At 44.4% G+C, this 72,089-nt stretch overlaps 2 pseudogenes; both read left to right on the top strand.

The window, feature by feature from the left end:
• LOC139309895 (major histocompatibility complex class I-related gene protein-like) overlaps positions 1-14,882 on the top strand; it is a 15,750-nt pseudogene extending 868 nt beyond the window's left edge.
• Positions 14,883-28,981: 14,099 nt separating this feature from the next.
• Positions 28,982-55,124, top strand: LOC139311796 (class I histocompatibility antigen, F10 alpha chain-like; annotated as a pseudogene).
• Positions 55,125-72,089: the final 16,965 nt, after the last annotated feature.

Genomic DNA, 72,089 nt, shown 5'->3' with positions numbered 1-72,089 from the left:
CAAGGGACCACGACAGACAGGGTGAATACCAGGGCATTCACCAAGAAGATGGCAGAACAACCTGCTCAACCCGAAACCACGCAAGGAGAGGCACCCGAGACAAGCGGCCTACTCCATCACCCATCCACCCCGGCCAGGAGCAACGAGGGGTGGACGAAGCACGAAACCTCAAAGGAGGAGATGCATCACCTGAAAGGAAAACTCCTCGAGCTGATAGATTCGTCACAAAGTAACAACGACCTCATCGCGGAACTCCGAAGCCTGATCAAAGGCTGCGAAGCAGCGAGCGAGGAAGATGAGGACGAATCCGATTACAGCGAAGGAGACCCGGTAAGGGAAAATTTCCCCCACCAAAAACCTACCACAAAGGCCGAAGGAGACTTCGCGCCCTTTTCACGGCGGCCATCTTGGAAGGCGGCGTCATCAAAAATGGCCGACCATCCACCAATAAACTCCCGAGATTCAAATTCCGTGGCGGGAATCGGGGCCTACTCCAAAACTACCGACCAAAAATATCACGAAAAACAAAAAGGCCCAAAACCCAAACCTACAGACTCGCCTACCGAGCCTGAGGTCAATAAGGCCATCGAACTAATCGCCGCGGCCCTAGGGGACAAGGCAAAAATACAAACCGCAAACCCCGGTGCCAGGCCGAAAAATAAAAGGGACCCTAGCGCGACGTGGGCCGGCGCCGACGCCCACCCCGGGAAGGCGACCACCATCGCGTGGAACCAGGACCACCCAGAGCCCCTGAGGGACCCACCCGCAAAAACGAGACACCAAGGGCGATGGGATTACTCACCGGACCGACGACCGGGACCAGATCCGTGGACCACGAGGCCATCCGCGGGCAGGGGATATCCATCGGCGGGCAGGGGGATCGGCCCGACACCCACAGGCGGCACCCGCACGAGACCGGGCCGACCGGGACCATTCGCGGCCCCAACGGGACTCCCAGTGTCCATCGGCGATCCTCACCGCTCTCCGAGACTCCAGGCGGCGATCTACGACGATCCCGAGCAGGCAAGGCCAACCGGAGAGGAGCTGAAGGCCCATCCGGAAGATTGGGGCCTTCATCCGGGAGCAGCATGGACGAGCTCCTCACTCCACGACGACTGGGGAGAAATGAACTTCACGCATGCGCAGCGCGCCCCTGTAAGAGAAACGGAACAAGACATAGAGCTACACCGACGCAGGCACATAGAGACAAGTCAGTTCAGACTTGCCACAGTCGTTCCTCTGCCTTATTGCGAGTATCCTTATGTGAGGAACCATGGACAGCGACATAATGTAAGTAATTTAACTTACAATTCAGGGAATTTACCCAGTGATTTTCCTAAACTGAGGCTAGATGGGGAAAATTTCCTAGACTGGAATCAACAACTCCAGGGCACCCTACTTAAAGAAGACCTGCTATCCATGATTACTGACCCCCCAGAAAAACCATGGACTTTTGAACTGGATTGCATCCACCACAAGGCTTACTGCATTGTCATAGCTAGCATTACCCCCAGTATTTACCCCAGCATTGGTCACCACCTAACTGCATTAGAGATAATACAGAGAATGCACAAACTGTTTTACTGCCAAAGTGTTGCCAGCACCACCAGGCTATCCAGGGAATTCTACGCCACAAAACTCAAGGCAGGGACACCCATGAGCGAGCATTTACTATCACTAAATAATACTAGGACCCAGCTGACACAAAGGGGGGAGGTCATAAGCGAGAGGACCATGATAAGTATCATAGTGAATTCCCTAGACCCCAGTTGGGACACATTTATCACGCAGATAGACAACCTAGGGACAGGGAGGCTCTCACTTGACTTACTAACGAGTAAACTAATATCTGAGGATTGCATCAGAAAGGAACGCTCCCTAAACCGCAGGGAGCAGAGACCCAGCAGAAAAGTTGAGACACAGGGCAGGACCCAGAGCAACACAGAGTGCTATACATGTGGGTCAAGAAGCCATTACAAGAGGGACTGCCCTAAAAATACAGGAGACAGGATGCATAGGAGAGATAGACTAGAACAAAGGACCAGGCATACTAGCGGACGCTCACCAGAGGCCAGGCACAGGCGTAGGGACTCACCTAGCCCTAGAGACAGGAGAGACCACAGGGACAGTTCCAGAGAAAGTCACACCGGATCCCTATATGGCATAGGGGACCAAGCACGACACGTATGCCAAGGCAGGGAGGAAGGCACATGGCTGCTGGACTCAGGAGCCACAAACCACACCACACATGATCGCAACCTACTAACCTCTTTCACGGGAGAAAGCTTTGTAGTGAAAGTGGCTAACCAAAATAACGTACAAGTAACAGGCAAAGGTAATGCATACGTACCAGGGATAGGTATGGTGCGTGGAGTACTTCTAGTCCCAAATATACCATATAATATCCTTGCCACCCTAAAACTAAGCAAGGATAACAATGTTGAGGTGATTTTCAAAGAAGGAAAGGCACAGGTAACCAGAGGGGGTAAAGGGATAGGAAAAGTAATAGTCTGTGGGGAACTACCATTCTTCCACCCAATTAAGAGCACACAACCAGAAGTGAACAACCACCAAGAGGCGAGCCCCAATAGCGCAGACAACGCAAGTGGGGAAGTAGAGGGGGTTGAGCTCACCCACATCACTGATGAACCCAGTAAACGGGGGACACCTAGAAAGGAGAAACCTATGATAGGGAAACCAATGCATGACAACTGTGCTCATCTATTGCACAGGAAATTAGGACACATTAGTTTCCCCGTAGTGCAGAAAATGCTGGAATGTTCTGAAGGTGTAAAAATAAAGGATTGTGAGAACTATCTCGAGTGTTCTATTTGTAAGGGCTCCAAATTAAAAACCAAACCAAGGCCCAAGAAGTCAGTACGCACAACTAATTCGATTTTTCAGCTTGTGCATATGGACCTAGTTGGACCACTAAGGCCCTCCATCAAATACAGGAAGAGGTACTTCCTCACCATAGTGGATGACTTTAGCCGCTATGGCTTCGTGTACACCCTAAAACACAAAAGTGAGGTTTTTCAAAAATTTAAGGAATTCTATGCAAGGGTAGAAACACAACACAACACCAAAATCAGACAAATAATGACAGACCGGGGGTCCGAATTCTTATCAAGCGACTTCTCGCGATGGTTAAAAGCACGCGGGATGGTCCACTACACAACTTCGCCATTTTCCGCTTTTCAAAATGGCGTGGCGGAACGAAAAAACGGAACGCTACAGACCATGATGAGGTGCGCATTAGATGATGCCGGCCTAGGGCAGCATTTCTGGTCCGAAGCACTCATTTATTCAAACTATACTCTAAATAGACTGTGGTCCAGCGTACTAAATAAAACCCCATATGAATTAATGTACCAAAGGAAACCACAGGTGTCACACTTACACATATTCGGGGTTACAGCAGATGTACATATACCCAAGCAACTCAGGCGTAAGGGAGACAGGGTATCCAGGAGGCTGAGGTTCATGGGCTATGAACCAGGGACGAAAGGATACAGGTTCATAGACAATAGCAACAATTTCGTGATATCACGAACAGCTGTTTTTCACGAAAACGCTAACTGGTCTAAAATACACCTCAACGAGGTGTCCCTTAACAAGGACGGACCAGGGGATGATCAAAAGGAAATGAAACACCAAGCAGAGAGGGACACTGAACAGAGGAAAAACAAACCCAAGGGACAGGAGATATCAGTGAAGGGATGGAAGGAAAACCACCCGATCATTAAAGTAGACTCACTCACCGAGAGAGAAGCTAGGTACATGCATGACACAGAAACACCCCCTGGCAGACCAGTCAGGACAAACAGGGGCAAAAGGCCAGAAAGGTTAGGGGACTACATACTATCCCTACATAATAACCAACTAACCCCCAACACATATGAGGACGTACTGAGGTTGCCAAATGAGGAGAGAGAAAAATGGGAACAGGCCATGGAAAGGGAAATGGATAGCTTGAGGGAACTAAAAGTATACACTCCCTCTAAAGTCCCAACAGGAAAGACAACCATAGGCATCAGGTGGGTCTACAAGGTTAAAACCCTAGAGGGAAACAAAGCACTCTACAAAGCAAGGCTGGTGGCTCAGGGATTCGCCCAGAAATACCCTGATGACTACACGGAAACATACTCCCCCACGGTCAGGGCCGAGAGTGTGAAGTGTGCACTCGTAATCGCATCACTGCTAGGATTAGAAGTGCACCAGTTCGACGTGCAAACCGCTTACCTGCACGCTGAACTCGACAAGGAGATATATGTGAAAGCGCCACCCAGCCAAAGTACCAAAAAGGGGGAAACCTGGATTTTAAACCGAAGCTTGTATGGACTCAAACAATCAGGGAAGCGTTGGTATGAGTGCCTATCCAAGACATTAAAATCCATGGGGTTCTTAGCCACTTCAGCCGACAACTGTTTTTTTACCAAGAAGTCGGACAACTCCCTCGAATATGTTTTGATATACGTAGACGATATATTGTATATCAGTGATCAAGCCAGCAAATATAGTAACTTCGCAAATGAGCTAGGAAAACATTTTACACTAAAAGTATTGGGCAAAGTAGACAAATACTTGGGGGTGCAAATCACGAAAACAAACAGGGGCTTTCAACTGTCACAGAAAGATAAAATTTTGGAACTAGTTCATAAATGCAACATGGCAAACGCCAAGGGGTGTGAAACGCCAATGCAACCAGATTTTCTAAAGGACATGTATAATGAGGCTGAGGCGTTCGAGGACAACACATTATACAGGTCCACCATAGGCTCTCTACTATACATTGCAAACTGGACCAGGCCAGACATCGCACTACCAGTTAATTTACTGTCAAGGCATGTGGGGAAGCCCACTGTGTACCACTGGGAGGCCATCAAAAGAGTACTAAGATATCTAAAGCAAACCTCTGAGGCTTGCCTGTCATTAGAGCCCGAGAACACCACAACACCCACACTCACGTGTTACGCTGACGCTGACTGGGCTGGGGATGTAAAGTGCAGAAGGAGTACTTCAGGTTACATATTTTTTCTAAACAACAGCCCAGTTCATTGGTATACAGGCAAGCAAGACCTGGTAGCCACATCCACCACGGAGGCCGAATATATCTGCTTGTCCAAAGCCGCCAACAACCTGGTCTGGTTTGATGACCTTCTCGCTGACATATGGGCCGAGCCAAGCTACCCTATCATCATGCACGAGGACAACAAAGCTGCCATGGAAATATCTAAGGCTGAAGCGGTGGGTCAAAGGTCGAGGCATATCGACATAAAATATAAGCACGTTAGACAATTCGCGAACATAGGATTTGTGAAGGTTATACACTGTGACACGGAAGAGCAAACAGCAGACATTCTAACAAAGCCATTGCAAAATAAACAGCACACGTATCTCACATCAAAGTTAGGCGTTCTGCTAAAAAGGACACCTCAGTCACACACAACGCAGAAACATCTCGGCCAGGCATTTAGAGGGGGTTTTGTCATAAATAAATGCCTTGCCTCTGACCCAGAGCTGAAAGCAGGGGGGCTGGACAAGCCAGCCCCCAAGGTCCACCCTAGCCCAATAACCCCTCCTTACCTTAGCCACGCCCCAGGGGTACTTAAGGGTCAGCCATGCGGTCCTGCAGCACTTCCAGATCTGTACCTGCAAAGATAAGATGTATGATCAATAAAAGATAATTGATTCATTAAGAACTTGTCTATGGAGTTATTGGGCACGATCCTCGAACACATTTAACAAGCTATTCTCCAAATACCTTCAGATATGCTGAAATTTTAGCCATTTCAGCTAAATTAGTTACTTTCAATATCCAGTCATCAATAGTAGGCAAAAAGTCCTTCTTCCAATATTGTGCTACCAACAATCTTGCTGCTGTTATCAAGTTCAAAATCAATTTAGTCTCTGCAACTGTACAATCCGTAGTTATACCCAGTAAAAACAACTGTGGAGTAAATTTCAGTCTCTTTTTAAGAATATTCTGCATCACCCACCAAATCTTTATCCAAAATGCTTTGATTTTTCTACAAGTCCACCATATATGATAATAAGTTGCATCATCACAGTCACATCTCCAACATTTAGCTTGCACATTAGAATACATACATGATAATTTTTTAGGATCTAAATGCCATCTATAAAACATTTTATAAAAATTTTCTCTTAAATTTTGTGCTTGTGTAAATTTCACATTTCTAATCCAAATCTTTTCCCAAGTTTCCATCATTACTGGCTCTTGAAAATTTTGTGCCCATTTAATCATACAGTCTTTAACCAATTCCGTCTCAGAATCTATTTCCAATAAAGCATTATACAACCTTTTAATATGCATTTGTTTTTGATCTCTAATTTGTTTTACCAAATTCTCCTCATTTTGCACAAAGCCAGTTTTTTGATCTTCCTTCCATCTAGCTTGAAGTTGACCATACTGAAACCATGTATAAATTATACCTTCTTCTCTCAGTATATCTAAAGATTTCAAATACGTTACCCCCCTTTCCATAATAAGAAGCTCTTTATAAGTAATCACCTCCTGTTTTTGTTCTATACTTATATTTTCTATTGCATGTCTAGGATTTGCCCATAAAGGTATCTTATAATTTAACTTATATTGATATTTTTTCCAAACCCTTAACAAAGCATTTCTTAATATATGAACCTTAAATACTTTATCCACTTTTTTGTCATATAACAAATAGGCATGCCATCCATATAACAGATCAAGCTATTCTCCAAATACCTGAGGACAGGACAATAAGCAATGGGTGGAAACAAATCAAGGAGAAAAGCAATTTAAAAACTAAGGAGAAATTTCCTAACAGTTAGAACAATTAATCAGTGGAACAACTCCAGAAGTTGTGAATTCTCCAACACTGGAAGTTTTTAAGAAGATGTTGGATCACCATTTGTCTGACATGGTGTAGGGTTTCCTGCCTGGGCAGGGGGTTGGACTAGACGACCTCCAAGGTCCCTTCCAACTCTGTTATTCTATTCTATTCTATTCTATTCTATTCTATTCTATTCTATTCTATTCCATTCCATTCCATTCCATTCCATTCCATTCCATTCCATTCCATTCCATTCCATTCCATTCCCTTTCAAGATGTAAGGGACTTACACCTTTTTCTGCTGGTGGGAATCCATCCGTCCATCCATCCATCCGATCCGTCCATCTGTGTGCCTGCCTGCCTGTCTGTCTGCCTGTCTGTCTCTCTCCCTCTTTGCTGCCGCTCTCCCCCCCCTCCTGATCTCCCTGAGCCATTCTGGAAGCAGGGCAAGATGGCTCCTCCAGATGTCAGTCAAGTGTACCTGCACAATTCTTTCCGTCCCACCGTGGAGATTGTGGGATGGCAACACTCGGATGCGACCATGTCAATTCGCAAACTCCCTGGCTGCCTTTGCGCCTCCCATCGTCGCCACTAGGGGCAGTAGTGGGGCACTAGGGGCATTAACTACCGTTAATAAGGTATCACGTCTGGTTTGCGATATCTCCTCAGGCCAAGGGAAGTGGGATCCCTGAGAGGATCCCAGCCTTGTAAAGCACAAAGAAATGTCCCTCATCCTGCTCAGAATGACAGTGATCAGGGCTAATCCACATGATCATCGATTCCCAGGATAAAGGCCTAGATCAGAGTTTCTGGAGTAGATTTGATTCTACAATGATGGGTTTCATATGTTTCCTTTCTTCATCATATAATCTCCTTTTCTCAGTGGTGCTATTATTATTTTTATTGATCTTTGGCCTTAACAAACTTTCTTTTGAATTGGATTAGAAAACACAAAAACACCTCATTCATAAAGTGATGGATTTTGGTGGAAGAGAGCCAGATTCTTGTTGAATGTTTTAGTAAGAGCAGCTGGACAGGGCAACTTCTTGTCCAGAGAGTTTTGGGGTTCCTCTTTGCTGGAGAGAGTCAAGCAGAGGCTGGACACATATATTTTTTTTGAGTATTTTTTTTTTTAAAGACAAACATTTAATACATCAATCCACCCTTCCCTGTGACATCTCGGTGTTATCTTCTAGGCTTCTTCTCCATCTTCCCTAAGTTTCTTCTTCATCTATCTTCATCTTCATCCAAACCATTCTAACATTTCATTACTAAATCAATATTGTAATCATCATTTATACATAATTATGGTATCAGTCATTTATATCTCTTCTCCAACCAACTGTAAAAATAATTCCATGTTTTAAAATATTCTGATTCCTCCTTATCTTTAATCATCAGAGCTAATCTATTCATTTCTGCACAATCTAAAAATTTTTTTATTACTTCTTCTTCCAAAGGTATTTTCTCTGATTTCCAATTTTGAGCATACACAATTCTTGCAGCTGTTATTACATGTATGATCAAATATACATTTTCCTTACTAATTTTTTCTGGAAAGATACCCCGTAGGAACAACTCTGGTTTAAATTCAATACGTTGCTGTATCATTTCTTCCAGCTAGATTTTAATCTTGTACCAGTAATTTTTTGCTAGATACATACTGAGGGGTAGAAAAAGGCTTTTATTTCAGTTCCGATCCTGAGAAGAGAGTAGCCTTGATGACCTCGTGGCTCTTTTCATCTCGTGGAATTTGTGACTGTGTGTGTCAAGGCTGATTTCCATAGTGCCACTGAAAAGAGAGCAGGATCAGCACCGGAGGAGGACAATTTTTTGAGAATCATCTGTGGAAAGTGAAGAGTTTGAGATCTAGAGTAAATCTGGTGCTTTGCAAGTAACTCTGAATGACAGACAGCATGAGAGCCCAAATTGGGTTGCTGAATTGAAGCAATCTTGGGATAATCCCGGTGAGATTTTCTGTGGAATGGGAGTGAGCCCCACTGAGTCCTGGGTTCAAACCCAATTCTTGCTCAGATGCCTGAACTGGGAGGGGAGGAGGAATGACCCAGCCGGGGAGGGGGGGGGTGGCAGGTGAGGAAGAAGATCCAGAGCAGAGGTGAAATCCAGCAGGTTCTGACAGGTTCTGCAGAACAGGTAGCGGAAATTTTGAGTAGTTCGGAGAACCGGAAAATGCCACCTCTGGCTGGTCCCAGAGTGGGGTGGGAATGGAGATTTTGCAATATCCTTCTCCCAGGAGTGGGGAGGGAATGGGGATTTTGCAGTATCCTTCCCCTGCCATGCCCACCAAGCCACGCCCACAGTACCGGCAGTAAAAAAAAAATTGAATTTCACCACGGACCCAGAGGGGCCGTGTGTCTTCATTGCTGCTCCCTTCACTCCCATTTTGAATTCCCACATCTCCCAGGCAATCAGTTTGGGTTTCCCCCAAGGGTTCCATGGCTGCTGCCCCCCCACCCAATCCCTCTTTCCCTCCCTGTTTTATAAAATCTCTCTTCAAATCTTTACTTATTAACAAGTCACGTTGGCAATGAGGCAAGAAACTGATTTTATGGTTTTCCCTATGAAGCTGGGTGACCAGGTGGGGTTTCTGCTGCTTCTGGAGATGGAAACTGCCCCCTTTTCCCCTGTGGGTGACTGCAGCCTGCTTGGGGCCATCCATACAAGGCCTTGCTGGAAGAGAGAAGGGCACAATTGGGGTAGGCGGGCAGGTAGGTTTTGGGGTTCCTGTTCCCCCTTTGATCCTACTTTCTCTTCCTTTTCTCTCTCATCCCAAACTTCTCTGCCCTCAAACCCCTCCAGAAGCTGGGTTTTTTTTGCCTCTCCCTCCCTCCCTCCTTCTTTCCACCCTCTCCCTCCTCTTTCTCTTCCATCATCTCTTCCTTCTAATGTGGATAAAAGAAAGGAATCATACAGAGTCAGATATATGGGCTCTGGAGGACCCTCTCTATTCACATTGTTATAGGGGGAAGACATGCTTGGAAACATGAACTTTGAGAGAACCTCTCTATTCACATTATTATAAGATAGAAAAGTGCTTGTTGGAAATTACATTAACAAACAGTTAAACCTCATTAAGTGGTAATATATCTTCTGATGAGACCTAGATGTCACGAAAGGACAGCCATATGGAAAACCTCTGAGTGACCTCACTGTGAATGACACAAAGACCTATATGTTACAAAGAGTTACTTAATCCAATAAATTTACCCAAGGACAGCAGTAACTCTCCCATTAACAACTACAAGCACTTAAGAAAAGTTGTGTGGCTAAGATAATTTTATAAACTAAAATTAATGGTTTAAGTAATTAGATAAACATATTATCCAATGTATGTAACCATATAGGGAAAATCGGATGTATGATCTCATGTTAACCATATATGGAAAGTGTATGATCTCACTGAATCCTTTGTCTTAGAAATGTATAAAACCAGTTGTATCAGAGTTCTCTCCTTGTTCAAAGCTTCAGGTACAAAACTGGCTCTGAACCTTGCGCAACAAAACTGTCTCTGGCTGACCCAGGAATGTTGTTTGGTCTCATCATTCTACAACACTTCATTTCCCCCTTTCTCTTCTGCCCCCTCTAGTCTCTTTTTCTTCCTTCCAGATCTGATAATGGGTCCTGCTCAGAGGTGGGTTTAAGCAGGTTCTGACAGATTCTGGAGAACCGGTAGTGGAAATTTTGAGTAGTTCGGAGAACCGGTAAATACCACCTCTGACTGGCCCCGCCCCCATCTATTTTCTGCCTCCCGAGGCCCAGCTGATCGGGAGGAAATGGAGATTTTGCAGTAACCTTCCCCTGCCATGCCCACCAAGCCACGCCCACCAAGCCACGCCCACAGAACCGGTAGTAAAAAAATTTGAATTTCACCACTGGTCCTGCTGTGCCCCATAGCATCCGAGTCCCCTAGCAGAATCCCCCTAACTCTACCCGACTGGGTCCTTTTTCAGGCTTCTCCTCACATTCCTTCAAGATTGTCTACTTCACCATCTTCGAGCCCAGTCAGGGGCTGAGCCACTTTTTCATTGTGGGCTATGTGGACGGTCAGATCTTTGCTCACTACGACAGCAACAGCAGGAAGATTCAGCCGCGAGTCTCCTGGATGGAGAAATCGGCGAAGGATATTCCCCAGTACTGGCAGGCTCTGACTGACGTAGCACGTAACTTCAATGATCGGCACAGAGACGGCCTGGAATTCATGAGGACTTACCACAAAAAGAGCCGAGGTGAGTGATGGGTCGGGTGGATCTCCCTGCCCCATGTTCCCTGCCAATAGCACGAGAGGAGAAGAAAGTGGCTTGCTCCCAGATTAAAAGGCTGTTTCCTTTTCAAAATGTTATTTTGAAAACATGTTTATTGCTTTAAAAATTATTTTACTCTTGCTCCATAACTGAAGTGTTTTGCCCCATAACTGACCTTTTTTCCCCATAACTGAAGTTTTATGGATGTGATAAATATTAAAGGCAGATGGGCAATCAAAATGTGATAGATATAGAGATAGATAGATAGATAGATAGATAGATAGATAGATAGATAGACAGACAGACAGACAGACAGACAGACAGACAGATAGATGATAGATAGATAGATAGATAGATAGATAGATAGATAGATAGATAGATAGATGAATAGGGATAGAGATAGGGATAGGGATAGGGATAGGGATAGGGATAGGGATAGGGATAGGGATAGGGATAGGGATAGGGATAGGGATAGGGATAGAGTGTTCTGTCCCCGTCTCACACACACACACAAACAGACAGCCGGGGGTTAAATAAACTGGCAGACAACCAATTCTTCCGATAAGACGCTTGGCAGCAACCCAGTAGCTGCTTGCCAAGAACTTTTACTCAATAAACAAAATACCCACAGTCAAGAATTGTCCAGTTCGTAAAATAAATCCAAGGCCGATAATGTTGTTTCCAAAGATGCAATGTGACTCGATAGTAGTTAGTTTTGTCCATCACAGAGTCTGAATGGCCACCTCACCCCCTTTTATATCCTGTGGGGTGTGGTCCAGTGGCTCAGCCTAATCTCTGGCACGCCTTTTCTTCTGTTGCGTGCGCTTATCTCTGCGACGCTGCCAAGGATCCTGCCAAGACTCATTACCCTCATCACTGTCCACCTGTGGGTGCGTGGACGTGCTTGGCCCTGGCCCTATATCTTGCCCTTCGGCGGACACCGAAGGCATTGCCAGAGAGGAGGGTCCTGGAGAGGGAGGCCTTGCCAACTCCTCTCCTTCACTCTCGGAGTCCTCTCCTGCCGATGACACAGGCTCAGGTAACGGAGCCACAATATATATATATAGAGAGAGATGGATGGATGGATGGATGGATGGATGGATGGATGGATGGATGGGGATAGACACACACACACACACAGAGAGAGAGAGAGAGAGAGAGAGAGAGAGAGAGAGAGAGAGAGAGAGAGGTGGGGGAGCGCTTTAGGGGGGAAATGAATTTCTTTCATTTTCCAGTTGTTATTTGTCCCTTTTCTTATTGGATTCCTAATGAATCAAAGTCCCTATAAGAATGGAGATATCTGTCTCTCCTGAGGATTCCTCAAACAATAATCCTGTCTCCCTTTCAGATGATATGCTACAGGGCATCGCAAGCTGTGAACTCCAGGGAAATGGGAGTGAAAGTGGGTTTTACATGGAGGCTTATAATGGGAAAGACAGATTCTCCTTCCCCATGGTGGAGGTCATCATGGAAAACTGCATTGAGTTGCTAAAGAAGTGCCTGTCTTATGGGAACGAGACTCTGCTGACAATAGGTCAGTATCTGGATCCAGGTTGGACTTTCCTCCTTTATGGCCAGATTTCTTGCACGTGTTCAGCCCCTTTGGGTCCCTGGTCTGCTGCCTGGGTCCCTGGGAAGGAATTCTTCCCCTCCCCCTCCAGGAAGTCTCCAAGACACAGAAAGCCATTCAATGGACCAGGAAATGCGGCCTCTGCCTGACGGGCAGGGGTGGGCCACTGGGGGTTCACAAGGGTTTGGGAGAACCTCTAGCTAAGATTCTGTGCAGTTCAGTGAACCCCCAGATCCCACTCCTGGATGGCCCTGCCCACCCCACCCCATCCCGCCCAGGAGTCCCCACATGACCTGTTTTGGATGCAGGTAAGTGCGTGGTGTGTGCGGAGGTTCAGGGAGGGCGGAAAACAGGCCTATCTGAAGTTTGGGAAGTTCAGGGGCCTCTGGAGCCTGGGGAGGCTGTTTTCACCCCCTGCCGTAGTGCAGGAGGCCGACTAGGCCACACCCACCATGGCCACGTCCACCCAGCAACCAGGCTGAGAACCCCTTGCTAAAACTTTTGAAGCCCACCCTTGCTGACGTGTGTCTGTGTGGATCAGGCAGCAAAAGCACTTAGTAGTATCCTGTTCACAGCCCACAATGAGGCAACAGGCCACTTGGGGATCTTTGCTGTGGGACAACTCGCTACTGGACAGTTCCATGTGGGGTACCTCAATGTGATAAATGCTATCCGCCACTGTTTCTTGGACATTGTTTCCATTTTTGTCAAGCATTTGAGCATTTCCTAAAATGCTCTTGGAGACGCTGCAGTTAGAACGTGTTAAATCCCTGCCTTAAAACCAAGTAGTGGGAGATTTTTCTGCCTGTCAGCGTCTGGAGGGGCTCAGAGTTAATTCTGGTGTTTCTGCAGAGACCCCGGTGGCGACAGTGACCAGAAGGACAGAGGCTGAGGATGGGCTGGAGATGCACGTCTGCCGGGTCCACGGCTTCTACCCCAGGGAGATCGATGCCTCCTGGAGGAGGGACGGAGAAGTCTGGCTGGAGGACACCCTCCATGGGTCTGTGGCCCCCAATGCGGATGGGACCTACCACTATTGGCTCGGCATCCAGATCGATCCCAAAGAGAGGGACCGCTATCGGTGTCACGTGGAGCACAACGGCCTGCAGGAGCCTCTGGACTTGGAACTGAAGGGTGAGAGGCTGCAGGGAGGGAAAGGCTGGGCTCTTTGGAGGGTTGTGGGAGAGAAATCTGACCCCAGCTTTGTCCAGATGTGAAGCTGAGTTCTCATTGATTGGTTTTTCCCATATATGAGGTTGGTGGACCTGCAGGCAACAGTCCATAGAACTGGATTCGGAAGCAACAAATCCCATCACAGCAGTTGACCGATCCTCACGAAATCCCCTTAGATACTCTCTTAGCCCCTGTCCCTGCAAATAACAAAGTGCTGCTTTCATAAAGAACCGTACACATTATTTGATGATCAGGGATTTATTGAAAAAATGGTCAGCAGGATGTCTTCATGCTACAGTTAGAGGGACATAAAGAGGAGCCCCTTAAGGCTTTTTAATTCAAGGAATTTTCATCCCTTTGGCTGAATTAAGTTTCTCCTTTAACTGGGATGATTGTTTGGGGTTCTCCTTCGATGATCTGCTCTTTCTCCCAATTCAGTTCCAGAATCCAACCTGGGCCTCATCATCGGCTGCGTTGTGGCTGCTCTTGTCCTGGCGTGTGTGATTGTTGGGAGTTTGATATTCTTGAGTAAGTATCCTTTTTTGGGGGGTGATTGAAGGAAGATGGAGAAATCCTCCTGAGTCTCTCTATTTGGGGAGCTTCTTCTGGGCTTCATTCTCCCATGATTTCCTAGCCTTTTTGGGGAGCATCTGAGATCTGGCCTCTTTTGAGGACTTTGGTCTTGACTAAACTTTAAGTTTTAAAGGCAGTATCAAGCGGATGATTTGTGATCTTTATATGTTAGCTCCAATTCAGAGCTGGGATCAGAGGTAGCATCTTGTGTGTGTGTGTGTGTGTGTGTGTGTGTGTGTGTGTGTGTGTGTGTGTGTGTGCAGCTCCTAAAGCTGCAGAGATGTGATATCTTTGTCTTCCTCCAAGAACTAAGCTGAGAAAGGTGGCCCCCTTTTACATTACATTCTAGGGAACGGAGACTTCCAAAGAGGAACATCTGAGACAAGGAATTTTCCAAAGAGTGAGGTGACTCAGCTGTCTGGATCAGTGGTGGGTTCCTCACGGTTTGGTCTGGTTCGACCGAGCTGGTAGCAGTGACGATATGACGTCACTGAACCGGTTCTCCTCCCCCCCACCCTCCCACCCTCCCCACCACCCATGTTATTCTTACCTTTTATTTGGTCCCACCCCCAATCTATTGCTGCCTCCTGAGTCCCAGCTGATGACTAGAGGGAAAAAAACTGTTTAAACTCTTGCCGTGGGGCTTCAAAGGGCCGTCCTACAGGTGATCAGTGTTAAAAGAAAACAAATGAGTCGGGTCGTAAGTGCGAGGACCTTCCAGAAATGACTCTGACCAGCTAGCCACGCCCACCTAGTCACATGACCTCCAAGCCATACCCACAAAATAAGCCACGCCCACAGAACCGGTAGTAAAAAAAATTAGAACCCACCCCTGGTCTGGATGATCCTTCTGTCTGAGAAGCTGCTCTGCTTTCAAAGTATGAGGATGGGAAAGGCTTGGCCATAACACGGTCAGGAAATTCCGTAAAGGTAGTGATCAAAAGGAGGCATTTTGAGAGAAAAGGAGCCTTGGTGGATGCCACCTGGATCTCCTCTTGGTCTCCCACCACAAAGCTCTCCAAGAATGAACTGATCGGAAAAAGAAACTTTGGAGCCATCTGTATCCTCACATTGGCTGTGCCCTCTGGCTGAAGAATTGTTGGACTATTGTTCTTTGTGGAGATAGATCAATGTTAAGAACTCTTTCCTATGCCTCTTAGGACATTGTTTGGTGCAAACTCTTTGGATGTCTTGGTGTGTTTTAGTTTGTATGTGAGGGAAGGAAGGAGGGATCTAGAGTCAGAAGGAGCTGAGCTTCTTCATCTCTTTCCATCCACCTAAGAGACTGACTGTCAACTTGCAAAGCTTTCAAGTTGCCATGAGCAGGAGGGAGGGAGAACTGACAGAGCTGATTGATTTCCCTAACTGAAGCGACATTCCATAGATGCTTTCTTACCGCAATGAGTAGGAGGTTGTTGGATTTCACAGCCAGCCAAAGTGGTTAATTGGAGAATGTGATTTATGACATGGCCAGGGAGGAGGGGAGAGACAGGGTCATAGGAGAACATAAATCTACGTGGGATTAGTTCTAACTGCATCCGAATATTGCCGAAGTGGTGCTCCTAATAAATGACTGTATTTCTTTTGAAGTTTGGCTCATGGCTCATGAATTAATTAGGGCATCTTTCGGAAACTTCACACTGACCACTCCATTTTCCTTCCTTTCTTTTCCAGGAAGTCACAGTTCTGGCCGGGGTATTGTACAGGGAGCCACTTCTATATGAAGAAGTCCATTTTTGCATCTTATAGGAATGTGTCAGGCGTGCCTCCTTTCAGATTTCAGGAAAGAATGACCCGACTCCATTTCCATAGATAAAGGTACTTTTACTGAAATTGAACTGAATGCAGCCAAGGAAAGCAAGATCTGAGGCAATAGGCACGAAAATCACATATAGAAAGCATCCCTTCCCAACTGTCCACCGTAAATCATCCAATCCAAAGGTCCTCCAGAGGTCAGGTGGAATCACACGTCTGGCAGTGTCATCAATCTGGAATGTCAGCAGATAGCAGTTTCAAAGGCACAGGACTGCAGCTAAGATTCGGTTTCATTTCTCCATACTCCTTCTCCAGCACGCTTCCCTGTCTAGCAATTTCCTAACTCCCCCTCCCCCCGTTACCATGGCATCCTACAAGCAAGCATTGAAAGATCGGAGGCTGACAGAATGCTGAATTGTGGACAATCCCCCTCCCCAACTAGATCTGATTTGGAGACAAATACAGCTTCTAGCCAGCCTTCTCTCCCCCCCTCCTCGATCCTTCCCAAAAAGCTGTTCCTCCAATCCACGGTGGTTTTCAAGTCCTCCCTGCCATGCCTCCCCTCCACCCCCTGTCAGCGTCTGACTCTGAGATGGAAGACAAACAGCTGACGGAGAGCAGGAGAGTGGCTCTGTTGGTGGTGGGAACGCAGAGTAGAGTAACGTGGGTTACATGGCTTACAAGGAAGGAAAGGGCCCCGGTTCCCTTCACAAGGCACACCTGGGGATGGAGTTTAAAGGAGAGGCAGTTGGGAGGGGCATTTGGTGGGAACAAACCAGTGGTGGGTTGCTACCGGTTCGCCCCGGATCAGGCGAATCAGTAGCGGCAGCGGCGGGAGGCTCCGACCACCCACCCGGATGTTTCTGCGCATGCATAGAAGTGTTGCGCATGCGCATGAGCGTGTGCGTGCCCACAAACAAACCGGTAGCAACCGAAATTGAAACCCACTACTGGAACAAATGCTGAATTCCTATAGTGTTGTGGACTGCATTCCTGGCATTCCTCTGGACTGTTTGAATTATTTCCATCCTTCTGTGTGTTTATCTTGTCTTGCTGGAATTATTCTTCGCTTCTGGGACTCATTCTCTGGCCCCGCTGGAGTGATTGATTGCAGTCATTCTGCTTACAGCCTTTGAACTGGCGTATCTGCAGGTTTGTGGGAAAGCGTTTTTCCAGGCTGGAGAGTAAAAGGGACGTTGGGGGCAAAGTTGGTGCCAATAAAGGGACTCACATTGATTCTCTGTCTGTGTTGCCTTTGTGCCACGCCCCGAGTCATCACACTCCCTTTGCTTTTCACTGCGTTGGGGACAGGAGCTGCTTTTGTCATATAGGAAGTTAGCACCCACCCCTTTCCTATGTTGTGGCTCCGTTACCTGAGCCTGTGTCATCGGCAGGAGAGGACTCCGAGAGTGAAGGAGAGGAGTTGGCAAGGCCTCCCTCTCCAGGACCCTCCTCTCTGGCAATGCCTTCGGTGTCCGCCAAAGGGCAAGAGATAGGGCCGGGGCCAAGCACGTCCATGCAGCCACAGGTGGACAGTGATGAGAGCAATGAGTCTTGGCTGGATCCACGCCAGCGTCGCAGGGATAAGCGCGCACAACAAAAGAAAGGGCGTGCCCGAGATTAGGCTGAGTCACTGGACCACACCCCACAGGGTATAAAAGGGAGCGTGGTGGCCAGTCAAGCCTTGTGACGAACAAAGCTGAAAGCTTCCATGCCATTCTGCATTGCCGGACTTTTGCTATAGACTTTGCTGGATTATACTTGGACTTGATTGACTCTGTAATTATTGAGCATTTTACTTTAATGTACCAAAAGCGGAGAGAGGTTATCTCTTCCCTTCGTGAGTAATAAACTCTTGGCAGGCAGCCACTAGGTTGCTGCCAAGTTCCGTTATCATAAGGAAAAGGATTTTGTCAGCTGGTTTGGTTTTTAACTCTTGGACGTCTGTTGGTATGTTTGTGTGTGGGACGGGGACAGAACATCCTAGAAGAATGAAATATTTTAGGAAATATTAAAAAGGCAGAATACTATGTTTCCCTGGATGAGAAATGGAGAAGCATGTTTTAAAGACTAAGCAGCTCCCACCTTTCTGCCTCCCCCACCCTTTGTCAATGGGCCAGAGGCAGAAACTCAATCTTTGTCAATGGACCATCATCTGCAACACAATAGGACCCATCTAGCAACAGAAACTCACCACATGGCACCTGGGAAGATTACATCAGCCAGCAAGGCTAGCTAAGACCCCCACCCCCTGAGAGTCAGACAACCAATCAGGATACTCTTTCGGGGCCCCAGGAAGTTCAAAGCTAGAGAGGGCATAAAACCCGGGGACTCACTGTATCTCGCCTTTTTCTGTTCAGGAACTCAAACCATGATCCTGTCCACCATTAAACCATCTTTCCAAGCAGTCTCCGTGTTTCCAGTGTCTTTTCCCCCCACTTGGAGCTGAACTCAGAAGGATATTTCTTCTTACAGTCAGCTGAAAACAAATGCTTTCACAATAGCCGCCCCAGGTTCTCTGAGCAACATGCAGCAAAGCTAAAAACAGGTAGTTGGTAAATGCTAAAACAATTCATATTGTAATTATCATTCAAACATTAAATATTTTTAGAAAGAAGATCTGGTAGGCAAAGATATCTTAATCATTCCACCTTAATAATTAACCCGTCCCCTGGGATCCCCAGGCCTGATGACGCAAGACTTCCTGTGAATTTTCAGAGAGAGATCTGAAAGCTGACATGGCAGAAAAACTAACTGAGATGATAAAATCTCCAATGGGGAGGTGCGGATTAAAAACAAGGCACCCCTTTTACCTGTGCCAAATAAAATAAAAAAAAAAAAGAGTCCCCAAATTCCCTGGTTTTAGGAAACTAAATTTATTATTTCCCAAACTAAGGATGTGTTTGGGCAAATTAACACAGGAACTCCAGCGTTCCAAATGCATTGAGAGTTTTGAAACAGTTGAAACGGCTTTTCCATCATTGTCCTCATACTCAGTTGAACAGTCCTCAAAGGTGCCACTTGAGAGGTTTGTGTTCCCCCTCCCCGTCTCCCTCTCCTCCTCTCTTTCCCTCCTCTTCCCCCTCCCCCAGGGGTGAAATGCTCCCAGTTCAGACCGGATCGCCTGAACCGGTAGCAATGGCGGTGGGTGGTTCGGAGAACCAGTAGCAAAAATCCTTGCACACCCCCCCCCCCCCATGCCCAGCTGAGCCGCACAATCATCAGAGGCTTTTTTTTTTTACTTTTAAAAGCATTTTTTCCACAACCTCTTCAGAGGTTGAAGAAAAAATGCTTTTAAAAGCCTCTGATGATCCCAGCTGAGTTGCCTGATCGGCAGAGGCTTTTTTTTCTTTTAAATGCCTCTGACAATCCAAGCTGAGTTGCCTGATCGTCAGAGGCATTTAAAAGAAAAAAAAGTCACATTACCCCCCCAAGCCACCCCGACAGAACTGATAGTAACAAATTTTAGATTTCACCACTGCCCTCCCCCCTCTCCCTTCCTCCCTTCCTCCCTCTCTCCCTCTCTCCCTCTTGAATAACCCTATCCTGTTATTGGAGAAAAGGAGGAAGCTTGCAAGCTGACTCAGAGCTTCCATCCTGGGTGGTGGAAGAGAGGGAAGAGGTTCAGCCAGGGCCAGGCTCATTCGTGGGACACTCTCCAGTGCAAGATGGAAGATCTGCCTCTGGGGGTTCCCCAATATACCACACTTGAGCTGAGGTCATCAATTGGGGGCTGTCTTGGAGGGGCTTCCAGGCAAATTGGTTCTGGGGGGGGAATTGTCCCCCTCAGAACAGGCTCGCAATTTGGGTGTCCTCCTAGACTCACAGCTAAGATTAGAGCAACATCTGACAGCTGTGGCTAGGGGGACCTTTGCACAGGTTTGCCTGGTGCACCAATTGCGACCCTACTTGGATCTCCTCACAGACACTCATGCCCTTGTCACCTCACGGTTAGATTATTGCAACGCGCTCTACATGGGGCTAACCCTTGAAAAGGGTTCGGAGACTACAGTTGGTCCAGAATGCAGCCGCGCGAGCTATCGTGGGTGCGCCTAGATACACCCACATTACACCAATTCTCCGTGAGCTGCACTGACTCCCTATTGGTCTCCGGGCACTATTCAAGGTGTTGGTTATTACCTTTAAAGCCCTACATGGCTCAGGGCCAGGCTATCTTCGAGACCGCCTTCTTCCGCATAGCTCCCAGTGACCGGTAAGATCCCACAGAGTTGATCTCCTCCAGGTCCCGTCAGGTAAACAATGCCGGCTGGCGGGCCCGGGTGGGGGGAAGGCCTTCTCTGTGGCTGCCCCAGCTCTCTGGAACCAGTTACCTCCTGAGGTCTGGACCACCCCCACCCTATTGGCCTTCCGAAAAGCGGTGAAGACCTGGCTATTCTGGCAGGCCTGGGGCCGTTGATCTCGCTGTTGTGATTGTGTGAGATCCGGCCATGAATGGTGTGAATGGGTTTTAATGTTTTAATTTTTAATTTTTAAATGTTTTTATAATGGTTTTTTTAAAATGTATTGTAAGCCGCCCTGAGTCTTCGGAGAAAGGCGGCATATAATTTGAATTGATTAAATTAAATTAAATTAAATTAAATTAAATTAAATTAAATTAAATTAAATTAAATTAAATTAAATTAAATTAAATTAAATTAAATTAAATTAAATTAAATTAAATTAAATTAAATTATTAAATTAAATTAAATTATTAAATTAAATTAAATTACTTACCTTTTTTGTCCACCGGGAGGCTTCAACCACTGTCAACCCAACTGGCCTAGCTTAGAGAGTAGCTGGGAGAGGAATGGGAGGAGAAAATATTGCCTCTGTGGAGTTGGAACTTAACCAAGGGGTCTTAGCTTGCAGAAGGAAAGTCCTGGTTCTTACCAGAATCCAAAGCGTCTGAGAAGAGACCGTAATAAACATGATACTGAAGTCTTTCAGAAGGTAAACATGTTCAGCAGATGGCCTGGAAAATATGGACTATGTCTATGTGTTTCTGTGGCAATATATGTCTATCCAGTTGTTTGTGTGTGAATCTCTTGTTTGCACAAGATGCTGCACCTTAAACTAACCAGTCAGTTGAAACAGAGGAAGGTTACGCCTGCTGGGAACCCAGAGAGACAAGAGAGGATCTGAAGGGGAGGCTCATCCTGCAGACGGCCAGTTTCCAGGGACTCAAAACCAATTGGAAGGTCCCCTAATGACCTCGGTCTACAGAACCATGAAAGAGAGGCAGAAGGTCCTTCCTCTTCTCACTCTGTACATGCTCAGTGGAAGGCTGATCGCAACAAGAGATGGTTCAAACCAGTGATGAAATCCAATTTTTTTTACTACAGGTTCTGTGGGCATGGCTTGGTGGGTGTGGCAGGAGAAGGATACTGCAAAATCTCTATTCCCGTCCCACTCCAGGGGAAAGATACTGCAAAATCCCCATTCCCTCACCACTCCTGGGGGAAGGATACTGCAAATCCCCATTTTTGTTGAGGATTACCTCTGGTGCATCCATCCTTGTACTCCTTGACATTCGGTGGCTTTCGATACCATCAAGCCAGTGGTGAAATCCAAATTTTTTTACTACCAGTTCTGTGGGTGTGGCTTGGTGGATGTGGCAGGGGAAGGATATTGCAAAATCTCCATTCCCACCCCACTCTGGGGCCAGCCAGAGGTGGCATTTGCCAGTTCTCTGAACTACTCAAAATTTCCGCTACTGGTTCTCCAGAACCTATCAGAACCTGCTGGATTTCACCCCTGCATCAACCATAGTATCCTTATGGACCAATGATGGGATTTGGGACTGGGCAGGGCAGTGTTGCACTGTGAAGAGAATAGAGCAGTGATGGCTAACCTTTTTGCCATTGCGTGCCAGGAGAGGGGGGGGCAGGGTCACGTGCGCACGTGCCCATGCGCATGTGTGCGCAACCCCCCCGCTCCTGACACATGATGGCCTGGTAGGCCCGTTTTTCTTTCTTACCTGGTTCCAGATCCTCTCTGTGTATCTGGGAACGGCGAAAACAGCCTTTCCCACTACCTTGGAGGCCCTACGGAGGCTGAAAGGGCCCATTTCCCAACTCCCGGTGGGACAGGAAGTGACGTTTCTTCCTGTCCCCAGCCTCCAAAACCTCTCTAGGAGTCTGTAGGAGCCTCTCTAGGAGTCTGTAGGAGCCTCTCTAGGAGTCTCTGGAGGCTGGGGACAGGAAAAAACATCACTTCCTGTCCCACCGGGAGTGGGGAAATGGGCCCTTTCAGCCTCCGTAGGGCCTCCAAGGGAGTGGGAAAGGCTGTTTTCGCCGTTCCCAGATACACAGAGAGGATCTGGAGCCAGGTAAGAAAGAAAAACGGGCTTTCCCCACCCCGCCCCCAGGCCCTCCAGAGGCAGGAAACAGCCTGTTTCCCTACGCGGGCCATGGGTTCGCCATCACAGGAATAGAGCATAGGGGTTTCTCCAAGACGGTTCACAAGGAAGGAGGAAGGAGTCTCGCCCCACTAAATGGGGCGAGGCTGCTTCAGTTAAAATAGACCAGTGAGTGCAAACCCTCCTCTTGAGGACAGCCTCCATGAACTCCCATTCCATGCGCCTTGACTCTTGACCCTTGAACCTCAGGACCCTGACTTTGGAACTGGACCACCTGATGAACCTTCCACAACCTCTGACTTCACCGATCTACTCTTCTGCGTCCTGTTTTGATATGGAACTCTTGTAAGACAGACTTGCTAAACTTTTGGGAGGGACTTGGCCTCCTTTTCCAAGTACAGGTAGTCCTCAACTTATAACAGTTCTCTTAGTGACTGTTCGAAGTTACAACAACACTTATAGCCATTGCAGGATCCCCATGGTCAGTCACGTGGTTTACATTCGGATGCTTGAACATTTGATTCACATGTATGGCGGCTGCAGTGTCCCGGCTTTATGTGATTCCCCTTTCGCAACCTTCTAATGAGCAAAGTCAACGGGGAAACCAGATTCGCTTAACAACCGTGTTAGTAATTTAACAACTGCAGTGATTCACTTAATGAATGTGTCAAGAAAAATTGTAAAATGGGGCAAAACCAGGAGTGAAATGCTCCCGGTTTGGACTGGATTGCTTGATCCGATAGTGATGGTGGCGGGTGGTTCGGAGAACCGGTAGCAAAAATCCCTGCGCCCCCCCACCATGCTCAGCTGAGTCGCACGATCATCAGAGGCTTTTTTTTTTTTACTTTTAAAAGCATTTTTTCTACAACCTCTTCCGACAAAAAAATGCTTTTAAAAGTAAAAAAAAAAGTCTCTGATGATCGCGCAGCTCAGCTGGGATCCTCAGAGGCTTTTCAAAGCATTTTTTTCTGCAACCTCTTGGCCGAAGAGGTGGTAAAAAAAAGGCTTTGAAAAGTCTCTGACAATCCCAGCTGAGTTGCCTGATTGGCAGAGAGGCTTTTCAAAGCATTAGAATAAATGCTTTGAAAAGTTACAAAAAAAAAAAGTTGGCCACGCCCACCCAGTCACATTACCCCCCCTCCAAGCCACACCCACAGAACCGGTAGTAACGCATTTTACATTTCACCCCTGGGCAAAACTTACTTAACAAATTTCTCAGCAACATAAACGCTGGGTTCAGTTGTGGGCGTACGTTGAGCACTACCTGTGTATATGTTTGCATTCGTTTGCTTACTTACATGGGAAGTTCATTGAGCAAATTGAGTAAGCTCCCTCTTTGGGTGCTTGTGTTTGCTTGCCCTGATATTTGTCGTCAACTCACTTGCTCGGCCAGCCCAAGCAAAATGGATCAGCTTCTCACAAGAACGCTCAACTCTCACAGCAAATAGCACTGCTTACCACTCCGTTGAATTAGCTTCAGTCTTTGCAACCAGCAGCTGCAGCAGTTCCGCCTGGAGGCCGAAAGGGCCCCGTCATTGTTTCAGAGGAATTAGTGCAAAATTTACATAAATCTGACGACCTTTCAACGGGTTGGATTTCCAACAATAATCCTCAGCTTATGAACATGAAGGTGCCCCAAATTATGGTTATAATATTGTGGTATCCCGGTAATCCCGGACTCCCTTGGTTGTGGTCACTGAGCAACTGCACAGATTTTTAAGTGGACAGAATGAAAGAGCTGACTGCCAAAAGAGAACAGGCAACTCAGCTTGGATCGTCAGAGACATTTAAAAGAAAAAAAAGCCTCTGCTGATGAGGCAACTCAGCTGGGACAGTCAGAGCCTTTTGAAAGCATTTTTTTACAAATGCTTTGAAAAAATGGTTTTAAAAGGTTTTTAAAAATGGCCACGCCCACCCAGTCTCATTACCCCTCCAAGCCACGCCCACAGAACTGGTAGTAACAAATTTTAGATTTCACCACTGCTTCAAATATATTGTCTTCGGTCGCTTTTGACCTATAATTCTAGTGAAGGCGATTCTCCCATATGGTAGAAAGACTTGGGGGAAAAAGAAAAACCCTTTCAACCATTCAGAAAGATTATGTTTGCTAGCTTTCTGGCTGAAAAGCTGGGAAACTGAGCATTTCTGAAGGATCGAGAATGTGGAAAAAGTCAGAATGATAGCAAACATGGTTGAAAACAGGAACTAGGCTTCAGAGCGATTCTGAGAAGAGCAGCAGTTCTTGCAATGTTTGCAAATACTGGAATAGTGCATCCAGTTCTGGTTACCACCATGTAAAAAAGATGCTGAGACTCTGGAAAGAGTGCAGAGAAGAGCAACAAAAATGATTAGGGCAGGGGTGAAATGCTCCTGGTTCGGACTGGATCGCCTGATCCGGTAGCGATGGAGGCGGGTGGTTCAGAGAACCGGTAGCAAAAATCCCACCCACCCACCCCCATTGCCAGCTGAGCCGCACAATCATCAGAGGCTTTTTTTAATTTTTAAAAGCATTTTTTCTACAACCTCTTTGGCCGAAAAAATGCTTTTAAAAGTGAAAAACAAGCCTCTGATGATCGCGCGGCTCAGCTGGGATCATCAGAGGCTTTTAAAAGCATTTTTTCTACAACCTCTTCAGCCAAAGAGGTTATAGAAAAAATGTTTTTAAAAGGGAAAAAAGCCTCTGCCGATCAGGCAAGTCAGCTGGGATCGTCAGAGGCTTTAAAAAAAAAAAAGAAAGCCTCTGCCGATCAGGCAAATCAGCTGGGATCATCAGAGGCTTTAAAAAAAAAAAGAAAGCCTCTGCCGATCAGGCAAGTCAGCTGGGATCGTCAGAGGCTTTAAAAAAAAAAAAAGAAAGCCTCTGCCGATCAGGCAAATCAGCTGGGATCATCAGAGGCTTTAAAGAAAAAAAAGAAAGCCTCTGCCGATCAGGCAAGTCAGCTGGGATCATCAGAGGGTTTAAAAGCGTTTTTTAGCCGAAGAGGTTGTAGAAAAATGGTTTTAAAAGTAAAAAAAAAAAAAAAAGTTGGCCACGCCGACTCAGTCATATTACCCCCATCACCACCAAGCCACGCCCAGAGAACTGGTAGTAACACATTTTACATTTCACCACTGGATTAGGGGAGATGGAGGATATATATATATATGTGTGTGTGTGTGTTTTTCTATCGAGACACCTGGTCTACCCCAACATGTAGGAGGGGGCATTCTGCTCCCTTTTGCCTTTCAGCTCCAATCCAGGAGCCCTCAAGCAGTCGCATTCACAGCAAACCATTTTATACCAGATTTATATTTTGCTGATAAAGAAATAAAGAGAGACTAGTATAGTTCTATTTCAAGCTTTTTTTAGCTTTCTTTCTTTTTTTTATTGAAAAGTTTTACAAAAAGGAAATACAAAAAAATCCCCCCTTCCCATTCCCCCCACCCTTTCCCCCCCTTCGTCCCCCCCTCCCCCCCGACTTCCCAGAGCAAAATACAAGATATTTCATTTAATCAAACATAAACTAGATTAATCTACTTATCCTCAAAGTACTGCCTCCCCCCACTGAAACCTTAACTCCACTACAGATAACCAAATACTTCTAATACTAACATTCATTCATAAGCTATTTGATATTTTCTTGTCTGATACTTATTTTGAATATAATCAATCCATCTTCTCCTTTCCGATATGTATCTTTCTTGCGTCTGGTCCTTCAAGTACGCCGAGATTTTCGCCATTTCTGCTAGGTTTGTTACTTTCAATATCCGCTCTTCAATAGTAGGCAAAGAGTCCTTCTTCCAATATTGAGCTACCAGCAGCCTAGCTGCTGATATTAGGCTCAAAATCAATTTAGTCTCTGAAACTGTACAGTCCGTAATTATACCCAATAGAAACAATTGAGGAGTAAATTTCAACCTTCTTTTCAAAATGTTCTGCATCACGCACCAAATTTTTATCCAAAATGCCTTGATTTTCTTACAAGTCCACCATATATGATGATAGGTTGCGTCATTACATTCACATCTCCAACATTTAGCTTGCAAATTCGAGTACATACATGATAATTTCCTAGGATCTAAGTGCCATCTATAAAACATTTTACTTCTTAGCTTTTTTTAGCTTTCATCAGATAGCCATATCCTTACTCGGATTCGAACCTGGGCTTCCTGCATGGTAGGCAGTTGAATTAACCTTCTGAGCCACAAGTTCTCCTCCCTTCATCAGCTTGAGCCAGGAGAAAGATTAAGTGTTTTTCTACCGAGACACCTGGTCTACCCCAACATGTGGGAGGAGTAGACCAGGTGTCTCAGTAGAATATATGTATGCCACCAAGAAAGGCACCAGGTCTTATTTTTGGGTGATGTCTTCCACTGATTCACCTCACAGAGGTGACACCAACAGCTCTGCCTAGCAGGAACCTGTTGCCTGCCCACTTCTTCTGCAGCTACTGGCTGCCCCTCACGCATGGCGCCCCCAGCCTCCGTTTCACCATCAGAGGCCTTCAGGAAAGGCTTCTGCAGTCAATAAAAGAGCTCTGGATTGACGTGTGCGTAACTGATCATAAGTGCAAACTGATTTCCAAGTGCCTGACATGCGATCATGTGATCTGGGGGTGGGGGTGGGGTGGCAATCATTAACTTCAAAGGAATTGATGTGGCAGTCATAACTTCAAAGAAATTGATATGGCAATCATTAACTTCAAAAAAATTGATGTGGCAATCATTAACTTAAAAAAAAATTGATGTGGCAATCATTAACTTCAAAGAAATTGATGTGGCACTCATAACTTCAAAGAAATTAATGTGGCAATCATAACTTCTAAGTAATATTAGTGTCAGGTTTCGATGTCATCTCAAATAAATTGCACTCCCAAACAATTAATCTTTGCTGAAATATTCCATTTATTGAGTACAACAGATCTAGCCCTGACTTCGTCGTAGCCGATACTAACCCTCTGACCCCCAACCCCTTCCCTTTCCGTTCCCCAATTCTCATTTTCCCATTGGCCATCTTCCAAGTCAGTCTCCCCAGCTTCTGACCTCACCCCACAGGAATGTTCCCCCCACCATCCCATCTCCTAGGGACGTGATGGCGAACCTATGGCACGCATGCCACAGGTGGCACGCGGAGCCATATTAGTGGGCACGCCAGCTCAGCTCTGGGGCGCATGTGCGCACCGGCCAGCTGATTTTTGGGCCTTCTGGGCCCACCAGAAGTAGGGAAACAGGCTGTTTCCTGCCTCTGGAGGGCCTGGGGGGTGGGGTGGGGAAGGCCCGTTTTTCTTTCTCACCTGGCTCCAGATCCTCTCTGTGTATCTGGGAATGGCGAAAACAGCCTTTCCCACTCCCTTGGAGGCCCTACGGAGGCTGAAAGGGCCCATTTCCCCACTCCCGGTGGGACAGGAAGTGACGTTTTTTCCTGTCCCCAGCCTCCAGAGACTCCTAGAGAGGCTCCTAGAGACTTTGGCCGAAGAAGTTGTAGAAAAAATGCTTTTAAAACGGGGGATGGGGCAGGGATTTTTGCTACCGGTTCTCAGAACCACCCGCCTCCATCGGGCGATCCCATCCGTACTGGGAGCATTTCACCCCTGGGCTCACCCTACAGACCGACAATTTCCAGAGTCACCAGCAATTGGAGGGTCCCCGTAATGTCCTTGGCCTTCTTCATCAGTAGAAATACAGAGCCACGAAAGGAAGGCAGAAGCTCCCTCCCCTTCTCCACAGCCATGGCCTTATTCTCACTCTGTACATGCTCAGTGGAAGGCTGATCAGAGCAGGAGATGGTTCAAGCCTTGGGGGAAAAAAAAACCCATTACCTCTTACTCCTACTTTGCTCAGCACGGGAAGTGTAAAAGCACCATCATTAATCCTTTTATCATTTGTCCGTCATAATAACAACGATCATAACCTGAAGGGGAATTTATTATTTTCAGACGAAGGATTCCCCAGAAGAGCCACTGAAACCAATCTCAGTTCATTGCAGGAAAACTATAGAGTTGTGAAGCTTCCTGAAGATTCAGGTCTTTGCAGGAGAATAAAAGGAAAGAGGGAATCCATTCATGCATTGTATTGCGTTTTGCACCCCTGACCTTTTCCCCATAGAAAGATGCGTCTTCGCCTTGGAGATCCCCCAAGTGCCTTTGAGCGTTTTCATCCAGAGCAAAGATCATTTGGGGGTTTCTGATCACACAGCTGCGAGGGGGCAGTGTGGGGTCTGAAAGGGACCCCCTCCCCAGGGCCGGATTTTCCTATAGGCTAACTAGGCTTCAGCCTAGGGCCTCAAGATCAAGAGGGGCCTACATTCAAATTGTTAGCAAAATTAAAATTACACTTTCACTATAGGTGAAAGGACCTCATAAGGTGGAATAGCCTAGGGCCTCTTTTCATCTAAATCTGGCCCTGCCCCTCCCCCCCACTGCCTGCCCCCAGATAACTCCCCCGCTATTTTGACCCCCGCAGATCTGCCCCTCCCCCCATGATGAAGAATTCCTGGAATGAGATGTTGCTGAATGTGTGATTCTTGTGAAACTCTCGCTTCCCTTTTCCAGCTTTTCTCAGAAGTTTTTCCCCCCCTCTGCCTCACTAGCAACCAGAAACGTCATGGAAATGTTTTTTTCCCTATTGGTTGAGCTTGGCCAATCCCCGGCTCGCTTTGAATTATTACGCTATGGATCGTCCCGAAGTGCCTCTTTCTTTCGCCTGGGACTTTTCAGGACAGCGCAGCTGCAGGCGGAGGTTTCGGGACAGAGGATGGCTCTGCGCTCTGCGCCCCTGTGGCTCCTGGTGCTGGAGGTGGTCGCTCTGCAGCACGTGTGCCTCGGTGAGTCCCTTCCAAGAGTCCCTAGAAAAAGACTCTGGAAAGAGTGCAGAGAAGAGCAACAGAGATGATTTGGGGACTGGAGGCTAAAACATATGAAGAAGAGTTGCAGGAACTGGGTATGTCTAGTTTGATGAAGAGAAGGACTAGGGGAGACATGATAGCAGTCTTCCAATATTTCAGGGGCTGCCACAAAGAAAGAGGGAGTCAAGCTATTCTCCAAAGCACCTGAGGGCAGGACAAGAAGCAATGGGTGGAAACTAATCAAGGAGAGAAGCAATTTAGAACTAAGGAGAAATTAGTCGCTTAAGATGCTGCAATGGTTGTCAGTGTGAAAATGGTCGTAAGTCACATTTTGGATTGGCCGTCTGCTTTTAATAATTGTAACATATACAGAATACCTCAGTTATGGGGCAAGGGTAAAATAATAAAAATTTTAAAGCAAAAGATTCAGGGACTGCCACAAAGAAGAGGGAGCCAAGCTATTCTCCAGAGCACCTGAGAGCAGGACAAGAAGCAATGGGTGGAAACTAATCAAGGAGAGAAGCAACCTAGAACTAAGGAGAAATTTCCTGACAGTTAGAACAATTAATCGGTGAAAAGACTTGCTTTTAGTTGCTTAAGATGCTGCAATATATGGTGGTCATGTCCCAAAGCTAAAAAATTCTGGAACAATATAAAAATGCAACTGGAACAAATAATAACTCAAAAGGTGTCATTAAAGCCAGAAACTTATTTATTAGGAATACCTACAAGCAAATATGAAAAAGAAATAATATATTTAATAACACACATTTTGACTGCAGCAAGAATTATATATGCACAAAATTGGAAACAAGAAGAGGTCCCGACTCAAGAGAAATTAATATCCAAAATTATGGAATGCGCTGAGATGGATAAACTTACCAAGGAGATCCAAGGAAAAGAAGAATCTGAATATTATCTGGTCTGGCAAAAATGGTATAAATGGTTAGAGGGAAGTGAAAAAAAAAGAGAAGAAGAAAGAAAGAAAAATTGAATAAAAGAAAAGGTATCAATAGAGTAAAATAAATTTTTAAATCAAATGAAATTTAAGAAAGAGACACGAGATATCAATAAAATAATATCATTATATAAGGTGAGAGAAATATTGTATATTGAAGAATATAGGATATTGATATTGTAACAATTCAGATATTATAGGTAGATGTTATAAAGATGATGTTTGTTGTAAATTGTTTTACTTGCATTTATAAATGTATTATGTGGTTTCTTAAATTAATAAAAATTTTAAAAAATTAAAAAAAAAAGATGCTGCAATGGTTGTCAGTGTGAAAATGGTCGTAAGTCACATTTTGGATTGGCTATCTGCTTTGAATAATTGTAACATATACAGAAAACCTCAGTTATGGGGCAAGGGTAAAATAATAAAAATTTTAAAGCAAAAGATTCAGGGGCTGCCACAAAGAAGAGGGAGCCAAGCTATTCTCCAAAGCACCTGAGGGCAGGACAAGAAGCAATGGGTGGAAACTAAACAAGGAGAGCAGCAGCCTAGAACTGAGGAGAAATTTCCTGACAGGGAGAACAATTAACCAGTGGGACAACTTGCCTCCAGAAGTTGTGAATGCTCCAGCACTGGAAGTTTTTAAGAAGAGGTTGGTCAACCATTTGTCTGAAGTGGTGTAGGGTTTCCTGTCTAGGGTTGGACTAGAAGACCTCCAAGGTCCCTTCCAACTGTTATTCTATTCTATTCTATTCTATTCTATTCTATTCTATTCTATTCTATTCTATTCTATTCTATTCTATTCTATTCTATTCTATTCCATTCCATTCCATTCCATTCCATTCCATTCCATTCCGTTCCCTTTCAAGATGTAAGGGACTCAACCCTCTTTCCTGCTGGTGGGAATTCGTCCGTCCGTCCATCTGCGTGCCTGTCTGCCTCGCTGTCTGCCTGCTGGTCTTCTATCTTCTGTCTGCCTGTCTGTCTCTCTCCCTCTTTGCTGCTGCTCTCTCGCCTACTCCCGATCTCCCCGAGCCATTCTAGGAGCAGGACAAGATGGCCACTCCAGATGTCAGTCAAGTTTACCTGCCCAATTCTTTCCGTCCCACTGTGGAGGTTGTGGGATGGCAACGCTCGGATGCGACCACCTCAACTCGCAAACTTCCTGGCTTCATGTGCAACTCCCACCCTCACCACTAGGGGCACTTCTACCATTAATAAGGCATAACCATAGTCGCCCCCACTTGGACAAAAAAAGGATAAAAGTTTTTTCTTCCTGGTGGGGAAAAAATCCCACCAAGGATTCTCTTTTTAAAAGATTTCTAAGTGTTATTAAAGTTGATTATAAGATAAAATGCAAATAGAAACAAGAGATAGAGAAAAAGGAGGAGTGCAAAAGATAAGAAAAAAAAAAGACCTGACATTTTTCAGTACAGCAGAGTACAAGAAAAGTTTCAAGCTCAGCCTTTTGATTACATTTCTAATTATTTCAGACCAGTTTTGCAACAGCAAAGTCAAGCTAATACAGATAGTCCTCGACTTAACAATGTTTCATTTAGTGACCGTTCAAAGTTACATTGGTACTGAAAAAAGTGATGTATGACCATTTTTCACTCTTATGACCAGTGGTGGGTTGCTCCCGGTTCGCACCGATTAGCAAGAACCGGTAGTAAAAAAATTTAATAGTTCGGAGAACCGGTAATAAGATTGGCTGGCCACGCCCCCAAACCATTTCCCAGTCTGGTCGCCATTCGCTTACCCCACCCACTCCCAATCTATTGCTGCCTCCTGAGTCCCAGCTGATGGCTAGAGGGAAAAAAACTGTTTAAACTCTTGCCACAGGGCTTCAAAGGGCCGCCCTACAGCTGATCAGTGTTAAAAGAAAACAAATGAGTAGACCGGTGCCTGCAAAAATAGAAAAAACAGCCCCTCTCGGCTTCAGCATAGGTTAATTAGCACAATTTGATTAGATCGGCCTCCCGACTCTCAGCTGATTTGCTCTCAGCTGTTTTGCGTAGGGCTCTGCTGCTAGCTGCAAAGAGTGCTGGATCAGATTTTTTCCCCCCTAGCTATGCTGAAAAAACGAAACTGAAAGTAAAGCAGGGTCTTTGCTGCAACGTGACAAAATGAGGCAGAGAGAGTTTTCTTTTTCCTCACCAAAAAAGGTAGGTGCAAAATTGCAAACAATGGGAAATTTAGGGCAAAAGAGGAGAGTTCAAGATTTTAAAACACAAAAGAAAAAAAGCTCTATTTAACTAGGGAATTGTAATAATTGAGATACTATTAATTGTATATTGTGTTGAAAGCAGAAATGGTTAAATTGTGGTTTGGAGGAATATATGGGGAAAATTATTTGGTTTATTATTATTGGTAAATATAATTAATTGATTTGTAAGAAATTGGATTGCATGGAAATAATTGGAATATTCATGTTCATATTGATTAATATACAAAAAAGATCATTATGTAACTAATTGGTTTATATTAAAATGTTGAATTTGTATTAAACAACTGTAATATTACATAATTAACCAATGTGAGGATGGATATAAAAATAGATGACAATGGGAAGGGGTATAATATAGAATAGAAGGGAAAAATTGAATTTGATTAAGATTAGAGATGAGGATGAGGGGTAATATTGGTTTTTTACAAAAATAGATGCAGAATAAATATAGCAAAAAGGAAATATAGAAATTGTAAATTTAATTGAAATGACTAAACACTGTTTAAATTTGTGAACCGGCCAAATACTCTGTTCAAAGAAAATATATTGTATGTTTGTATGTGTGTTTCTAATTATTGCTATTTATTCATATTTGTTCTCTTTTATTCTTTAAAGTTTAACAATTCATTCTTTATCTTAATATCTTTATATTTGTTTGGGGTTGGCTTTCTTCCTTTCATCTTTTTTATTGTACAGCAATCTTTCTCCTCAAACCTACCACCTCTCTCTTTTCTTTCCTTCTTACTTTCTCTTCCTCCCCCTCTTCTTCTCCTCCCTACTTCCTCTTCCTTTCTCCTTCTCCTCCTCTCTTCCTACCTCTCTTACCCTCACTCCTACTCTAATTTCCCTTCCCTTCCTTCATCCCTCTCTACTCAGAGGGCTGAAAAAGTTATTTTTGACTGGTCCTCGAACTTACGACTGTCCTCACATTTTACGTTTTTGCCCTATCTTGTCACCATGGTGAAGAGAAGCAGTTGTGAAATGAGTGACACGGTTGTTAAGAATGCTGCAATGGGCATAAATCATGACCAGTCATAAGTGTGAAGACCACATGTGAAGACTCAACCCTTCCAAGACTGAGTGGCTGTGGATGCCGGCATCCCGGGATCTGGAGGTTCCATCCTTAATGATCGGAGGTGAAATCCTTGCTCCCTCCGACAGGGTCCGCAACTTGGGTGTCCTCCTGGATTCTCGGCTGTCTTTAGATGACCATCTGACGGCCGTAACCAGGGGGGCCTTCGCACAGGTCCGTCTTGTGCGCCAGTTGCATCCGTTCCTAGACCGGGATGCCCTCGCCACGGTCACTCACGCCCTTGTTACCTCTAGGTTGGACTACTGTAACACCCTCTACATGGGGCTGCCCTTGGGATGTGTCCGGAGGCTTCAGCTAGTCCAAAATGCAGCCGCACGGGTAGTTACGGGGGCGTCTAGATACTCCCGTGTAACACCTCTCCTGCATGAGCTGCACTGGCTACCGGTGGCACTCCGGATACGTTTCAAGGTGCTGGTGCTCACCTATAAAGCCCTTCATGGCTTAGGCCCGGGGTACTTGCAGGACCATCTCCAGCCGTTCTCCCATCGTCCTGTGCGCTCTCACAGAGTTGGCCTCCTCAGGGTGCCGTCGGCCAAACAATGTCGGCTGACGACCCCCAGGGGGAGGGCGTTCTCTGTGGGAGCCCCGACCCTCTGGAATGGATTGCCCACTGAGCTCAGGACAGCCCCCGACCTTCTTTCCTTCCGTCGCGAGCTGAAGACGTGGCTCTTCCGCCAATTAAACTGATCCGTTTGGGGGTACACTGGTATAATTTTAAATCGTTTTTAATTGGGTTACTGATTTTAATTTGATATTGTATTGTGATTTGTATTGAAGTTGTCATTTTGTAAGCCGCCTTGAGTCCCTAGGGAGAAAGGCGGCATATAAATCGCAATAAATAAATAAATAAATGGGTTTGAGGTCCTGGGCAGCTGGCAACATGGAGTGGAGAGTGAGGGTTATTTATACCTTTCTTAGGCCTTGCCCTTGAGCTTCCTGTTCCTGTGCAAGAATATGTATCCTATTGCCTGTTGTCAGACTCCCATGGAGCCATGTGGGATCATGTTTATCTGAGTCAAGTTTGGTTGAACTGTGCTAGGTGATGCAATGTTCTTAGAAGCCTGGTGGAGCAGTGGACTAAAGCGCTGTTAAATAGCACTTAGCTGCCAGCTGCCTGCAATTACTGCAAGTTCGAATCTCACCAGGCTCAAGGTTGACTCAGCCTTCCATCCTTCCGAGGTAGGTAAAATGAGGACCCGGATTGTGTGGGCAATAAGTTGACTTTGTATAAAAAAGAACACTGCTTGGGGGGGCCAAAAGCCCTACTAAGCAGGTATATACAAAAGTATGAAGGCTATTGCTTAATGCATTATAAGCTGCCCTGAGTCTCCGGAGAAGGGCGGCATATAAATCGAACCAATAAACAATAATAATAGAAGATGTTGCAATGCAGTGAGCTCTGCTGCTAGATAATCCTATTATGTCCTGGAGGGTCATGTCTTAATCCCATCATCCTGGAGCTGAAGGTCTTTTGTCTTGTAGATAGGATGGCCCAGTCTTTCTGAATGGGCACCAAATATCTGCTGGGAGCAAGGAGCTAAAGCTCTGAGTTTCTGTCTTTAGAAACATGTTTCTCCTTTAGGGAAATATCTGTAAATGGACAGTTGGGGTGACCAGGTTGGGTTTCCTGCTGCTTTTGAGTTTCTGGGGTGGACCCCCTTTTCTCCTTGTGGGGCCACTTCAGTCTCCATGGGGCAGAGAATGAGCAATCCAGGAAATGGTTTGAGGGAGGCCTTGCTAGAAGGGAAGGCACAAAGATTTGCTTTTTCCTTGGCCCTATTTTCCCTTCCCTCCTGTTGGAAGAAACATCCTTTGGGTTCTGCTCCAAGTGGGGAAACAGACAGTGGAAACATGGAGACTGCTTGGAAAGATGGTTTAATGGTGGACAGGATCACATGGCTTGAGTTCCTGAACAGAAAAGGGGGCAGATACAGTAAATCCTCGGGTTCTTATGCTCTCTCTGGCTCTGCATTTCTTGGGGCCCCGAAAGAGTATCCTGATTGGTTGTCAGACTCCCAGGGGGTGGGGGCCTTGCTGGCTGATGGTCACATGTGCTTCCCAGGTCACATGTGGTGAGTTTCTGCTGCTATTGTGTAGAGGGCTAATCCTATCTTTGTTGGATCTTTGGCAATTCCTATTATGGCTCTGCCTGAAGGAGGCAGATCTTTGTTATGTAGAATAGACTGGCCCAGGCCTTAATGGCCTATTGACAAAGGGTGGGGGCAGGAAGGTGGGAGCTGCTTTGTCTGTAAAATATGCTTCTCATATTTCTCATCCAGGGAAGTATAATATTCTGCCTTTTTCATATTTCCTAAAATATTTCACTCTTCCAGGAAAGGGGTGGGTGCTAACTTCCTACACTCCCTTCATCACCCCCAATTTCTCTGCCCTCCTACCCTTCACACCCCACTCCCAAAGCTGCTTCTTTGCCTCTCAGTTGTTTCATTGTTTCACCCTCTGCCTCCTCTTTCTATTCCATCAGCCCCCCTTTCCTTTCCCCTTCTTCCTCTGCCCCCCAGGTCTCTTCTTGCTCCCCAAACCCTCAGATTGGGGCCTGTTGTGCTCCATCGGATCTGGATTCCTCAGCTGAAGCCCCTTAACTCTATCTTTTGGGTTTCTTCCAGGCTCCTCCTTGCACTCCCTGAAGCATTTCATCACCTGCACCTCAGAACCCAGTCAGGGGCAATCCCACTATTTTGTTCTGGGGTATGTAGACGATCAGGTCTATGTTCACTATGACAGCAACAGCCAGAGGTTGCAGCCCCGAGCCTCCTGGGTGGAGAAGATAATTAAGGAGAATCCCCAGCATTGGGACAGAGAGACCCAGAACGTAGGTAATTATGAGGACCTGAGCAGAGCAAAACTGGAGTTTCTGCGTACTGGCTACAATCAGAGCGAAGGTGAGTGATGGATCGAGTGGCTTCTCCTGCCCCCTATTCCCTCTCACGAAATGCTTCTACACTTTTAAAAAAGTCTTTTCAACATACCGTTGCATATTAGGCAGATGTATTAACCTCTAAGCCACAGGTCCTCCTCACTTTGTCAGCTTGTACCAGGGGAGATTAAATGGGTTTTCTATCGAAGCAACCTGGTCTGCCCAAATATGGGAATGATATGCTTCCTTTCGCCTTTCAGCCCCAATCCAGGAGCCCTCAGGCCGTCGCTTTCACGACAAACTATTTTGTATTAAATTTATATTTACTGACAAAGAAATAAAGGGAGACTAGTATAGATCTATTTCAAGCTATTTAGCTCTCATCAGCTAGCCATACCCTTCTGGGATTCGAACCTGGGCTTGCTTGCATATTAGGCAGATGAATACTGCTATCATGTTCTCCCTGGTCCTTCTTTTCTCTAGACTAGCCAAACCCAAATCCTGCAACCTTTCTTCATATGTTTTAGTCTCCAGGCCTTTAATCGTTTTAGTTGCTCTTCTTTGCACTTTTTCCAAAGTCTCAACATATTTTTTGTAATGTGGTGACCAAAACTGAATGCAGTAACCCAGGCCTTGCTCCTCCTCTCCTCTTTTGTTGGAGTTGACTGAGTTGTGAGCTGTCTTTTTGAAGCCCCCTTGAGATGTCCCTCTCTCTTTTCCTGATTTTTGCCTGAATTTGGGGACAATACCCAGATCCTCTTTGAGGCCATGAGTTTCTTGGGCCCTGTTGCCATTTTAGGATCCCTTTTTCCACCACCCAGTGGTGGGTTGATACCGGTTCTCCCCAGTTCTTGCGAACCGGTAGTGGAAATTTTGAGTAGTTCAGAGAACCGGTAAATAGCAACTCTGCCTGGCCCCGCCCCCAATCTATTTGCTGCCTCCCAAGTCCCAGCTGATTGGCTAGAAGGAAAAAGTCAGGGCTCACTTGACAAAGAAGAGGGGGGAAAAAACAAGACACCTTAGCTTTAAATTGAAAAGCCAAGAAGCCTCACAACTGATTGGCTAGAACCGATCTGCTCCTTGTAAACCGCTTGGTGGTGGTAGATTGGTAATTGAGTCCAAGCTGCCTGAAAGTGGTTTCTGATGCTCTCGGTGATGGCAGAGTGGCAAAAAACTGTTTAAACTCTTGCCGCGGCCCTTCAAAGAACCGCCCTAGAGCTGATCAGCGGTAAAAGGCAGTGTGGTGGTAGACCAGTGCACTCCAAAAACAAATGGGTAGACCGGAATGCTCCAAAAAAAAAAAAAGGGGGGTAGACCGGTATGGCTCTGCAAGCAGTTAAAAGCCTGGTAGACCAGTGCCTCTGCTAAATCCTAAAGAATTGTTTGTCAGATGACCATCAAACCACGCCCACAAAATAAGCCACGCCCACAGAACCGGTAGTAAAAATTTTTAGAACCCACCCCTGCCACCACCCCTCTACCCCCAAGTTTCCCCAACAAAGGAGTGGTAGAGAGAAAAATGGAAGAGGCTCCATCCCTTCATTTCTTCTGCAACTCCATTTTTCTCCCCCTTGGGATCCTCCACTGCCTTTTCTAATCCTGGGAAGCTGAAAGGAGAATGTCTGAGCTGCCTATTTCCTGATGAAGTTCAGGGGTTTAACCCGGGGGGGGGGGTACACATTGAGTGAGAGAAGAATGAGGACAATAGTGTGGGGGTGGAAATTGCTAGGAAGGAAATCAGGGTGTCAGTTCTTCACTACTGTCAAAAAGTCTCTGTGGGGTGGGACGGGGTGTCTCTCTCTCCTGAGGACTCACGAAACCATCTGCCTATCCCTCTTTCAGGCTTTCACACACTGCAGTGGATGTATGGCTGTGAGCTCTGGGGTGATGGAAGCAAAGAAGGGTTTTTGCAGTATAGCTACGATGGGAGGACCTTCATCACCTTCGACAAGGAGACCCTCACCTGGGTGGCTCACCAGCCCCTGGCTCAGATCATCAAGATGAAATGGGATGATAGTCCAGGATCTAATCAGGAATGGAAGTTCTACCTGGAGAAAGACTGCATTCAGAGGCTGCAGAAGCACCTGTTCTATGGGAAGAAGATGCTGCTGAGGACAGGTGAGCATCTGGATCCAGAACCGGTTTGGTGACGTCATATCGTCACGGCTACAGGCTCGGGAGAACCGGGCCGAACCAGGAGGAACCCGCCACTGGGCAGACTTCACTCACTCCATCCCACACACTTCCCATTGCCGGCTGAAGCCCTTCCCTGCCCCCCTCTTTCCTACAGTGGGGTGAGGGGCAGTTTTCTGATGGGGAAGCATCTCCCTGCCCCACTGTCTTTGTCACTGGCATTTGACAGGAGTCCTTCTCCCTTTCTGCCCCACTTTTCTCCCTCCTTCCCTTCCTTTCAATGGCTCGCTGGCTGCCAACATTGTGCTGTTGTCCCCAATTCGGGTCTGAGCCTGGTGCTGAGGATGGATGCCAGACAGGAGGTGCAGGTTTTTTTATTGCTTTTTATTGGAGTACCTCAAGGAAAAGGGCTCCTGGCTAAAATGTCAAGAACCTAGAACAAAGGATTAAAAAAGCTTTATACATTTTCACTAAAGGAGAAGGCGGGACTAGGCAGGATAATAAGAAATATCATCTGAAGCATCAACGAGTGCAGCTAAAGGACTATCAAGGGAACCACATCCCTGTCATAGGGAGCGGGACCTTCCAAATCAAGTTTAAAAAGTTTGTCGTGCTGTTGAAACTAACCGTGGTAGATGGTGCCTTGCCAAGCCTACTTGGCTTGGACTGGTTCGCATCCCTGGGCATGGGGGTGACCAGCATCCACACCATCCAGGACAACAGCACTGATGAGCTGGTCGGGGAGTTTGCAGATGTATTCAATGGGAGTTTGGGCAAGTATGCAGGAATGCCCATCTCTTTTAGCCTAGACAGCTACCCCAGTACCTGGATGAAGCGTCGTATCTAGATCCGTTCCAGTCGGGCTTCAGGCCTGGGTACAGCACGGAAACGGCATTGGTCGCGTTGGTTGATGATCTCTGGAGGGCTCGGGAAAGGGGTTGTTCCTCTGTCCTGGTCCTGTTAGACCTCTCAGCGGCTTTTGATACCATCGACCATGGTATCATGCTGCACCGGCTGGAAGGGTTGGGGGTGGGAGGCACCGTTTTACGGTGGTTCTCCTCCTTTCTCTCTGACCGGTCGCAGTCTGTGTTGACAGGGGGGCAGAGATCGACCCCGAGGCCCCTTATATGTGGGATGCCGCAGAGATCGGTTCTCTCGCCCCTTCTGTTCAACATTTATGTAAAGCCGCTGGGCGAGATCATCCGTGGTTTCGGGGTGAAGTACCATCTGTACGCTGATGACACCCAGCTGTACATCTCCACCCCGGACCACCCCAACGATGCCCTTGAAGTGATGTCCCAGTGCCTGGAGGCCGTATGGATCTGGATGGGGAGAAACGGGCTCAGGCTCAACCCATCCAAGACCGAGTGGCTGTGGTTTCCGACATCCCGATATAGTCAGCTGGTGCCATCGCTGGCTATTGGGGGCGAATCATTGGCCCCCACGGAAAGGGCTCGTAACTTGGGCGTCCTCCTGGACTCACGGCTGTCTTTAGAAGAGCACTTGACGGCCGTGACCGGGAGGATTTTTCATCAGGTTCGCCTGATTCGCCAGTTGCGTCCCTTTCTAGATCGGGACTCGTTACGCACAGTCACTCAAGCCCTCGTCACCTCTCGTCTGGACTATTGTAATGCTCTCTACATGGGGCTCCCCTTGAGGTGCACCCGGAGGCTCCAACTGGCGCAGAGTGCGGCCGCGCGGGTGGTTATGGGAGCAACATGGAGCTCCCATGTAACACCTCTCCTGCGCGAGCTGCACTGGCTCCCGGTGGTCTTCCGGGTGCGCTTCAAGGTTCTGGTTACTACCTTTAAAGCGCTCCATGGCTTGGGACCTGGTTACTTACGGGACCGCCTACTACCATCATCAGCCTCCCACCGACCAGTACGCTCCCACAGAGAGGGGCTCCTCCAGGTGCCGTCGGCCAAACAATGTCAGCTGTCGGCCCCTAGGGGGAGAGCCTTCTCTGTGGGGGCACCGACGATCTGGAATGAGCTCCCCCCAGAGATACGGAGGATTCCGGATCTGCGCACCTTCCGCCGCGAGTTGAAGACGCTTTTATTTCATCAAGCTGGCCTCGCCTAAATCTTCTCCCTTTTAAGTGTAAATTCTAAATTTTAATGGATTTTAAAATATGGGTATTTTTAAATTATGGGTATTAATTCAGCCAAATTTATTTAATCCATTTTATTCGATTTTAAATTTTGTATATTTATGTGTTTTATTTCATGGCTGTGCACCGCCCTGAGTCCTTTGGGAGTAGGGCGGTATAGAAATTCAATAATAAAAAAAATAAATAAAAAATAAAAAAATCGCCCCTATCCGGATGAAGCCACAAAAGGTCCCTTTCGCTCTTCGGCCCAAAATTGACCTCAAATTAGACAAGCTAATTGGCTGGGGGTTTTAGAGCCAGTAGACCATGCTAAGTGGGAGACCCCTATAGTCACACTGATAAAATCAGATGGCTCAGTCCGTATCTGCGTGGACTACAAATGTACAATAAACAAGGTGCTTCAGCAGAGCACCTAACCCCTACCAGTCGTACAACATTTGTTACATTCTTTAGGAAAGTTTAGGAAACTTTCACCAAACTCGACCTAGCACAAGCATATCAGCAATTGTGGTGGACGATGCCACCGCAAAGGCACAGACTATTATGACCCATCAAAGTGCCTTTAAATGCCACTGTTTGCAATTTGGTGTTAGCGTAGCACCAGGACTTTTTCAAAGCATAATGGAATGATTATTACAGGGCATTCCAGGGGTAGTGCCCTACTTCGATGATGTCCTGGTGTCCACGGCCAATAAGAAAGAGCTCCTCAATTGACTGAGGATAGTTCTTAGTTGGTTTCGAGAGGCTGGACTTAAAGTAAAAAAGGAAAAGTGCCAGATTGCAGTGCCAAGGGATATTTAATTGACAGCTCAGGCATACACCCCACAAAAAGTAAGGTCAAGGCTATGAAAGCAGCCCCAACACCCCAAAATCAGATACAGCTCCAGGCATTCCTGGGTTTGTTAAACTTTTATAGCATTTTTCTGCTGCAGAAGGCGACAGTAGCTGAGCTGCTACACTGGCTGCTGGATAAGAGGGCAAAATGGACTTGGGGCTGGAAGGAAGCTGCCATATTTGCTGTAGTCAAAAAACTTTTGCCTTCCAATAGCATTTTAATACAATATAATGAGACTCTACCCCTCATCCTAACATGTGACACTTCCCCATTTGGCATCGGGGCTGGCCTCAATCACTGAATGCTTAACGGGACTGAGGCTCCAATTACCTTTTACTCCAGGACTCTATCGGCAGCCGAGTGGAACTACAGCCAGCTGGACAGAGAGGCGCTGGCTGCAATGGCGGGGGTCAAGCGGTTCCACAAATACATCTATGGAAGAGACTTTGAAATAATAACTGTCCACAAACCGCTCCTGGGCCTGCTGGCTGGGGACCGCCCCACCCTGACCGTTTTATCACCGCAAATGATGAGATGAGTCATCATTCTAACCTGCTAACCCACTGGCCGGGCAAGTCCCTGGGCCACACAGACACCCTCAGTCAGTGCCCATTACCAGAACTCTTAGAAGACCCCACTCCCATCATACCCATACTTCTTATTGAGGAAGTTGCATCCGGCCCTATTACATTGGCCAAGATAGCGAGACATTCTACCAAAGATAAAACTTTAGCACAAGTTCTGAACTGGGTGTGTAGGGGGTGGCCAAAGGGGGCAGTAGGGGGTGACCTACAGCCGTTTGATGCACGGCAGCATGTATTATCGGCCCAAAAAGGTTGTATACTGTGGGGGGACCCGGGTAATTGTACCCCCAAAATTAAGGAAGCCAGTGCTAGAGGCTTTACACGTGGGGCATCTTGGAATCATCAGGATGAAGGCACTGGCCAGGAGCTATGTTTGTTGGCCTAATATGGATGAGGAAATTGCTGAATGGATTGCTACCTGCACACCTTGTCAGGAGTCCAGACCAGCACCATCCTCTGCCCCGGCACACAAATGGGAAATGCCAAAAGCACCCTGGTCAAGAGTGCACATTGATTTTGCTGGACCAGTCCAAGGCCAGACATTCCTAATAGTTGTGGACGCTTATTCGAAGTGGCTTGAGATAATACTTATGACCTCTAAAATGGCAGAGGCAGTCATTAAAGTATTACAGAGACTTTTCTCCACCCATGGCCTACCAGACGTTCTGGTCTCAGACAATGGCCCTCAATTCACAGCCCCTCTATTCAAAATGTTCTTGGCGGAACAGGGAATCAGACATGCCCTGGTCGCACCATTCCATCTGACCAGCAATGGTCAAGTGGAGAGGATGATGCAATCCGCAAAAGGATGGGCTCGGGAGATTGGCAGGCCAAAATTGACAAATTCCTCCTAGTCCAGCACATTACCCCTAGTGCAACAACAAACAGAAGCCCATCAGCATTTTTAATGAGTTGCTGGCTACAATCACAATTAGACTGGCTATACCCCAACTATACTGCCAAAGCACCCAGCGATTTGACTAGCCAACTCCGGTCATTCAGCGTAGGGGACATGGTGTATGCCCAGAACTACACCAGGGGTGCTCTCTGGATCCCTGCCAAGGTGATAGGAATCACAGAGCCCCACTCATACAGATTGGAACTAGAGGACAGTAGGCTATGGAGAAGGCATATAGACCAACTCCGGGGCCGACTAGGAACCTCAGTTCTAAGGCAACCAGAAATAGCTTTGATCAAGGAAACCCAAGACCCTATACAAACTAGCAAACAACCCGAAACTCCACTTACAGTAGACTCAAACTTTCAAACTGCCCCCCCCCCCCAATGATCTGAAAGGACCCCTCTGGCTTTCTTTGCACTCTGTTAGTTGTTCCTCCAGTCTTCATTGGAACCGGGACTCCTAGGGCGGTGGCCTTTCTGCCTTACAGCCACTTGCTGACAAACCAGTGAAGGGGCAGGCGCGGGGCACTCCAAGGACAGAAAAACTCACTTTCTGCCTCTACCTTTAGCAATGGTGTGGGCTGAAGCCAAGTACCTCCTGAACCACCCCTCCACCATGTATCTTCTGTTCATTTGAAAGTTGCTGGGGAATGATGGAGAAAGCTCAGCTTTCACTCCCAGAACTATAGAGAGCAAAATCTGGAGAATATGAAGTTTTGTCTCCTTTGGGGGGCAATATAAAACATGACAGCTCTCCAGTTCCAGGTAGGCTGAAACCTCTCTTTCGTTATGGTTAAGGTGGAGCCAGTTCCTCCCCATCCAGATCTTCACAGCCTCAGTCTGGCTAGAGGATGAGGAAGAGACAGAGGGCAATGTGGAAGTTGTTCTGGGGGTGGCGGGAGATCAACCACGGCCAGGTTCCTGGAGGCATTGCATGGCTGCCAGCAGTTCATGGAGGCAAGGAAATGCCGGGACATTAAGTTGCTCCCATGCCCAGTTGACTCGTTCCACATCAAGCCGGCTGTGCCCAGTCATACGCACCCATCCATCTGCTTCCACCTGCCCACACCAACCTATCTGCACCTACTTAGGTGCGCCAAATCATCTGACCCGATCCAGCCACACCCACTCTTTTCACGCCCACCCGGTTATGCCCATTGAGCTGCTGCCTCATTCCTCTCCCTGCCCTGGGAGGACTGTCTCTCTTTTCCCTTGGCATCACTCTCTCTGCCTCCCCCCCCCCCCCCCGCTTTGAGAGAGACAATCATTTTTCCAAATTGACCAGTGTGAGATCCCAAAAGGCTCCATGCCTTTGCTTTGATTCTGGTTCTCCCTATCTTGATATTGTGGTCGTGTCCTGTGGAAAGAGGCCTGGAACAGCTTACAATTTGAGGAAGTGGAAGTGAAATTTCCTTAGAGCCACAATCTGCTGCAAATTTTAGGCTGAGTCACTAAAAATCAAGAATCATTGTGCTTGAATATTATCCGGATTGGGAGCATTTGTAAAACTCTTGGAGATGCTGCAATTGTGGCATGTTGAATCCCTAAATTAAAACTAAGTAATAGGAAACTTTCAAGTTTCTCATCCACCTTTCAGGCTCTGGAGGGGCTCAGAGATCTTTCTTTTCTGCAGACTCCCCAGTGGTGACAGTGAGCAGCAGGACGGAGACTGAGGATGGGATGGAAACACATGTCTGCCGAATCGACGGCTTCTACCCCAAGGCAATTGATGCTTCCTGGACAAGGGATGGGAAGGTCTGGTTGCAGGACACCTTCCATGGGACTGTGGTCCCCAATGCGGATGGGACCTACCACTATTGGCTCAGCATCCAGATTTATTCCAATGACAGTGACCACTACCAATGCCATGTAGAGCACAACAGTTTGCAGGAGCCTCTGGACGTGCTCCTGAAGGGTAAGAGACTGCAGAGAGGGAAAGGCTGAGCTCTTTTTCTTTTTCTTTTTCTTTTTTTTTTTGTAATTTTTTTATTTTTTTTCCAACATAAACATAAAAAAGAAATTTTTTTCATGAACGAAGTCTTGGTCCGGTCACAAACGGGTACATTAATTTAACAAATGAGAACAAAGAATTTTAACATAAATTCCAACGTCTTAATAAATCTTCCTATTATCTCATCATACATCCTAATCTCCTACTAAGGCAGAGCTCATTTTTATATGCAATTATAAATTCAATTATAAATTAAAATTTATCTTATTTATTTATTTATTAATTTTATTTCTATACCGCCCTTCTCCCAAAGGACTCAGGGCGGTGTACAGCCTAATTAAAAACACAAAGACAGACAATATTTAAAAATAATTAAAATTATTAAATAATAGGCCCAATTTATAAAACCCCAAATTTAAAATCCCATTTGAAACCAAATTAAAATCTTTATATTGATAGCCCAGCCTGGCGGAACAACATGGTTTTGAGGGCACAGCGAAATACACGGAGATCAGAGATCTTACGAATTTCTGGGGGGAGTTCATTCCAAATGGCAGGGGGTCCCACAGAGAAGGCCCTTCCCCTGGGTGTCACCAGCCGACATAATTTGGCTGATGGCACCCTGAGGAGACCCTCTCTGTGGGAGCGGACTGGCCGGTGGGAGGCTACTGGTGGCAGAAGACGGTCTCGAAGGTACCCAGGTCCAATGCCATGGAGCGCTTTAAAGGTGGTAACCAACACCTTGAATTGCACCCGGAAGACCACTGGGAGCCAGTGCAGCTCACGCAGGAGGGGTGTCACATGGGCACAACGAGTTGCGCCCATAACCACCCGCACGGCCGCATTCTGGACCAGTTGGAGCCCCCGGGTGCTTTTCAAGGGGAGCCCCATGTAGAGAGCATTGCAGTAGTCCAGTCGAGAGGTGACAAGGACGTGAGTGACTGTGCGCAAGGCGTTGCGGTCCAGAAAGGGCCGCAACTGGCGGATCAGACGAACCTGATAAAAAAAATTCAATACCGCTTTATTTAATTTTTTTTATCCCTTGCTCCTTTTAGCAACAACATTAAATACAAAGACAACCTATTCTATTAATCTATAAATTTACCTTACAATTTTATCCACAAATCTTAAATTCCAAATGTATACAACTCAATTTTTATTTCAATTTATTAATCAAAATTTCTTTCTGTTTTTCTCATTTTCTAAACCCAGTTCATCCTATCATGTTCTTAAACTTTTACACAGAGATCTCAAAATTTACCATTTCATTTTAATTATCACCCAACATTTTCTTTTTCACCCCTTATTAATAATTATTCTTCAATATATTCTCCTCATTCTCCTCTATTACTCCACCTATTATTTGGCTGATTTCCACCATAGCATATTTTGGCTGAGTTTTCAGCATATTCTCCTCCATAACTCCCCCTTTTATTTGGCTGATTACCAGCATTTTCCATTGTTTTGGCTGATTTCCAGCATGCTTTCTTTTGGCTGATTAACAGCATTCTCCTCCTTAACTCCACCTATTATTTGGCTGATTTCCAGCATTTCATTATTTGGCTGATTTCTCAGCATATCCTCCTCCATTAACTTCAACTTCTATTCTGCTAACTTATTAAAAATTTCTCTTTCCATATATTGTCTACTAATCCACTGTTTCCAACTGTTCTCTTCCAGGGTGTATCCCCATTTATTTCTTAATATTAATAATTTCCAACATGTGTTAAATGCAATCACAATTATAACTTCCATCTGTGTACCTTAGTACATCATCTAAAATCATTAACAATTGATCATCATTATCATCCACCATTTTGTTATGAAATTAAAACTAAAACATGTTACAACAAGTTATGCTTTTATGAACATATCACTTTTAGTCACCTTAACTTCCCACTTCTATTGTTATTATGTTTCTATCTTTAATTACCATAAACACTTCTTGTTTTTATTTAAAGCTCATTTAAATTTTGAACCATTTAAACAATTAAACATTCAAACATTGCTATCTAATTTATCTATTTTGCTTCTTCGTTCCCTTATCTGTCCATATGTATTTCAATTCAAAGTCAATACTTCCACGCTTAAAACTCTGCATATCCTTTTAAATTCTATTATAAAGTCTATTTCCAGTAAAACATCAGCTTCTCCACTTCTGATCTTGCGCCAAGCCTTTTATTGCTACGCCAGTCAGTTAAAAGTTTATTAGTCATTGTATTTCTTCTTTCTTTGTAAAGTCATTAAACGACAGAATAGGAATCTCCAAAGTTCAAAAAGTCATAGTTTTTTTCCCCCAAAGTAATCCACAATATGTATCAAAACAAGTAGGTCCTTTTCAAGAAAAAACAAGTTTCTGCAGTCAACACTTTCACTTGGTCACAGCTTAAATCGCCATTTTGAAACATTTATGTAGCAATCCGTTTGATCTCTTTGTCTGGCTTTTAAAGGTGGCAAGTCCTTAATTCGCTTTTCTCTTTTCAAGTTCATTTCGGTTTTAGCAAGAAGGTTCAAATATCCAGCTCTATTTAATTAATAAGCAGTTCCCTCCAATCAATCAGTGGTGGAATAAAGTTCTTAAAGGGTTTAAAACTTCTTTCCTTTTTTTTTTTTTTCAAAATCTTCAAGCCCCTCAGATCTTCAGCCGCTAGATAAGGCTGGGGGTCTTATTTATAAATATCCTCATTAACGCGTTGTTTCTTGCCTGGGCTGGTGTCACTCACCCGGCTCCGAAGCACATCGTCCTTTCTTCCTTCCTCCTGCACTTTGCTTGTCCCGATTTGTCGCAGTCTCGAGGCAGCCGCCATGGCTGCCGTCCCCCGCTGCTGACTTAGAGGATTGCCTCTGGCCTCCGAGGAACTTGCCCATTCCTCTCGGCTGCCCAAGGGGTTCCTCTCTTTCCCCTGTCCCTTCAGGACAGGGTAGGTCCGCAGACCTGTCAGCAGCGGTTAGCCAATCAGGGTTTTGGCAGGGCTCATCAGAGCTCCGCCATTTCCCCGACTGCATCCCCGCGACGCCAAACCGGAAGTTTGGCTGAGCTCTTTTTCAAGCTGAAGGATTGTGGGAGAGATATTTGACCCCAACTGTTTCTATGTGTGAGCATACTTGAACTTTAATCCATTGGTTTTCCCTGTGTTTGAGGTTAGTGCATCTGTAGGGAACAGTCCATAGAATTGGCTTCAGGTGATTTATTGGAAGCTACAGAATCCCATCCCAATCCTGATGAAATGCTCTTAGATCCTATCTTGGCCTTTATTTCTTCCCTGTTTCCTGCCTCCAGCAGAGGAGCAGCAGTTATGCTGAGCACCAGAAACAGATTTTCTTTTGTTTAGAATTCCTAAAGGGAAAAAAAATCAGGAGGAATCTGTAGCCCTTTTCTGACTGCCAAATTTTATTAACATGCGTCAAATTCAGCTGACTTCATGAAATGCACAGAGTAGCTGGATTGATGTATCAGTAGTCAGATCTAAGCACCCCGCCAGCTGGATCCGAGCCCCAGGCCTTGAGTTTGACACCCCTGCTTTACGTTATAAAATGTGAATATAAGAAATTAAGAAAAAAGACAGCATACAGACCAGTGGTGGGTTCCTCCCGGTTCGGTCCAGTTCGGCCGAGCCGGTAGTGGTGACGATATGACGTCACCGAATCGGTTCTCCCCCCCAGCCCTCCCCCCCCACCCCCCACCCCATGTTATTCTTACCTTTTATTTGGTCCCACCCTCAATCTATTGCTGCCTCCTGAGTCCCAGTTGATGACTAGAGGGAAAAAAACTGTTTAAACTCTTGCCGCGAGGCTTCAAAGGGCCATCCTTTTAACACTGATCAGTGTTAAAAGCAAACAAATGAGTCGGGTCATAAGTGCGAGGACTGGTCGTAAGTGCGAGGACCTTCCAGAAATGACTCTGACCAGCTAGCCATGCCCACCTAGTCACATGACCTCCAAGCCACACCCACAAAATAAGCCACACCCACAGAACTGGTAGTAAAAAAAATTAGAACCCTCCCCTGATACAGACCTGCCCAATTCCATCCAGAGTCATGACATATTGGGGTAGCTTGTAAAAAGATCAAAGACATGTTCATTATTTCATGAATTTTGTTTATATTATGGTGTTGCTGACGTTTTTGTTTCTAAAAACTGCCGAGAGTCACAAGATTGCAAATTGCTTTTGAGCTGAAATGCTAAAGATGAACATCAGCTACTTTCACGCTGGACTGGTGTTTTTGAGGAAGGCAGCTTGACGAGGACACGTCTAACAATGGTCAGCAAGGCATTTGCATGTCACCCTGAGAGGGACATGAGCAGGGGTGAAATCCAGCAGGTTCTAACAGGTTCTGGAGAACCGGTAGCGGAAATTTTGAATAGTTCGGAGAACCAGCAAATACCATCTCTGGTTGACCCCAGAGTGGGGTAAGAATAGAGATTTTGCAGTATCCTTCCCCTGGAGTGGGGTGGGAATGGAGATTTTGCAATATCCTTCCCTGGCCACGCCCATCAAGCCACGCCCACAGAACCAGTAGGGAAAAATTTTGGATTTCACCCCTGGACATGAGCTCTTCATCCATTTAATTGGGGGGATTTCCAATCCTTTGACTCTGTTATGTCCCCTAATTAGAATGATTGTTTGGGGTTCTCCTTCAATTATCTGCTCTTTCTCCCAATTCAGCTCCAAAGTCCAACAAAGGGTTCATCATTGGCTTCATTGTGGCTGGTTTTGCCCTGGCATGTGTGATTGTTGGGACTTTGATACTCTTCAGTAAGTATCCTTATTTACAATACTGTAATTTTTATTTATTTATTTATTTATTTATTTTTCAGATTTCTATACCGCCCTTCTCCTTTCGGACTCAGGGCGGTGAACAGCCAAATATAAAACATTCGTACACAAAAGTTAAAATAGATTTAAAATAATTAAATAAAATTTGGCCCATAATTTAAAACATTTCAATTAAAATCAATATCAAATTTGAAAACCAACCATAAAATCAGGACAGCCCGGCTAACTGAAAAAAAATAGGTTTTAAGGGCCTGACGAAAAGTCCGGAGGTCTGGAATCACTCGTATCTCTGGGGGTAGATTGTTCCAGAGGGGAGGTGCCACCACAGAGAAGGCTCTCCCCCTGGGGGTCGCCAGCCAACATTGTCTGGCCGACGGCACCCTAAGGAGGCCCTCTCTGTGGGAGCGAACTGGCCGGTGGGAGACACTTTCCTGAGCTTCCTTCTGTCCTATTTTCCCAGCCCTCTTGGGGAGCATCTGATATCTCGGCCCCTTGCTGGGTCTTCAGTCTTGACTTGGCTGAGTGACGTTGGGACTGTCCCGTCTTCTTCTGAGTTGGGAAGAGGCATCCCAGCTCTGTCCCTTTCAAAGGCTTTGATCAAAGATCCGCAGAGAAGGATTTCCATGAAAACCTTCCTCTCCTCCCAGCTGCTGCTGCTGCTGCTGCTTCCCCCAATTCCCCGCCATCCATCTCAGAGGCAGCAGGTCCCTCTTGGGGCAAATCAGGTGGTATGCTTGTAGTCTGTGATTGTTAATAATAGTCTGAGGGGAGGTTGTGTCTAAACAACTGCTAAACTCTCTCCTGGGGTTTTTTCTGCAGAGGGAGGGATTAGATGATCTCTGGTGGAATTGGATTATTCTTAGTGAACTGCCCCCGGAAATACGTAAAATCTCCGACCTCCGGGTGTTTCGCTGCGCACTGAAGACCCTGTTGTTCCGCCAGGCCGGACTATCAACATAATAGTTTTAAATTGGGGTATTTAAATTTTTTTGGGTTTTAAATCTGAGCCAATTTATTTAATTATTTTAAATTTTAATTGCTGTTTTGTCTGTGTTTTTAAATAGGCTGTACACCGCCCTGAGTCCTTCGGGAGAAGGGCGGTATAGAAATAAAATTATTATTATTATTATTATTATTATTATTATTATTATTATTATTATTATTATTATTATTATTATTAATTGGTTAATCTTTAGTGAGATTCACAGCCTTTGAGGCTGGTTAATAGCTCAGCAGCTCGAGTCCTAACCAAGGACCTAGGAACTGTCAAGGTATCGTCGGAGGATGTAAGCTGTTCCGAGTAAGGTGGTTTTTTGTAGAGTCAAAATGTTCAAGTCCGGCAAATTTAGAATCTCTAAATAGCGGGGTAGCCCTTTGGGTATTGCTCCGAGGGCTCCAATTACAATCGGGACAACACACCATTTCTTTTTCCACAGTCGCTCAACTTCAATTTGTAAGTCCTGGTACTTTGTGATTTTTTCTTGCTGCTTATCTTCAATTCGTGCATCACCAGGTATTGCAATGTCAATGAACCATACTTTTTTCTTTTCAACTATTGTTATGTCAGGTGTGTTGTGGACCAAGTGCCTGTCAGTCTGATTTTATTATTATTATTATTATTTCACTAATTTTTGTCCTTACAGAGAAATGTCAAGCTAAGTACCAAGTATCAAGAAGAGTACCAAGTGAGTGATTTGTCCTCTTTATATGTAATCTCCAACTGAGGCAGCATCAGTTGAAGACTTGTATATGTACATTGGTGTATGTCCAAACACAAAAGCAGGTTGTGGAGGTGCAGAGTTGTGCTATCTCCCTCTCCCTCTGAAGAACTAGGCTTGGGAAGATTGTCCCCCCCACCCCCCTTTTCATAACAGCCAGTCTGTTCTTGGGGGTGGAAACCCCAAGGAGAAGCATCTGGGGCAAGGAATCCTCAAGAAGGTGAGAAGACCCAGCTGCGTGGAAAGACACTCCTGATTGAGAAGCTCTCTAACAATATAACAGAGTTCAAAGGGACCTTTTAGTCCAGTGATGGCAAACCTTTTCGGGACCAAGTGCCCAAACCGGAATGCGCGTGCATGTGCGTGCAAGTGTGCAAGCCAGAGCGCCGGAAACCTGAAGACCAGCTGGTCGGCGTGGGCATGCCTGTTTTTTGGCCGGTTTCCAGGACAATTTCCCGCCGGTTTCAGGCTTTATTTCGGGCCTGAAAACAGCCCAGATAAGGCCTGGTTTTTGGCCGGATTCAGGCCATTTTCCAGCACTCTGGCACCCGTGATGACCAGGTAGCTGGCATGCATGTGCGCGCCGGAAACCAGAAGAGCAGCTGGCGATGGTACGCGTGCCCACAAAGAGGGCCCTGCATGCCACTGGTTCGCCATCACAGTTCTAGTCCAACCCCCTGCTCAAGCAGATGATCCCATACTATTCCAGAGAAATGGCTGTCCAGTAACCCACAACCTTTCCACTAATTACGTGCTCTCACTGTCAGAAAATTTCTCCTTAGTGGATCTGTCTTCAATGAGTTTTCATACATTACTTCTTGTTTTGCCCTCAGGTACTTTGGAGGATAGATTGACTCCCTCTTCTCTTTGACGGCCCCTCAAATATTGGAAGACTGGTATTGTGTCACCCCTAGTTCTTCTCTTCATTAGACTAGACCAGGGGTGTCAAACGTGTGTCGTCACGTCAACGTCATGTGATGTATTGCAAGTTTGGGGGGAGAGAGAGAGAGAGAGAGAGAGGGAGAGGGTTGGAATCAGATCTGTATTTTTCTATCTCCTCCCTCTAGCCAAGAAACTGACCTTCTGGCTTTCTTTTCTTCTTTTTCTCCAGCAGGTGACAAAGGATCTGACAGTTTATGCCAGAGTAAGTCAGAAGGAACTGTTCTTGAATGAGCAGAAGTGTTCTAGCTCGTAAGAAGGCTTTTGGGGGGGGGGTTTGAAAACGGTTTGAAAAGGGGTAGGCCCTACATTTTTTTACTACTGGTTCTGTGGGCGTGGCTTATTTTGTGGGCACGGCTTGGTGGGGGGGGTAATGTGACTGGGTGGGCGTGGCCAACTTTTTTTTTTTTTTTTTTTACTTTTAAAAGCATTTTTTCTATAACCTTAAGAGGTTGCAGAAAAAAATGCTTTTAGAAGCCTCTGATGATCAGGCAACTCAGCTGGGATCGCCAGAGGCTATTAAAGGCATTTTTTTCCCTACAACCTCTTCGGCTGAAGAGGTTGCAGAAAAAAATGCTTTTAGAAGCCTCTGACGATCAGGCAACTCAGCTGGGATCGCCAGAGGCTACAAAAGGCTTTTTTTTTTCTATAACCTCTTCGGTGGAAGAGGTGGTAGAAAAAATGCTTTTAGAAGCCTCTGACGATCCCAGCTGAGCCACGCGATCATCAGAGGGTTTTTTTTTTTACTTTTAAAAGCATTTTTTCAGCTGAAGAGATTGTAGAAAAAATGCTTTTAAAAGTAAAAAAACCAAAACCCTCTGATGAGGTGGGCAGGGTGAGCGAATGGTGACTGGGCTGGTTTGGGGGTGTGGCCAGCCAATGTTATTACCGGTTCTCCGAACTACTACAGATTTTTACTACCGGTCCTTGTGAACTGGTTTGAACCGGGAGCAACCCACCACTGGGTAGGCCCTTTGTAAAGGGTGTTCTAATACATCCTCCATGTGTTCCTTTCATATCAGGTTCTGGTAAAATAATTAAAATAATCAGAGCCAATTTGTTTTAGTTATGAAGGCACCAGACTAGAAACCAGGAGACTGTGAGTTCTAGTCTTGTCTTAAGCACGAAAACCATCTGGGTGACTTTGAGCCAATCCCTCTCTCTCAGCCCAAATCTCATTAAAGGGTTGTTGTTGTGGGGAAAATAGGAGCAGGAAGAAATATCAGGTGTGTTCATTGCCTTGAATTATTTATTTAAAAAGTGGGATATAAATAAATAAGACAGACCTGGAAATAGGGATAGGTACGGTAAGTCTATTGAGATTGCATCTTAAATAGATATTGTCACCCCTTTTCCAGCCATTATAACCTCTTAAACACCGACGGGAGAATTGTGGTTTGTCTCCTTTTCACTCAGAAGAGAAATTGTTCTTGAACAAATAATAATATTTTATATAAGCATATGAATAGTATAGAATTGGAGAAGTTTAATTTTTGTGAATGAAGGCGAATGTACGTGTCCCAGAATAATGTTGCAAGGATCTAATCTGGGTCAGTCAGCAGGACCAGATTGTCTTCTGAGCTTTCGGACTCATGCTGGAGCCTATCTTCAGGGAATGTCTTTCTCGTAAAGTGTGTACTGTTCTCTGTGTGTGGTATTTATAGTTTTGGTTGTAAGTGGCTTTTGATGTGGATTGGGGCGTGTTGAAGGCTGGCTTTTAAGTCATTATTTAATTTTTGTCATTCACATTTCATTTTGTCCCTCCTTTTGCATCCTATCTTTAATGATTCTATTCCATCATTTCTTCAATATTGTGTAACTTTTGTTCTGCGGTGAGTTGGCTGTGGTAATTGTCTCATGGTGAGTTGGCCATGGCGACTTGGCTGCAGTGAGTTGGCTGTGGCGAGTTGGCTGTGGCGAGTTGTCCTAGACCAGGGATCAGCAACCTGCGGCTCTGGAGCCGCATGTGGCTCTTTCACCCCCTCTGCTGCGGCTCCTTGTCACTCAAAATATGCGTCACAACCGCCAATGTGCGACGCCTGCCGGCACGCGATCTATTGAGCTTTTCAACCCCTGGTAGGCCAACCATGGATAAATCCAGGAAAAGAAAAGTTTCAGAAGAAAACAGAACATTTAATTCAACTACATATGCTAGTTTTGTAGCCACTCAAGAAATAGTCAGGCACGGGAAGGGTTTTGTGGCTCCCGGTGTTTTCTTTTCTGTGGGAAACGGGTCCAAATGGCTCTTTGAGTGTTTAAGGTTGCAGACCCCTGTCCTAGACCTCTCTTGAGGCTGCTGTTTCTGCTCCTTCCCTGGGATGATCTTTGCTGATCCCTCAGCCTGGGCGGTGGGATTCTTCCTCTGGGCTCCCTCCCAGACTGACCCTGCCTGCTTTTTCCCTCCTCTTTTCAGCCTGAGTGGATAGTCCCAGCATGAGGAGAGAGGACAGAAGTTGGGATCGACCTTCTTCTGAATTAGGCCGGACTCTCAGGAGGAGCCTTTCAGGACTTTCCACAATATGCTTGAACCAGGATATATTTTTTGGACATTCATCATTGCTTTTATCATTGAAATAAATAACATTTTTATTCTGAATGAGGATCAGAGCAGAATAGGAAATGTTGTGTGTTTATAATTGTGAAATGAAAAAGATTCAAATTGGGTTTAATAGATACAATTTGCAATAATTATGTGGTCTTTTGTGACAACCTTTATTTTTTTATTTTTTTTTAAACAAACTTTATTAAATTATCAAACAATTATAAAAACAATTAAAACCATAATAAAATATTCATATACATAGATCATATCTTATATTTGACATTTCATTTCTATTCTTTTACATATCTATATATATTCTTCTCCTCCACACATTTTATATTTCATAACCTAGTCCCACATTCATCCTCATGACGGTGAAGTCATTGTTGATATTTATATGAAATAAGCATGGAAATACTCTACCAATTATCAATTCTTAATTTAAAACTCACTATTAGAGAAAAAAAAGTAAAATTTAATACTCATCAAGTTCTTTGTACTTTACTAAGTACATCCTTATCCACTTTCTTTTCACTTAATCCAATCATACCACTTGTCCCATACCTTAAAATACTTTGAGCTTTCCTTATCCTTTAATTTTAGTGTTAGTTGATCTGATTCCGCACATGCATATATTTTTTATATTATCTGTTGGTCGGTTGGCAAATGATCCGTCTTCCAAATTTGTGCAATTGCTATTCTGGCCGCCGTAATTATATGATGTATCAAATATGTCATTTCTTTTCTAATATTTTGTTTATATATTCCTAATAAAACAAATCTCTGGGTCTAATTCTATTTCTTCTCCTGTAATTTGTGATATCCAAATTCTAATTTTCCCCCAGTATGCCATGATTTTGGGACATAGCCACCATACAAGATAAAAAGTTCCTCGGGCCTGTTTACATTTCCAACATTTCGGGTCCAAATTAGGGTACATTTGTGCTAGTCTCGAGGGGGCAAGGTACCACCTATACCACATCTTGTATTGGTTTTCCTTGTAAGTTACTGATTTCATTATTCTAATGTTGTTTTCCCAAATCCTTTCCCACTCTTCTAGTTGAATATTTTTACCTATGTTTCTAGTCCAGGCAATCATTTGGCCTTTAATTATATTCTCATTTAAGTCAATTTCTAGTAAATATTTATATATTTTGGATATTAATTTCCCTTCTTTCATTTCCAGAAATTTATCAAGCCTATTAGGGTTCACATCTATTCCTCCTTCGTCCCTGTCTTTCCTATACCTATTTTGTACTTGAAGGTAGGGCCACCAGTCCAATTCTATTCCCACATCTCTGAAGTCCTGGCGTGTTCTTAGTAGTCCATTTGAGTCTAGTGGGTCCCTATACTGTATAATTCTATGAAGAGATATAGTATTGGGGTGCATAGACGCCTCCACTGTGGAAAGCCACCCGGGAACCTTCGTATAGCATTTTTCTTTATTTCCAACCAAGTGCCAATTAATGCTCTCCTAATTATATGATTGTTAAAGTGTTGGTATGTTTTAATGGACTTTTGCTAATTGGGCAGATGAGGTTGTAGAGATGAGTGTTTAGAGAATTGGTTGAGGAATGGGATGAAGAGGATTTATTATTATTATTATTATCAAGCTTCTATGCTGTCCTTCTCACCAAGGCAACTCTAGGCAGCTTACAGTCATATAATAAAAACACAATATAAAACATTTAAAAAACAAATAATAACCATAGATCTAAAATTCAGTTAAGATTTACTTGGTTTTACTTTAAGGAAAGATTGATAAGTTGTTTATCCTGATCATACTTGTGTGGAATGAAAGAGGAATTTTCCTCTCTTTTCTCTTCTTGTTTTCTTTGTATCAGTGGTATTAGTTTTATCTGTTTTATCTGTATAATATAATCTTGAACAAAATCATTATTTTCACATATTATATTATAACATTCATTTTATAGTTCATATTTCATTTCCATGTTTTAGTATCTAGCCATTGGAAAAACAACTCCATATCTTATAATATTGTTTATCTTCTTGTTCTCTTATTTCAAATGTCAATTTACCCATTTCAGAACATTCCATGATTTTCTTAATAACTTCATCTTGCATTAGTATTTTCTCATTTTTCCAGTTTTTAGCAAATACAATTCTAGCCGCTGTCAATACATTCACAATCAAATATCTCAATTCTCTGTTATATGTTTCTGGCACAATTCCTAATAAAAAAATCTCTGGTTTAAAGTCTATGTGCTTTTTTGTCATTTTTTCCAACCGTATGTGGATTTTAGTCAACTATCTTTTGGCTTCTACACATATCCACCACATATGGTAATATGAGCCCGGTATCTGATGACATTTCCAACACTTTTCCGATTTGTTCTTGAACATTCTGGCTATTCTCTTTGGGGGAAGATGCCACCTGTAAAACATCTTATACAAATGTTCCTTATATGCTGTTGACATTGTCATTTTATAATTTTCCAACTACAATTTTTGCCATTTTTCTAAGTCAATTTCATAACCAATTTTTTTCCTCCATGCTATCATTGTTTCTTTGACTTGTTATTCTTCCAATTTTACCTCTAGTAAATAACCATACAGTTTTTTAATTACATAGTCATCAGAACCTGTTAAAATTTTATCTAAATTACTCAAAGTGTTATAAAGACCTTCTGCCCTACAATCCTCATCATATCTAGAACGTATTTGCAAATAAGAAAACCAATTCATCTTTAACCCTTGTTCTTCCAGTTCTTGCTTCAATTTAAGTTCACCCTTTTCATCCAGTAATTCACTTTATCGAACAATTTTTTCCCTTCTAAATATTACTGAATGTGAAAATGTTTCAATCGTTGATACCCAGACTGGAATTTGATGGAATTTCTGTGCTGCTGCACAAAATGTAGCTACATGCGCTGTAACAAGGGATACCTCATCTGCAACCAGCATCTGGGTACAAGCCGAATCTGGGGAGCAGGATATCTACTAACTAGTCAGAAGAAGTATGAACCTGGCTCAGGTGTCTCTTTAAAAGATGTAACCAGAATAGAATAGAACTGGAAAGGACATTGGAGGTCTTCTAGTCCAACGCCATCCCTCTGCCCACCCAAGCAGGAGACCCTACCCCATTTCTGACAAATGGCAGTCCTATCTCTTCTTGTAAGCCTCCAGGGATGAAGCTCCCACAACTTCCGAAGGCAACTTCTGTTCCATTGGTTGATTGTTCTCACTGTCGGGAAATTTCTCCTGATTTCTAGGTTCAATCTCTCCTTGACCAGTTTCCATCCATTATTCCTTGTCTGGCCTTCAGGTGCTTTGGGAAACAGCTTGACCCCCTCCTCTCTGTGGCAGCCCCTTGTAGGAGGTTAGCAGGCACCCCTTTCCTAGGAGAATGAAATATTTTGGGAAATATTAAAAAAGCAGAATATTATATTTCCCTGGATGAGAAATGGATAAGCATATTTTGAAGAAGCTCCCATCTTCCTACCCCCACCCTTTGTCAATAGGCTATTAAGGCTTTGGCCAGTCTATTCTACATCACAAAGATCTACCTCCTTCAGGCAGAGCCATAGTAGGAATTGCCAAAGATCCAACAAAGATAGGATTAGCCCTCTACACAATAGCAGCAGAAACTCACCACATGTGACCTGGGAAGCATGTGACCTGGGAAGCACATGTGACCATCAGCCAGCAAGGCTAGCTAAGACCCCCACGCCCTGGGAGTCTGACAACCAATGAGGATACTGTTTTGGGGCCCCAGGAAATGCAAAGCCAGAGAGAGCATAAAAACCCGAGGATTTACTGTATCTGCCCCCTTTTTCTGTTCAGGAACTCAAGCCATGTGATCCTGTCCATCATTAAACCATCTTTCCAAGCAGTCTCCATGTTTCCAGTGTCTTTTTCCCCACTTGGAGCAGAACCCAGAAGGATGTTTCTTCCTACACCCTCAAATATTGGAAGTGCTATCATGTCTCCCCTGGTCCTTCTCTTCACTAGACTAGCCATGCCCAGTTCCTGCAACCGTTCTTCATATGTTTTAGTCTCCAATCCCCTAATCATCCTGCTTGCTCTTCTCTGAGCTTTTTCTAGAGTCTCAACCTCTTTTTTATAGTGTGGTGACCAAAACTGGATGCAGTATTCTAGGTGTGGTCTTACTAAGGCTTTGTTGAGTGGTATTAGTACCTCCCTTGATCTTGATTGTATCCCTCTGTTAATGCAATTTAGGATTGCATTGGCTTTTTTTGGCTGCCACTGCACACTGCTGGCTCATATTTAGCTGGTTGTCCACTAAGACTCCAAGATCCCTCTCACAGTCACTGCTATTAAGCCTGGTTTCACCCAGTCTATATGTGTACTTTTGTAGTTTCTATCTCTCCAGAACCACAGGGGCAAAGCCTTTCAGCCAGGGGTGAAATGTAAAATTTGTTACTACCGGTTCTGTGGGCGTGGCTTGGTGGGGGGGTGTAATGTGACTGGGTGGGCATGGCCAACTTTTTTTTTTTAAACTTTTCAAAGCATTTTTTCTAATGCTTTGAAAAGCCTCTGCCTATCAGGCAACTCAGCTGAGATCGTCAGAGAGGCTTTTTAAAAAATACCTCTCTGACGATCCCAGCTGAGTTGCCTGATCGGCAGAGAGGCTGGGATTGTCAGAGAGGCTTTTTAAAAAATACCTCTCTGGCGATCAGGCAACTCAGCTGGGATCCTCAGAGACTTTTCGAAGCATTTTTTTTTACCACCTCTTCGGCCAAGAGGTTGCAGAAAAAAATGCTTTGAAACGCCTCTGAGGATCCCAGCTGAGCCACGCGATCCTCAGAGGCTTTTTTTTTTTTACTTTTAAAAGCATTTTTTCGTTGGAAGAGGTTGTAGAAAAAATGCTTTTAAAAGTAAAAAAAAAAGCCTCTGGTGATCGTGCGGCTCAGCTGGGCATGGGGAGTGGGGGCACAGGGAGTTTTGCTACCGATTCTCCGAACCACCCACCGCCATCGCTACCGGATCAGGCAATCCGGTCCGAACCGGGAGCATTTCTGTTGCAATATTTTCAGGATCAGACTCAATAATGATAATAAGAGTTAGAGGTTTAAATATATTTCTCTTTAATTATAACAGGCATTCTATATTCACTGAATATTCACAGATAGAAGCAAGGAAAATGGTGAAGGTGGCTCCTTATATATACAAGGGGTGGAGCCAAGAATGGGAGTGGTGAATTATGAATACATTAGGAACCAAAGAATAAGTTAACCCCCGATGTCCCATATATACATTATTTACACATTAGGGAATAAGGCATTTACATCTCACAAATCCCCCTCTAAATGCCGGTTCGCTATACAACACCAATTACATTCAGATTCAGGACAATATAAGACATATAATTTTGATGTTAAATATTTGTGCTGTTTAGAAGGTAAAGGCTTCGTCAATATGTCAGCTAATTGTTCAGAGGTATCACAATGCACTGCTTTGATAAATCCATCTTGAGACAATTGTCTCACATGCTTAAATTTTATATCTATATGCCTGGACCTTTGTCCAATGGCATCGGATCTGGATATTTCAATGGCTGCTTTATTATCTTCATGCATAACAAAAGGCAAAACAGGTTTTTTCCAAACATCTGAAATCAAATCATTAAACCATACAAGGTTATTTGCAGCTTTGGACAAACAAACATATTCCGCTTCTGTGGTCGAAGTGGCTACCAGTTCTTGTTTACCAGTGTACCAGTAAACTGGACAGTCATTTAATAGAAAAATATAACCAGAAGTGCTCTTTCTGCATGATATATCTCCAGCCCAATCCGCATCTGCGTAACATGTAAGTTTTGGTTCTTTACCATTACTAGGTTCTAATACTAAGCAAAAGTCTAATGTACTTTTCAGATATCTTAGAATTCTTTTGACTGCTTCCCAATGATACATTGTTGGTTTGCTAACATATCTTGACAATAAGTTGAGTGGTAATGCAATATCTGGCCTGGTCCAATTAGATATATAAAGAAGTGAACCTATGACTGATCTATAAAATGTATTATCCTTGAATTCAGGGGAAGATTCATCAGTGTTTCTAAGGAAATCAGTTTGCATAGGAGTGTCACAGGGTTTGGCATTGTTTAAATTGCATTTGTTCAGAAGTTCAATGATTTTATCTTTCTGAGTAAGTTTGAATCCCCTTCTAGTTTTGTTAATTTGTACACCAAGGTATTTGTTTACTTTACCTAGAGATTTCAACGAGAAATGTTCGTTTAGCTTATTTACAAAGGTTTCTCTTCTCTCCTTGTGTTTTCCTATATATAAAATATCATCTACATAAATTAATACAAATTCAATATGATCATCACTCTTTTTTACAAAGAAACAGTTATCAGCAGTGGTAGCGTTGAAATCCATGGTCTTAAGTACTTTTACCAAGCAATCGTACCATCTTTTGCCAGATTGCTTTAATCCGTATAGACTCTTGTTCAATAGCCAAATTTCATTCTTATTAGTGTATTGACTGTGTGGTGCTCTTACATATATTTCCTTATCTAGTTTTGCGTGTAAATACGCAGTCTGTATGTCATATTGAAATACATCAAGATTGAGTGCAGATGCCACTACTAGAGCTGTTTTAACACTCTCTGTTCTCACTGTGGGGGAGTATGTGTCAGTGTAGTCCTCCGGATATTTTTGTGCATAACCTTGTGCAACCAATCTAGCTTTGTATAGAGTATTGCCTCCTTCTAGATTCTTAATTTTATAAATCCACCTGGTACCTATAATCGTTTTATCTTTAGGTGCAATCGCAGGTGTAAACACATTTAATCCTTGCAAACTTTCCATCTCTTTTTTCATAGCTAGTTCCCATTTTTCCTTTTCTTCACGAGGGAGTTTTAATACTTCCTCATATGTATTAGGTGTCATTTGTTCACCATCCATATGCATTATGTAATCTCTGTATTTATTTGGTACTTGATTTCTATTGTTTCTAATAGCTCTTTCGGTTTTGCTATGGTTATCATGCAAATATCTTGCTTCCTTTTTTGTTAATGTGTCTGTCTTTATTTTGTGCTGACTATTTGTCCAAGTTTTGGTTTTGTTTTTATTTTTGTTGATATTTTGATTTTCTATTGTCCCTTCCTCACAAGATTTTGTATCTTTGCATTTATTTGGAAATATTTCATTAAGATGTAATTTAGACCAATTGGCCTGTTCATGGAACACAGCTGTTCTGGAGACTATAAATTTGTTATTATTATCAATGAATCTGTACCCTTTGGTGCCAGTTTCATATCCCATAAATCTTAATCTTCTGGATACGTTTTCTCCCTTTCTTCTCAACTGCTTAGGTATGTGTACGTCTGCAGTGACTCCAAATATGTGCATGTGTGCTAATTTGGGTTTCCTATTATACATCACCTCATATGGTGTTTTATTCACAATACTGGACCAGGTTCTATTTTGAGTGTAATTTGAATAATGTAAGGCCTCTGACCAAAATTGTTTGCCTAAACCAGCATCCTCTAATGTGCACCTAATCATGGTTTGTAGTGTGGAATTCTTTCTCTCTGCAATCCCGTTTTGGAACGCAGAAAATGGACTAGACGTGAAATGTAGCATTCCTCTATCCTTTAACCATTGGGAGAATTCTTTAGACATGAATTCACATCCCCTATCTGTCATAATTTGTTTTATTCTGATATTATGTTGTGTTTCTATGCGTTTGTAGAATTCCTTAAATTTCTGAAAGGTTTCATCCTTGTGTTTTAATGTGTAAACAAAACCATAGCGACTGTAATCGTCTACTATTGTTAGGAAGTAACGTTTTCTATAAGTGATTGATGGAGTTAATGGACCAACTAGGTCCATATGTACTAAGTCAAAAATTTTGTTAGTTGATCTGTTGGATTTTTTTGGTCTGGGACTAGTTTTTAGTTTAGTGGATTTACATACTGAGCATTCCAAATAATTTTCACAATTTTTTATTTTGACACCTTCTGCGTGTTCAGTCATTTTTTGTACTACAGGAAAACTTGCATGTCCTAACTTCCTATGCAAGATGTGAGCACACTCATCATGAATTGGTTTACCTATTCTTGGTTTCTTCTCATTGTGTGTATTTGCGTGATCATGAGATATTTTACATTCATCATTGTCACTGTTACTAACATTTTCATCATCTGCCTCAATACAATCTTCCATATTTGAATCAATGTTATGTAACCATCTTTCTTTTGTTATTAGATAGGGTAGGCCTCCTTTAATCATCACAGTGCCTACATTTGTTTTGTCCTTCTCTAAAGTTGCTTTCCCCTTTGAGAAAACTATATTGATGTCAGAATCTCTGCTTAGTTTTATGGCACTTAGTATGTTATGAGGTATTTCTGGAATTAACAATACCCCCTCTATTTTTCCTAGGCCAGGCAAGGTCACATTTCCTCTGCCTAATACTTGAACCTTTTCTTGATTAGCTACCTTTATTACAAATTTATCTTCTGTAAATGAAGACAATATATTTTTGTTATTAGTGGTGTGGTTGGTTGCCCCAGAATCAATGAGCCAATTATTGTTCTCATTTTGTTGTGTTTTAGTGCTGTCTTGTTTATTTAGTCCATTCAGTGAACCAGATTTTCTCTCTTTTGAATTTTCTCTACCCCCTCTACTATCTCTGTAATTTGGTGGGCTTCTATATTTATGTCTATCTGTGGAAGACTGTCTATAATTGTATTTGCTCCTATACTCTGACCTATGTCTCTCCTTTGAGATTTTGGGACAGTCTCTTCTATTGTGTTCCCTGGACCCACAATTATGGCATTTAAAAGCTTCATTGTATTTTTCCTGGAAAGCTACCTTCCTAAAAGATTTGTGTTCTGTGTGATTGCTGGAACGATTTTTTCTTGAATTGTCTTCTGCTATCAATTTGTTAGATAGACTTTCTATGGATAAATATCCTAGATTGATGGTGTCTAAGTGTGACATAAAACTATCCCATGATGAATCAAGTGAATTGATAATAACACTTTTCATTGTTTGATCTGAAATCACTTCCCCCCTCAAATGCAGCTCAGCTCTTATTTTGTTTAGAGATATCAAATGCTCACTTATGGAAACCCCTGGTTTTACTCTGGAAGAAAAGAAATCCTTAGACATTCTTGTAGTGGTAGCTACACTATCGCTGTGAAACAGATTAAACATGCATTGAATTATTTCTGAAACAGTTAGGTTTGGTTTGATGCTATGATACATTGCAGGAGACACGCTAGATATTATTAAGAAAAATGCTCTATGATGTAAACAATCTATTTTTAAAGTCCAAGGTCTTCTTGGAGGACTAGTGATAAAGAATAGTAAATTTTCTTTCATAAAGACAACCTGGAGCTGTTGATACCATTCTTGCAAATTAATGCCATCAACTCTAAGTTTTGGGAAGTCACTGGGTAAGTTTCCCACATTATTTTGTCCATTACTTACAACCTGAGGTAGTCCGTGGTCTCGCAAGTGCAGGAAATTGCAAAACGGCATGGGGATGCTCGCAACGAGTCTGCGCGGTTCTCTGGCCAGTTCAAGTCTTTCCGGACCGTCTATGTAGTTTCGCACATGCGCGTTGCTCATTTCTTCTTTGGCGTCGTTGTGGAAGGTTCTCTCCATTGCAGCTCGCTCGCTCCGCTCCTCTTCAGACGAGTCGGTTTCTGGCTCGGTTTTAGGAGTTTTGATGGCGGCGACTGCTCTTTTCTTTCTTTTGTGTGCGTTGGTACTTGATCCGGTCTGCGGTGTAGGGCGGAATCGACATGGCTCTCTGGGCTCGGGCGTCGTCGCTCTCGAAGTCAGGATGGGAGCGTGCAGGTCTTGAGGTATCGGCTTGTTCTCTAGCTTCTTCGTTGTCGCTTTGGAAATTTTTAATTTTGGCCCAAATGCAGCAAAAAGCGTCTTCATTGCTGACTTTACTTGGGATTTCGTTAAGTCGTCTTCGCTTTCTGATTCTGGTTCTTCTGAAGAGTTTGAATCTTCCTTTTCGCTTTCGTTGTCTGATAACGTTTTTCGCGCCAGAAATTTTGAACTGAGCATTTTGATTGGCTCTGCTTCGCTCACTTTGGAGGCTTGTTGGAACCAAGATGGCTGCCATTCAAAATTTCGCGCGGGATCACATCTTTTCTTTTTCATAACGACTTTCTCTGTAGTCATATCACTCACAGTTTTTTGGTCTTTGGGTTTCTCTTTAGCAATGTTTTTCTCTCTCGCTGCTCCGCTGTTTTTCAGCATTTCTTGGAGATTCGCGATGAGGCTTTCATCATTCTTCTGGCTTTTTAATAGTTTTAATATCTCTGACCTGAGTTCATTATTTTCTATTTCGATTTCCTCCTGGTCATTATTTTCATTTATTAGTTCTTCTTCTTCAGTGGTGTATTCTTCGGATTCTCTCGAAATCGCGTTTGTGGATTCGTTGATTATTTCTTGTTCAGTTTCTATTTCTTTGCTGTAGGCCCTGGTGTTGGGCCTATCTTTCTTAGACATCTTTAAGTATTTATTGAGTCAATTAACCATCCTCTGCTACCAGCTTGTTGCAATATTTTCAGGATCAGACTCAATAATGATAATAAGAGTTAGAGGTTTAAATATATTTCTCTTTAATTATAACAGGCATTCTATATTCACTGAATATTCACAGATAGAAGCAAGGAAAATGGTGAAGGTGGCTCCTTATATATACAAGGGGTGGAGCCAAGAATGGGAGTGGTGAATTATGAATACATTAGGAACCAAAGAATAAGTTAACCCCCGATGTCCCATATATACATTATTTACACATTAGGGAATAAGGCATTTACATCTCACAATTTCATCCCTGCTTTCAGCCAATCTGAAAACAAAAATACAAAAGAAAATAGTAGGAAAATAAGGGAGGGAGAAGGGAAGGGAAAAATGTAGGGAAAGAGGGAAGAAGAAAGAAAAGGCATTGACTTCCGACTCTCTTTGTGCAGTAAAATACGATAATAACATCAAAATTCAACTTTTTACTTTTCCATAATAGTATAAACTAGCCATTTCTATAACAACAGACCTATCTAATCAGTAAAACCCAAAATCAATGTTTAATTCCCCCCCCCACCTCAAGTACAAAGTCCAGAAGCGGTTTCCAAGCAGAAACAAAAATAATCGTTTGTGTGTGTTTCTTTAATCAAAGCAATCGATTTAGCCATCTCCGCAAACTCCATCAGCTTTTGCAGCCATTCATCCATTGTGGGGATCGAAGTGCCCTTCCATTTTTGTGCATAAAGTAATCCTGCTGCCCTCGACATATATAACATCAACGTTCCAGATTTTTCCATTAAATCCAAAAGAAAAGTTTGAGAATCTTCTGTACTAAGATGTGAATCCTACTCCAATATTTCTTTGCTTCACATGGCCAGTTTCCAGAGACTCACCAGTAACAGTAACAGAGTTGGAGGGACTTTGGAGGTCATCTAGTCCAACCCCTTGCTCACTCAGGAGACCTATACTTACGATTCGAACCACCAAACTGCTGACCTTTCTGATCGAGAAGCTCAGTGTCTTAGCCACTGAGCCACCTAGTCAGCAATTGGAAAGCTCCTCTAATGGCCCCAGCTTTCTTCATTGGTGGAAATACAGACCCAGATCCAGTGGTGAAATCCAATTTTTTTTTACTACCGGTTCTGTGGGCGTGGCTTGGTGGGCATGGTGTGGCTTGGTGGGCGTGGCGGGGGAAGGATACTGCAAAAGCTCCATTCCCACCCCACTCCTGGGGGAAGAATATTGCAAAATCTCCATTCCCACCCCACTCCAGGGGAAGGATACTGCAAAATCCCCCTTCCCTCCCCACTCCTGGGGGAAAGATATTGCAAAATGTCCATTCCCATCCGAACTACTCAACATTTCCACTACTGGTTCTCCAGAACCTGTCAGAACCTGCTAGATTTCACCCCTGCCCAGATCCCTCCTCTTCCCCACAGGCATGGCCTAATTGTCATTCTGTACTGGAAGGCTGACTACAGCAGGAGATGGTTCAAGCCCTAAAAAAAAACAACCACTGGCTCTAACTCACATTCTGCTTATTACAGGAAGTATAAAAGCATCATCATCAATTCCATAAAAAGGCAAGCAGCCTTCACTCTGGAGTTCCCTCAAACAGCTTTGGGCGTTTTCATCTAGAGCAAAGATCATTCGGGGTTGCTGACCTCCACCACCTGATCCTCACCTGATCCTCAACTGTGAGGTCTGGGCGGGATGTGAAAGGGACGCCCCCCCCTCCCCGCAAACAGATAACACTCCGACTCTTTTGACCCCCGCAGTTCTGCTCCTCCCCCATGACAAGGAATTCCTGCGATGAGATGTTCTTGAATGCTGACCCAGATGAAATTTTCACTTCCCTTTTCCAGCGCTTTTCACAAGTTTTGCCCGATTGTCTGCCTAGCAACAGAGACATCCTGGAAATGTTTTTTTTTCCCCCCCTTACTGGTTGAGCTTGGCCAATCGCCAGCTAGCTCTGGATTGTTGCCCTGTTGATCAGTGGGGGCGCCTCTTTCTTTGCCTGCGACTTCAGGGATGCAGAGCGCAGGTTGAGGTTTACGGACAGGATGGCTCTGTGCTCTGCGTCCCTCTGGCGTCTAGTATTGGGGGCAGTCGTTCTGCAGCACATGTGCCGCAGTGAGTCCCTTCTGGGATGTGAGGGGTTCAGCCTCTTTTTCTGCTGGTGGGAATCCATCCAGAAAATTATCTATCTATCTATCTATCATCTCTCTCTCTCTCTCTCTCTCTCTCTCTCATTTATCTCTCATCTATCTAATCTATCAATCTAGATCAATCTATCAATATCTATCTATCCCTATCTATCTTTCGTCTCTCTCTCTTTCACTCTTTCCCTATCTATCATTCATCTCTCTCTCTCTCTCCCTATCTAGCATTCTTCTCTCTCTCTCTATCATTTATCTATCTATCTCTATCATTTATCTATCATCTATCTAATCTATCAATCTCTCTATCTCTCTATCTCTATCTATCTATCTCTATCTATCATTTATCTATCTATCTGTCTTTATCATTTATCTTGTCTCTCTCTCTCTAATCATTCATCTCTCTCTATCCCTATTTATCTATCTATCTATCTATCTATCTATCTATCTATCATCTCTCTCTCTCTCATTTATCTCTCATCTATCTAATCTATAATCTAGATCAATCTATCTATCAATATCTATCTATCTATCCCTATCTATCTTTCGTCTCTCTCTCTTTCACTCTCTCTCTATCATTCATCTCTCTCTCTCTATCCCTCTCTATCATCTATCTCTATTTTTTTTTTTTTAAATTTGATTTATATGCCGCCCTTCTCCGAAGACTCAGGGCGGCTTACAATGTGCTCAGCAATAGCCTTCATCCTTTTGTATATTTATACAAAGTCAGCTTATTGCCCCCACAAACTGGGTCCTCATTTCACCTACCTTAGAAAGGATGGAAGGCTGAGTCAACCTTGAGCCTTGGCGAGATTCGAACCCTGCAGTAATTGCAGGCAGCTGGTCTTAAGCAGCTTAATAACAGGGTGCCTTAAACCCTTGTACTACCAAGGCTCTATCATTTATCTATCACTTATCTATCTCTATCATTTATCTATCATCTATCTAATTTATTTATCTATCTCTATCTCTATCTATCTATCTATCTATCATCTATCATTTATCTATCATTTATCTATCTCTATCATTTATCTATCATCTATCTAATCTATCAATCTAGATCTATGTATGTATGTATGTATCTATCTCTGTCTGTCTGTCTGTCTGTCTGTCTATCTATCTATCTATCTATCTATCTATCTATCTATCTATCTATCTATCTACCTATCTACCTACCTACCTACCTACCTATCTACTTATCTTCTATCTATCTCTCCATATCTATCTATCTATCTATCTATCTATCTATCTATCTATCTATCTATCTATCTATCTATCTATCATCTACCTATCTACTTATCATCTATCTCTCCATATCTATCTATCTATCTATCTATCTATCTATCTATCTATCTATCTATCTATCCTCTATCCTCTATCCTCTATCATCTCGCTCCCCCTCTCCCTCCCCCTCTCCCTCTCCCTCTCCCTCTCCCTCTCCCTCTCCCTCTCCCTCTCCGATGCTCTCTTCCATTCCCCCACTCCCAACTATTCTGGGAGCAGTACAAGGGTGGCCTCTCCAGATGTCCGTCAAGTTTACCTGGATGTCCCCATAGGCAGTCCTTTCCTGGTGGAGGTTGTGGAACATGATCAGGTCAACTCAAAAACTCTTAGCTACCTTTGCACAGCCCCTCCCACCTCCAATCACATATTCTGCCTTTCTGGCTTCTGTTGCTTTGGGGCCAGCATCTACTGAGCAGAACATACAAACAGCCAGGGAGAGGGGCAAAGCACGAGCAGATCACTGACAGCTTTTGAAGGTTTAGTCTCTCACTGTACTGGTTCAAGAGCCCAGTCCTATTATGCGTGGGGTGGGGATGCAAAATCAGGATCAGCAGCAGAAGAGAACAATTTTCTGAGCGTCATCTGTGGAAAGTGAAGAGTTTGAGATCTAGACTAGAGTAAATCTGGTGCCATGCAAGTATCTCTGAATGACAGCATGAGTGCCCACATTGGGTGGCTGAAATGAAGTAATTTTGGGATAATCAGCAGTGAGATTTTCTGTGGAATGAGGGGGAATTTCCCAATTGGTGTCTAAGCAGGAAGATCCAGGGTTTGGGGGGAGGAGAGCTGCATGGCTTCATTGCTGCACCTATCGCTGCCCCTTTGACTGCCCACATCTCCTCAAGGGATTTGAGTTTCCCTGAAAGGTCCCATGGCCTCTGGCCTCACCTGGATCTCTCCTGCCTCCTCTCCCTCCCCTGTTTTATAAAATGTCTCCTCAAATCTTTGCTTACTAACAATCCACGTTGGCCCTCAGTGAGGCAAGGGCACGATGGCGGTGGGGGAGAGATAGGTTTTGGGGGTCCTGTTCTCCCTTTGATCCTGCTTTCACTTCCCTTTCTCTCTCACCCCAAACTTCTCTGCCCTCCAACCCACCCCCCAGAAGCTGAAAGTCTGTAGAGATTCTCAGTCATCCATGTCAGGGGTCTCCAACCTTGGCAACTTTAAGACTTGTGGACTTCAACTCCCAGAATTCCTCAGTCAGCTTTGCTTTGCTGGCTGAGGAATTCTGGGAGTTGAAGTCCACAAGTCTTAAAGTTGCCAAGGTTGGAGACCCCTGATCCAGGTCATGGTTCTCCCAAAGGTGCTTCTTCAGGAGGCCAACGGACTTTCTTGTTTTTTTCTTTTGAAGACATTTCACTTCTCAGCCAAGAAGCTTTTTCAGCTCTGACAGAATCTATCACTATCCTGTCAGAGCTGAAGAAGCTTCTTGGATGAGAAGTGAAACGTCTTCAAAGAGAGAGAGAGAGAGAGAGAGAGAGAGAGAGAGAGAGAGAGAGAGAGAGAGAGAGAGAAGAAAAGAAAATCTGGTTGCCTCCTGAAAAAACACCGTTGGAACCTCCAGAAGCTGCTTTTCTGCCTTTCACTCACTCCTGCTTTCCACCCACTGCCTCCTCCTCCTCCATCATCTATTCCTTCCTTTCCCCCTTTCTCCTTTGCCACCCAATCTGTTCCTCTTCCTTCCAGATCTGATCATGGGGCCTGCTGTGCCCCATAACATCAGAATCATCCAGGAGAAGCCCCCTAAATCTGCCCCTCTGGGTCCTTTTCCAGGCCCCTCCTCTGATCTGTCCCCGTCCACACACACACACAAACACAGCCAGCCGAGGGTTAAGAAAGTACTTGGCACGCACACAGGTCGTTATCTCAAACTTGGCAGCAATATAATCACCATCTGCCAAGAGCTTTTACTGCAACAGATAACATAAAATTACATACGCATTGCAAATAGTCCAGCAAAACAATATTCCTTTCGGCAGCTTCAGACGTTGTTCAAGTGACTAGCCAAAGTTCGTTTTTGTTCGTCACGGAGTTTTACCAGCCACCACCCTCTCTTATATAGTCTCTGGGGTGTGGTCCAGTGACTCAGTTCTAATCCCTAGCACGCCTCCTTAACTGCTGCAACCGTTTATCATGCCTTTGTTGGCGTGCATCCAGGAATGACGGCTCTCCTTCACTCTCATTCGAGACACCTGGCTCCTGGCTAATCTCCTCTCCCTCGGCCGGCACCTGACACAGTGCCAGAGGGGAGGGGCCTGGAGAGGGAAGCCTGACTGACTCCTCTTCCTCATGTTCGGAGCTTTCTTCCTCTGATGAGATAGGCTCAGAGGGCGGGGCCACAACATCCTCACATTCCCTCACAGTTGTCTACTTCGCCACCTTGGAGCCCAAGCAGTGGCCGCCCCACTCTGTTGCTGTCGGGTATGTGAACGATCAGATCTTTGCTCACTATGACAGCAACAGCAGTAAAGTGGATAATGTGAATAAAATAATAATGTGAATGGTATAAGATTAGCTATATGAACACTGGAGGACCCTCTTTATTCACATTATTATAAGACAGAAAAGTGCTTGTTTAGAAATTACACTAAAGTCAGCGAAATTCCATTCTTGGCAACATATCTTTTGGGAGACCTATCTGTCAAAGATGCAAGGACCATGTATAATATATGTCTTCCGAGGAAGATATCTGTCAAGGATGCAGAGACATCCATCTGAAACAAAAAGTTACTTATTAATCCAAGGACAGCCATGGATCTATGCATCAGTGATTACAGAAGAGGAGGATGTTTAGCTACAATTATCTCATGTACTATAAATTAAGGCAGGAATTTGGTAATTAAAAAAGTGTCAATTATCATGTAACGGATGTATGTTAACCATATATGGAAAACTGATGTGCCAGCAGAATCCTTTGTCTTGGATATGTATAAAAGCAGTCATATCAGGGCTCTTTCCTTGTTCAGAATGGCAGATACAAATCTGGTTCTGAAACTGTGCAAATAAAACTGTCTCTGGCTGACCCAGGAATGTTGTTTGGTCCCATCAGAAGAATCTAAAACCATTAGTTCCCGAACTCGAAGCCAGACAAGTTTAAAGAAGACAGAGACTCAGGCCCCCTTGAGGGAAATTTTGAGTCATGGAACTGATGCCCAGGGACTGCCCATCATTCA

The sequence above is a fragment of the Pituophis catenifer genome, unplaced genomic scaffold, assembly GCF_029215685.1.
Source record: "Pituophis catenifer annectens isolate HBS135680 unplaced genomic scaffold, rPitCat1.0.hap2 SCAF_2, whole genome shotgun sequence".
NCBI lineage: Eukaryota > Metazoa > Chordata > Lepidosauria > Squamata > Colubridae > Pituophis > Pituophis catenifer.
Note: the sequence above shows the minus strand (reverse complement) of the source record. Positions and strands in the feature narration are given on the sequence as shown.